Source organism: Papio anubis, chromosome 17 (genome assembly GCF_008728515.1).
Source record: "Papio anubis isolate 15944 chromosome 17, Panubis1.0, whole genome shotgun sequence".
Taxonomy (NCBI): Eukaryota; Metazoa; Chordata; class Mammalia; order Primates; family Cercopithecidae; genus Papio; species Papio anubis.
Window position 1 is genome coordinate 15,161,618 of NC_044992.1, and position 60,948 is coordinate 15,222,565.

The following is a 60,948-nucleotide window of genomic DNA, read 5'->3' on the forward strand; positions in this document are numbered from 1 at the left end:
ATGTGCTGCCATGCCAGGCTAATTTTGGTATTTTTAGTAGAGACGGGGTTTCACCATTTTGGCCAGGCTGGTCTGGAACTCCTGAATGAGCTCAAGTGATTTGCCCACCTCAGCCTCCCAAAGTGCTGGGATTACAGGCATGAGCCACCACACCCAGCTCTACATGATTTATACACATATGATGAAACAATCACCGTTCCAATTTCATGGAGCAGCTTCTGCAGGGAAAGATTTATTCGTATGGGTCTTGGGGTGTTTCTTCAATGGAATGTGTTAGCTTTCGTTCTAGGTGGATGCAGTAGTGCATTCTCTACATAGTTTCTTCAGCTGTAATACATGCTAATGACAGGTTGGGTGTGGTGACTCACTCCTGTAATCCCAGTCCTTTGGGAGGCTGAGACAGGTGGATCAAGAGGTCAGAAGTTCAAGAGCAGCCTGGCCAAGATGGTGAAACGCCGTCTCCACTAAAAACACAAAAATTAGCCAGGCGTGGTGGCAGGCACCTGTAATCCCAGCTACTCGGGAGGCTGAGGCAGGAGAATTGCTTGAACCCAGGAGGCAGAGATTGCAGTGAGCCGAGATCATGCCACTGCACTCCAGCCTGGATGACAGAAAGACTCGGTCTTAAAAATAAATAAACAAACAAATAAATAAATAAACAAAGAAACAAACAAGCATGCTGGTGACATTTGTGAATGTCTCAGCGGCCTAGGCTAAGAGGTGGTGGTGGTGGTCATGTGGCTTTTGCACAGGGCTGTTTCTCAAGTCAGGGGCTCACTTGTGCACATGGTGGGTCAACCAACTTGGGGTCTGGCTCACTGGGGTTGGGGCTATGGGACTGTTAACTCTGGGTGGGGATACGAATGCATTGTTGCTTGGCCAGCCTAGAGGGTGCCTGCCAGTGGTGGCCTGTGGCTCTGTTTCTCAGACCCTGGACACAGGAGCACAGCTGCTTGGCTGTCCGGGGAGCATGTCTTCTAGGCGAAACCTGCGGGGCTGTTACTTAGGCTTGCAACAAAGGCACAAAGCTGCTTGGCTGGCCGGGAGATGTGTGTCCTGGAGTGGCCCATGAGACTATTTCTCAGGTCTGGGATGTCGGCACACTGCTTAGCTGACCTGGTGGGGTGTCTGCCTGGGGCAGCCTGTGAAGCTGTTTCTCAGGCCCTGAACACGGACACATGGCTTCTCGGCTGGCCTGCGTGCATGTCTGCTAAGCATGGCCCACAGGGTTTTTTCTCAAGTTCAGGATGTGGACTCCTGGCTTCTTGGTTGGCCTGGGGCGGCCTGAAAGACTTTTTCAGGCTGGAAATGTGCGGGTACAGTTACTGGCTCAGCCTTAGGGCGTGCCTTCCAGGGGCACCCTGTGGGATTGTTTCTCAGGCCTGGGATGTGGTTGGACAGCTGGTCAGCCAGCCCGAAGGGCATGTCTGCCAGGAGTGAGCCACGATGCTGCATCATAGGCCCTGATCGGGGTGTTGGGCCTTTGGGCAGGACAGAGGCACGTCAACAATGGGAGTGGGTACCACAGGGCTGTTTCTCAGGCCGTGGGCACAGGAGTATAGCCATTCTGCTGACAGGGCAGCATGTCAGCTGCTCGGTGGCACAGGGACCCCTCCTGCTGTGTGGATGGTGGTCAGCAGTTTGGCCAGCTCAAGACATATTTGCCCTGGGTGGGATTGCCACATGGTTCCTCTGTCTCGAAGTGCAGACGGTTGGGGTTGTCTTCTCTGCTATGCAGGACCAGAATCACGATTGATCCTAGGCCCAATCTATGCATAGTTGGGATTATGGAGTTTAGCCACCCTTGTGAGATTTGTAGAAAGAAGATGGAGCCCTGATGCTGCAGAGGTGCAGTGGCTATTGACCCCATAGAATGGTGCACTCCAGAGGTGGCTCTGGTCTCAAGATGGCACGGTGCTGCTGCTGCCACAGCTTGGCTCACAGCGGGTGAGTGGAGGTTGGGAGCACACCCTTTCTGTTCCTAATCCAGAGCAGTGCGGTAGCAAGAACTTCAGACAGCTCTCTAAATTAGGCTCAGGGCTTTCAAGGACTGTGGGATTCTCCTGTAGTAGGGACTGTGGGTAAGGCTATGGGGGCTGGTGGAGTTGTTCTGCTTACCTTTTTCCTGTAAAGGGAAGTCCCTCCTGTCTCCAGGCTGATTGAAGCTGGGTGGGGGAGATAGGGCTGCAGAGGCTGGGTAACTCCACACTGCTCTCCTGGATTTCCAATCACCTCAGCTGCCTCTCCACTCCCCCCTACTGCACTCCAGTGCTTTCCCTTCAACATTTCAGTAAAATGGTAGCTGTTTTACCTGTTTATTCATTGCTTTGATCCTTCCTGGGTAGGAGGAGCAGGGGCAAGATCCATACATCTCTGGTTCAGCCATCTTGCTCTATTTCCAGCTCTCTCTTTGTTATAAACTTTTCTTAATCAAAATTAAGAAACTAACTTTTAACCTAATTATTAATAGATATTGAACATTATCAATGATTTCTATTGAGTTAGTTATTTGGTTTTACTTTTCCTTTAGAATCCATTCATGTAGAAAATTTCATAGCTAGATTTTCTGATGTTAAAATCAACTTGATCATGATATAGGTTAAATTCAGTTAGCTGGCTGGGTGCAGTGGCTCACGCCTATAATCCCAGCACTTTGGGAGGCTGAGACGGGTGGATCACTTAAGGTCAGGAGTTCAAGATGAGCCTGAATAATATGGTAAACCCTGTCTCTACTAAAAATAAAACTACAAATAATATGGTAAAACCCCGTCTCTACTAAAAATACAAAAATTAGCTGGAAATAGTGGCCGGGAATAGTCCCAGCTGCCGAAAGGCTGAGACAGGAGAATTGCTTGAACCCGGGAGGCAGAGGTTGCAGTGAGTCGAGATCGTGCCATTGCACTCCAGCCTGAGTGACTCAGTGAGACTCCATCTCAAAAAAAAAAAAAAAAATCAATTGGCTGGCCGGGCAAGGTGGCTCACGACTGTAATCCCAGCACTTTGGGAGGCCGAGGCAGGTGGATCACAAGGTCATCCTGGCTAACACAGTGAAACCCCGTCTCTACTAAAAATACAAAAAAAAAAAAAAAATTATCCAGGCATGGTGACCGGTGCCTGTAGTCCCAGCTACTCGGGAGGCTGAAGCAGGAGAATGGCATGAACCTGGGAGGCAGAGCTTGCAGTGAGCGGAGATTGAGCCACTGCACTCCAGCCTGGGCAACAGTACAAGACTCCGTCTCAAAAAAAACAGAAAAAGAAAAAAAAATGAAAAATTCAGTTGGCTAATATTTTATTTAGGTTTTGTACTTACGTCCATAAGTAAAATTGGCTTATAATTTTCATTTTTATTCCTTGTATTATCCTTATCCATTTTAAGAACCAAGTTTATATTAAATTACTAAAATAAATCTGGCAGCTTTATCTCTTTTCATTCTTCTGAGTTGTTTTAGAACACCTTTTATATAAGACAGAGAAGATTGGTACATTGAAAGTTTGGTAGAATTTGGAGTGTGGCCCCACATTTTAATTTCTTTTGTGGTAATTGAGCTATTGAAGTTTCCAATTTCATTTTGTACCTTTTTATTTATTTCATATTTTCCTAAATTTATCTACTTCATCTGTGCTTTCAAATGTATTGGTGGTTAATAATGTACGATGTACCTCTCTATTTATTCAATCTGCAGTTGTATAACTTCGTCTGCTCTCTTAAATTCATCAGTCTCACTTGAAGTTTGTGTATCTTATTAATCTGTTCATTAAACCAGCTTTTGGTCTTTGTTTGTTTGTTTTAAGACGGAGTCTCGCTCTGTCGTCCAGGCTGGAGTGCAGTGGCATGATCTCAGCTCACTGCAACCTCTGCCTCCCGGGTCCAAGCGATTCTCCTGCCTCAGCCTCCTGTGTAGCTGGGATTACAGGCGTGTGCCACCACGCCCAGCTAATTTTTGTATTTTTAGTAGAGATGGGATTTCACCATGTTGATCAAGCTGGTCTTGAAGTCCTGACCTCAGGTGATCCACCCACCTCAGCCTCCCAAAGTGCTGGGATTACAGGTGTGAGCCACCACGCCCAGCCCAACTTTTGGTTTCAATAATCTTTTTATTGGTTTTTGTGTACACGACTTTCTTGATTTTTTTTTTTTTTTTTTTTTTTTTTGAGACAGAGTCTCTCTCTGTCCCCCAAGCTGCAGTGCAGTGGCACAATCTCGGCTCACTGCAAACTCCGCCTCACGGGTTCACACCATTCTCCTGCCTCAGCCTCCTGAGTAGCTGGGACTACAGGCGCCCACCACCTCGCCCAGCCAATTTTTTGTATTTTTAGTAGAGATGGGGTTTCACTGTGTTAGCCACGATGGTCTCAATCTCCTGATCTTGTGATCCGCCTGCCTCGGCCTCCCAAAGTGCTGGGATTACAGGCGTGAGCCACAGCGCCTGGCCAGGACTTCCTTGATTTTTGAGCATTTATTATTTCTGTGTTTAGTATTCCTTTGGCTTAACCTGCTCCTTGAATAAACTTCTTAGCTCACTTGTTTCCAATTTTTCTTAAATGTATTTAAATTATACATATTTTCTAAATACTCTTCTAGATGTACTCTAAAATTTTAGTATAACTTGTGATTCAGGTTTAAGTATTTTGTAATTTCTTACACTATTATCTCGTTAACCCCAAATTTACTTAGTATTGTGGGGTTTTCTTTATTTTTGTTTTTAATATTCAGAAAACATTTTTAGCTCTCTTTTCTTTTTTATTTCTAATTTTATTGCATTATCTCAAACAGCAATAGATCTGTGCTGTCCAAAATGGCAGCCAATATAGCCATATGGGCGTACCAAGCACTTGAAGTTTGCCTAGTCTGAATTGAGAAGCGTTGTAAGTGTAAAATACCTCCAAATTATGAAGACAGTGCAAACAATATAAAGTATCTTATTGATAAGTTTGATATTGATTACAAGCTAAAATAAAATATATTGGATATGTTGGGTTAAATAAATATGTTTATGTAATTAATTTCACCTCTTTTAAAAAGTTTTTAAAATAGAGCAACTAAAAATTAAAATTACATATGTAGCTGACATTATATTTCTCTCTATATATAGTGGTATTGATGTATATGGATTATTTTAAATTCACTAAAGAATCATCTGTGTTTTAGCATAAGGTCAACTTTCCTGAATAATGCATGTGTGCTAGAAAAGAATGTATATTCTCTGTTTGTCACATATGAAGTTGCATATAGATCTATTACCTTGAGATTCATAATCCTGTTACTGAAACTCCTAAAGCTCTCCTTCCTTTTGTCTACTTGATATATTAGTTTTTCAGAGGATTATGAAAAATTTTCCTACTACAATTACTGATTTTTCTTTCAGTCATTATACCTTCTTGATCTCACATTCCTTTTATAAGTTTATAAAGTGTCCAGACAAGGTGTTGTTGATTTATTTTTCCTCGTTCCTTCCTGCTGACTACTATGAACACTAGAAATAACAAACAAGAACTCTGACAGGTAGAAAAAGGAAATTGGACTGGGTAGAGAGGGACCGCAGGACTGGAGGAACATCATGTTAGTAGGGCATCTTTTTTTTTTTTTTTTTTTTTTTTTTTTTTTGAGACGGAGTCTCGCGCTGTGTCACCCAGGCTGGAGTGCAGTGGCGCGATCTCGGCTCACTGCAAGCTCCGCCTCCTAGGTTCACGCCATTCTCCTGCCTCAGCCTCCGAGTAGCTGGGACTACAGGTGCCCACCACCACGCCCGGCTAGTTTTTTGTATTTTTAGTAGAGACGGGGTTTCACCATGTTAGCCAGGATGGTCTCGATCTCCTGACCTCGTGATCCACCCGCCTCGGCCTCCCAAAGTGCTGGGATTACAGGCTTGAGCCACCGCGCCCGGCCTAGTAGGGCATCTTATAACCCCGAGCCTAGCAATAGAAGATGGCCCATGTAGACTTATTCCTCCCCCTGTGGAACAAGGGCCCCACTAACAACACCAGGTAAGCCTGGAGGGATTGATTGGAAATCCCACTAACCATAAGCAGCCAGAGGGGATCCCATCAGGCCTGAGACTCTCCTCTCCCATCTAGAGCAACAGGTGGATGGGCAGTACCATCACACGGGACCTGCCACAGCAATCACTAGCCCAATCAGACCTAGGAATTCCCATTCTCCCACCCCAAACACACACACACACACACACACACACACACACACCCCTAGAAACACCAGGTGGTTGGTTAGTACAGGCAGCTGGAAATCCCATCATTTAGAGAGAGAGGGCTCCACACAGGAAGCACTCTGCTTCCATATGGACTGGAGAATCCCTTCCCCCACCTTGGCCCAGACTGGGCAAGCTCTTTCCACTCATTCAGGCAACACGAGCAGGGATCAGTAGATAACCCAGAGCGGATCAAAATATTTAGTGAAAACTAAATAGTCACTGGAAGCACAGCCCACCACAGCCACCAAGGCCTATATACTATATACTAAACCTAAATAAGTCTTCTAAAAAGTGAAAGATTGAAATAGAACCCAAAGTCTCTTAATATCCAGAAATCTATCCAAAATCACCCATCATACCAAGAAATAGGAAGATTACAACTTGAAAGGCAAAAGACAACTAATCCTTATACTGGGAAGAATCAGATTCTGGAATCATGTTATCAGGATTTAAAGCAGCCATCATAATAAAGTTTCAATAAGAAATTACAAATTGTCTTAGAACAGATGAAAAGATAAAAAATCGTAGCAAATAAATATGTTATAAAAAAGAATCAAAAGAAAATTATGAAATTAAAAATATACAACTACTAAAATATGCAAAACTCACTGGATGGGCTTGATAGTAGAATGGAGATGACAAATAATAGAACCGGGGAACTTGAGGAGAGATCACTGTAATTTACCCGATCTGAACAACAAAAAGAAAATGGACTAAAAATAAATGAACACAGCCTCATGGACCTTTCTTTGGGACAATGACAAAAGATTCAGCAGTCTTAACATCAGAGTCCCAGGAGAGAAAAAAATAGTAGGACTGAGAGTATTTAAAGAAATAGTAGAAAATAATTTCCCAAATTTGGTTTATGTTCCAAATTATGAACGACATATACTTACAGATTCAAGAAGCTGAACAAACCCCAAATAAAGTCAAAGAAATTCCTGCCAAGATACATCATAATTAAAATGCTGTAAACTAAAGATAAGAAAATTATTAACAGCAGTGGAGAGAAATGTTTCCATTACATCCAGGGGAACACCAATTTGATGACACGAGGTTTCATGTTTGAAATCATGAAGGCCAGAAACAAATAGCGTATTTTTCAAGTGCTGCCAACTTAAAGAAAAAAATAAAAGGAACTGTAAACTGTGAATTGTATCCAGTGAAATTACCCTTCAGGAATGAAGAGGAAATCCAGTCATTCTCAAATGTATGCAAACTACAAGAATTTGTTGCTATCAGATTTAGCCTTAAGGAATGGCTAAAGGAAATTCTCTAAACAAAAAGAATATGATAAATGAAAGTATCAGGGAGTATCAGGAAGGAAGGAAGAAAGGAACAATAGAAAAAGTAAAAATATGGTCAAATACAATAGATCATCCCTCTCCTTGAATTTTACAATATAATGTCCATTTTTTGTCCATTATAATGTTTTTTTAACCTTGAGTTTAATTTTTTTTTTTTTTTTGAGATGGAGTCTTGCTCTGTTGCCTAGGCTGGAGTACAGTGGCACAATCTCGGCTCACTGCAAGCTCCGCCTCGCAGGTTCAAGCAATTCTCCTGCCTCAGCCTCCTGCCTCTAGGTCCCAAGTAGCTGGGACTACAGGCACCCACCACCACATCTAGCTAATTTTTGTATTTTTAGTAGAGACAGGGTTTCACTATGTTGGCCAGGCTGGTCTTGAACTCCTTACCTCGTGATCCCCCCACCTCAGCCTCCCAAAGTGCTGGGATTACAGGTATGAGCCACTGCACCCGGCTGAGTTTAATTTTATTGGTAATAACATTGTTATCTGTCTATTTTTTGTTCATTTTAGCCTGGTATATATTTGTAATAAGTTAGATTTTGATATTTTTGTTTTGCTTGAATTCCAATGTATGTTTTGTAAAAAAAAAAAAAAACAAAATAAAGCAATAATTTTTTTTTTTTTTACTTAATAGGTTTTTTTTTTTTTTTTGAGATGGTGTCTCGCTCTGTCACCAGGCTGGAGTGCAGCAGCACCTTATCAGCTCACTGCAACCTCTGCCTCCTGAGTTCAAGTGATTCTCCTGCCTCAGCCTCCTGGGTAGCTGGGACTACAGGTGCCCATCACCACACCCAGCTAATTTTTGTATTTTTAGTAGAGACGGGGTTTCATCATGTTGGCCAGGATGATCTTGATCTCTTGACCTTGTGATCCACCCACCTCAGCCTCCCAAAGTGCTGGGATTACAGGTGTGAGCCACCATGCACAGCCCTACGTATTAGTTTTTAATCCAAATGGAGATTCTTAGCCTTTTGACAGATAAGTTTGACCCATTTACATTTATTGTGATATATGATATAATAGGTCTTATTTTGTGTTTTCTTTTTTTGAGACAGGGTTGTGTTTTCTCTTTTCCATACTTTCTGTTTCTTTTATTCCTCTTCTCTCAGTTTCCATGGAATAATCACTTTTTTTCTTTTTTCTTTTTCTTTTTTTTTTTTGAGATGGATTTTGCTATTGTTGCCCAGGTTGGTGTGCAATGGTGCAATCTCAGTTCACTGCAACCTCCGCCTCCCAGGTTCAAGCAATTCTCCTGTCTCAGCCTTCCAAGCAGCTGGGATTACAGGCATGCACCACCATGCCTGGCTAGTTTTGTATTTTTAGTAGAGACTAAAACAGGAGTTTCTTCATGTTGGTCAGGCTGGTCTCAAACTCCTGACCTCAGGTGATAAACCTGCCTCGGCCTCCCAAAGTGCTGGGATTACAGGCGTGAGCCACTGCGCCCAGCCAGTCACTTCTTTTCTTATGCTTTGAATATTATACATCCTATTTTTATTCTCCTGGTGCTTGTACCTAACTTATTAAAACCCACACCTATGTTTCTTCCCCACCTCCCATCCATTTTTTATGGTTATGAATGTGTATTATTTTTATGCTGATCGGCCCAGGATACTATATACAGCAAAATTATTTTTTCTTTTTTTCCTTTCCTTTTCTTTTTTTTTGAGACAGTCTCACTCTGTCGGCCAGGCTGGAGCGTGGTGGCACGATCTCATCTCACTGCAACCTCCACCTCCCTGGCTCAAGCAGTTCTCCTGCCTCAGCCTCCTAAGTAGCTGGGATTACAGGCATGTGCTACCACACTCAGATAATTTTTGTATTTTTAGTAGAGACTGGGTTTCACCATGTTGGCCAGACTGGTCTCGAACTCCTGACCTCAGGTAATCCGCCTGCCTTGGCCTCCCAAAGTGCTGGGATTACAGGCGTGAGCCACTGCGCGCAGCCTCTTTTTTTTTTTTTTTTTCTTTTGAGATGGAGTCTCGTTCTGTCTCCCAGGCTGGAGTGCAGTGGCATGATATTGGCTCTCTGCAGCCTTCCCCTCCCAGGTTCAAGTGATTCTCCTGCCTCCTGCCTCAGCCTCCTGAGTAGCTGGGACTACAGGCACATGCCACTATGCCCAAATAATTTTTTTGTTTTGTTTTTTGTTTGTTTGTTTATTATCATTATTATTATTTTGAGACAGAGTCTCACTCTGTCACCCAGGCTGGAGTGCAGTGGCGCAATCTCGGCTCACTGCAACCTCTGCCTTCTGGGTTCAAGCAATTCTCCTGCCTCAGCCTCCTGAGTAGCTGGGACTACAGGAGTGTGCCACCATGCCCGGCTAATTTTTGTATTTTTTGTAGAGACGGGGTTTTGCCATGTTGGTCAGGCTGGTCTTGAACTCCTGACCTCAGGTCATCCACCCACTTCAGCCTCCCAAAGTGCTGGGATTACGTGAGCCACTGCACCCGGCCATGTTTGTTTGTTTTGTTTTGTTTTTTTGTATTTTTAGTAGAGATGGAGTTTCATCATGTTGGCCAGGCTGGTCTTGAACTCGTGACCTCAAGTGATCCACCCACCTTAACCTCCCAAAATGCTGGGATTACAGGCGTGAGCCACCACACCCGGACTAAAAACTGAAAATAGAACTACCATATGATTCAGCAATCCCATGACTGAGTGTTTATCCAAAGCAAAGGAAATTAGTATATCACAGGGATACCTGCACTTCCATGTTTATTGCAGTCATATTCACAATAGCAACTTAAGTGTCCGTCAGTGGATGAATGGATAAAGAAAATGTGGTATATATACATAATGCAACACTATTTGGCCATAATAAAAAAATGAAATACTATCATTGGCAGCAAGATGGATGTAACTGAAGGTCATCATGTTAAGTGAAATAAGCCAGGCATAAAAAGACAAGTACCACATGTTTTCGATCATATGTGGCAGCCAATAAAGTTCATCTTATGGAGGTAGAGAATAGAATGATGATAACCAGAGGCGGGGAAGGGTGTGGAGGGTGATGAAAAGGGGTTGGTTAACAGGTACAAACACAGAGTTAGATAGAAGGAATAAGTTAGAATCTTTAATAACACAGTTAACAACGATATATCGTATATTTCAAAATTACTAGAAAAGAACATTTCAAATTTCCCCAACACAAAGAAATGATAAATGTTGAAGGTGATGGATATCCTAAATACCCTGACTTGATTATTACATGTATTATACATGTATCAAAATATCACATGTATCCCATAAATACATACAAATATTATTTATCAATATTACATTTTCTTCTTGTAATCAGTCCTACTATTGACAAATCAGATTTATTTATTTAATTATTATTCGTTGAGAAGCCACAAAATGCCAGGCACTGTTGTTGTTTTTTTTTCACATTGATACTTTTTTTTGTTCTCAGCAATCAAAATACAAAGTTGAACACAATTGAGCCACTGTTTTGGTTATGCAGAATGTGTATGCCTCCAAAAACAGAAGAAAAATAGGAAGAAGTAACCTCACTAAAGGTTCCCTGACAAATCTTCTGGCAGATCCAACAAAGGGAGACTCAGGAAAATCACACTTAGAAAGCTGCCCAATGAGGTGTTTATGCAAAAAGAATGGTTCTGGAGTTAAGAACACACTTTTGTATTTCCCTATTTCTCAAAGAGATCAGAAAAGTAAATCACACACATTGCATCTTGTTATTTTCTAAAAAAGGCCTCTGCCCCTTTAGAAAAATGAAACGAGGGAAGACAGCCCACGGTGGGGGTTTTAACTGGAAGAAGTCCTCGGTCAGAAACAGTCCTGAATGTTTAACCTCTGCCTTTCAGGACAGAGGTCTGAATTTTATCATCTGAGGGGTGGGATGAAGGTGGGGGACTGAGCTGGAGGTCTTTAGGCTTGGTCAGGTGACAACACAAATCAAGGTGTCGCTCAGGCTCCACAGCTGTGGATGACTTTTAGGTGTCAGATGTCTGGGGAGATGGAGGGAACAGAGCACTGCAAAGATACTTTATTCCTATCTACACCCTGAACAAATACGCTGGAAGTTTTCAGCTTCAGGTCATGAATTCGACCTGTTGTAGAGGTGTAGGTTTTTTCAGGTTCTCTCATCAGCAACCCACGGGAAGGTAAGTGTGGGGAATGCACCAGTTTAGTTCCCACTGTCCAGGCTGATGGAGCGAGGACACTACCTGGTCCTATGCCAGGCACTGTTTTTAACACTGAGGATTTTTTTAAAATTGTGATTGTTTTCTTTTGTAGGTGATCTATGTTTTGTTTCTGGAAGACTTTAGAAGTTCTTCTTTGTTAGATTTCACTGTAATATGTGGTGTCTTCTCATAATTTTGTTTGACTCTCTATGAATACTTTCAATATGAAGTCTTTAATTTTTTTATTTTTCCATAATTCTTGATTATTTCTTAAAATAGTTCCTCCTGTTTTTCTTTCCTCCTGGATTCTCATAAAATCTAGTCAGTCTCCACATTGCTTAACATTTCTTTCATATTTTTCAACTTTTTCTCCCTTCCTGATATCTTCTGGAAGTGTAGAGTTCCCTGGCCTGATATTCTAGCTCCACTAGAATATTCTAGATATTCACTCTTCAATTTCACACATTCTGCTATCCAATCTAGTATTAACTGTCATATTTTGACACACAGTTTTGTTGTTTTTATTTTTATGACAAGTTCTTGCTTGATATTTCCTGTATCCTCCTTTACCATTCTTAGGATAGCTTTTTAAAAGTACATGTACAGGCCACACACCTCCTAGGACCAACCGTGGCCATTTGTCTTCCTGTGGGTTTCAAATAAACTTTTCAATAGTTGCTCATTCCAACAATTTTCCCTCTTGCAGACAATCTCCAGATTGGATTTTGACAAAGAAGAACCTCTTTTATGTTAGAAAGTTGTATTAGTTAAATTTTCCTGCATAGCAATATGATCACATACTTAGTGGTCCAAAATAGCACACGTTTAACTGAGCACAGCTTAACTGAGTTCTTTGCAGCCAGCTATGAAGACGTCTGGCAAGACAGGGTTCTCATGGGAAGACTCTACAAGGAATGATTCACTTCCAAGCACACAGAGCTGTCTAAAGGGTTCAGCTTCTTGCAGGTTGTGGAACCATGGGCCTTTGGTTCTTGCAGGCTACTGGTTGGAGGCCATCCTCAGTTCCTTGTAATATGGGTCTCCCCAACGTCACCACCACTTCATCAAAGCCAGCAAGAGAGGACTCTCCTAGCAAGACACACATTAGACTTTTATGTCACCTTTATTGTGCTGTATTGGTTAGAAGCAAGTCCCAGTCCATACACAAGAGGAGGGGATTGCACAAAGGTGTAACTACCAGGGGGCTGAGATAATGGGAGTCACAAACCCCATCTGGGAACTGGAAATCATCTTTCCTTGAAGTTTGTAAAAGCCACTGCACGGTTTTAAGCAGTAAAGTAACAGCATATTCTTGTTTTAGAATGAGAACTAGCCAGAAAGTGTCGAGAACAGATGGGTGGTAGAGAAAACCTCACTTAGGGAATCCAGCTATCAGGCTGCAAGGGCAATCCTAGTGAAATGGTGGTGGCCCCAAGTAAGGTAATGCTACTGGGAATGCAGAAAGATGGAAACAATGGAGTTATTTAAGGTATAATGAATAGGACTTGGTGATAGATGGTGAGATTAAAGAGTTAAGAATATTCAGGTTCTGGCTTGTGCGAATGAGTGGGCAGTAATGTCATTCACTGAGAAAAGGAGGGCAGTCTAGACACGAAGTTGGAGGTGGATGGGTTAGTCCCCTAACAGAATTGGAGAGACTGAATAACGGTCCCTTGAAAGAGCCACCTTTTATGATACATTTAAACTAATGTTTATGTCTGCAAAGAACCTGTTGCTTAAATTTGTTAAAACGGGTTCTATCTTTTCAACTCATTTTAAATACATGACTTTTTAGGATTACAAGTAGTCTGTGGATACAGGAACATCGGACTCAGTGTACAAAGAGGGACCTGCTCTTCCTAAAAATATCCTTCATATGTTTTGAAAGCAAAGGATGAGTTCTGGGAGCACAAAATAGGCATAAAAGCGATGTATTTTAATGCATCTTACACCGGAGTAATTTCGGTTGAACTCAGCAGCCCTAAGCACTGTGCCTCAGGAGCTTCTGCAGACAAAGCGCGGGGACTCACCCTGACTTCTTTCCGCGTCTCCGCTGCTCCCTCCCTCCCTTGCCCAGAGGATTAGACACCCGAGATGCTATTTCATACTCTCGCGAGACGGACGGAGCGCTTCGATCCTGCGATTCTCCCAGCCGCACCACTGGTGCTCCCACCTGCGGAGAACCCGGGTCTGGAGATGCCAAGGGGCTTCTGGGAATTGTAGTTCCGGGCGGGATGAGAGCGGCCCGCCTGGCTCCGCACCTTCTTACGCATGCGCGACTCCGAGCTGGCCAAAGAAGTTCGTACCCTTTGTGAGGCCCGGGATGGGAGGTGAGTTGGTTGTGGTGATGTCGCTCGTCTCCGCTCGGCCTCGGCGGTGGTTACCCGGGTCGTTCTGTGCCGAGTCGGGGCTAGAGTGCGCGTTTGTTAAAGGGGCCTGGAGGGCAGACCATGAGCCGCGTCCCTTCTCACTCTGGCCTGATCCTCTCCTCCGGGGACGCGGTTGTGCGACGGGCGGGGCGGTCGCGGGGTCCTGGGTCAGTGCCCCGAGCGCGGCAGAATTTGTCCAAACTCCTGATGCCCCAGCGTCACCTCTTCCAGGCGCCCGGTTCCCCCAGGGACAGCTCCAAGCGGTAGGGACAGACACCTGAGGACCCAGCCTCAGGGATGCTGTCCCCGGGCTTCCAGGCTCGAGCGCCGTAGGACTGAGGCAGACTCCACGGTGAGAAAGAAACTCGACCCGATCTAACCCAGGCCTTTCATCAGAGCCCAGGAGGGAAGCAGGAAGTGGGACCCCGAGGCCCGAGGGTCTTCTAACTCGTCTGGCCAGGGAGATCTGAATTGGGCTGAAGAGCAGAATCTCCAGAACAAGGAGGAGGTGATGATCATGGAGACAGATTTGACTGAAATGCCTGAGAAAAGAGGTGAGAATTGCGGACGTGTTGAACTTGTGGCGTGAAAGGACGAAATTCCTGCTCCTAAAGGGAGAACGGTTGGCTCAGGGGAGGTGGCTCTTGGCTGGCTGTCTCCATTGTCTTGGGGATGGATGGGCTTTTTAAGTGAGACTGAAGGGCTTGGTATGGGAGCACCGCCCTTTCCATGGCAACTGGACACACAGTGGACTCTTCACAGCTACCCCCAAAATGTGAGTGAAATGTTAACTTCTGTGGCATGAGCAAAAAAGCCTCAATTAACTTCATTTTCTCATGTACTCTTCCTCCCAAATGATTATATCATGCTAATCTCCATTGAGGCTGAGAATTTAGCTCTTTGGTTGTCAAAAATATTTTGTTTTACATAGGAGAAAACAGGCATAGTAGTTAATGACTGACTTCAATTCTACCTGACCAGTTTCGTGAAAGTTGTGCTGTGACCTCCTACACCAGAATTCCCCCTGGGGTGGTTGTTAGATTTCTAGATTGTACCCAAGGCTGAACTAATGCTTATTACTTTGAGTTGGCGTCCAGCAATCTACATTATAAACTTTCAGAGTGAGAACCAATGAGTATCGATGAAGCTGGGAAATTAACTGACATATTCAACTTTCTAGATCAAAGGATGCCATCTTACGGAATGTGTTATGATTATAGCAACTGAATTCGAGCCCAGAGTAGCAATATTCCCGTACATCCTGGGACAAGGGTCCTGGGAGGAGGTCGGTTGTTTTGGGGTACCTTCAGTCTCAGTGTTTGTAGGCAGCACATATAGTATGTTGAAGCAGTTTTTAGACTTTAAATCTGAATGGCAAGTTAAGTCTAGGTCTCATCATTACTGCTTTCTTGTGGTTAGCTCTGTCTTCCCAGGACTCTCCCCATTTCCAAGAGAAGAGCACAGAAGAGGGAGAAGTGGCTGCTCTGCGCCTCACGGCCAGATCCCAGGTGAGTGAGTCTGCTAATTATTGGAATTACACCTTGTTTCTTGACTACAGATACGCTCCCTTCTTTGTTATGTGGAGTTTCTTTATCCACTAAAGCCCATCTACAGAGCTGAGTTCTAAACCTAAGAGACTAGTCAAGAGACTAATGGACTCAGAAGAAAATGTTTTCTGTTTATAACACTGGATGGATTTCTTCCTTATTTAGTGTTTATTGTCCCTCAACAGACAGGTAAGCAGCATTTCCCTTTCTTAGCCTACTATGCTCATTTCTGTGCTTGGTAATGTGAGAAACTGTTTTAAATATAATGTGGTACATACCTCTTAAAACTTGTTTCTCTAGAGGAAACAGCATGTATGTGACTTTAAGTAGCAATTTAAGAAAGCACTTAAATGCTGAAGTGATTGTAAAAGTAGTAAGTAGTCGGTCGGGCGCGGTGGCTCACGCCTGTAATCCCAGCACTTTGGGAGGCTGAGGCGGGCAGATCATGAGGTCAGGAGATCGAGACTATCTTGGCTAACACGGTGAAACTCCGTCTCCACTAAAAATACAAAAAATTAGCCGGGTGTGGTGGCGGGCGCCCGTAGTCCCAGCTACTCAGGAGGCTGAGGCAGGAGAATGGCGTGAACCTGGGAGGCGGAGCTTGCAGTGAGCCGAGATCGCACCACTGCACTCCAGCCTGGGTGACAGAGGGAGACTCTGTCTCAAAAATAATAATAATAATAAGTACTCACATAGTTCAAAGAACTACTGGAAAAGGAAAGCCTATGAAGACATAATTTAAAGAGTTAGAATCCAGCCCTCTGAGATGGTGAAAGCTAAGGTATGATCATGTCTGCAACTTACTTTTATATTGTTGGCCCCTCTCTCCTAAAAGGTAAATATGAAAAATACTACGAATTTTTGGCTGGCGTGGTGGCTCATGCCTGTAATTCCAGCACTTTGGGAGGCCAAGGCAGGTGGATCACTAGGTCAGGAGATTGAGACCATCCTGGCTAACACGGTGAAACCCCGTCTCTACTAAAAATAGAAAAAATTAGCCAGGCGTGGTGGTACGCACCTGTAGTCCCAGCTGCTCGGGAGGCTAAGGCAGGAGAATCACTTGAATCTGGGAGGTGGAGGTTGCAATGAGCCAAGATCGCACCACTGCACTCCAGCCTGGGCAATGAAGGAAACACTGTCTCAAAAAAAAAAAAAAAAGAATTTTTGAATTTAAGTGGTGATTGTACTGTATCAGTGATTATTGCATTCATCTTTCAACTTTTGTATGTTTGAAACTTTTATTAAAAGAAGTTAGGGCTGGGCACAGTGGCTCATGCCTGTAATCCCAGCACTTTGGGAGGCCGAGGTGGGCAGATCACCTGAGGTCAGGAGTTCAAGACCAGCCTGACCAACATGGTGAAACCTCATCTCTACTTAAAATACAAAAATTCACTGGGCGTGGTGGCGCATGCTTGTAATCCCAGCTACTCTGGAGACTGAGGCATGAGAATCACTTGAACCCAGGAGGCAGAGGTTGCAGTGAGCAGAGATAGGGCTATTGCACTCCAGCCTGGGTGAGAGTGAAACTGTCTCAAAAAAAAAAAAAAAAAAAGGAGTAGGAAAAAAGGAGCTTTCCACGGTATGTGTGGCATACTACAACCCAGAGATTCCTCAATCAGCCTTTCTCTTTGCTTCTATAATCCAAGGTGTGAAAAGCAGATACTGCATGTTCATAGTGTTTGTAAAAGTGACTTTTCAGGGTCCTTTATGTACTTGCCTGTCTCCATTGGCTTCTTACCTGTCTTACATTAGTCTTGAAGGCTTTATTAGTCAAGAAGCTTTAAGTTGTAGCTGATGAAATCACTTCAAATGGGCCTAAGTGAAAAGAAGTAACTACTGACTAATGGAAAAATCTAGGTCTGGCTACATATAGGGCTCAAACAAGAATGTTAAAATCTATTTCTTCATTTTGCTGACCTTTTCTTTTCTCGCCATGGGTTTTGTTGTTAAACAGGTTTTTCTCCTATTGTTGCCCCTAACAAGTTTAGGCTTACATCTTCCTGTGTTGAAGGCCAGAGAAAAAGGGCAGATTCTTTTCTAGTCATTATTGCAGAAGTGCTGGGATTGACATTACTGGGGTATTAGGCCTATTCCTGGATGAGATATTGGCCAAATCTAAATGTAATTCTCCATAGAATATACCTACAAACACATACACGTGCGTGTGCACACGCACACATCCCACCTGTGAGTCAGAGATGGAGTCAGTACTACCTGAACTACACAGATTCAAAGTGGCCAGGCATAGTAGCTAGGGGAAAATTAGGGCACAGGTACCAGAAGTGTGAATATATATTTCAATATTTTGATATCAGATTCAACACTGTTAACAGCATCAAGCTGATTGAAGCTATTATGGAAAATTTTAAAAACTCTCTTTGTTCTTTGTGCATTTTATTAGATATTTAAAATGCAATGTTGGAGCTTTTTTTCTTATTAGAATTTGCCTGGGCTATTTTTTATCTTTGATTTAATAGATTTTTTAAAATATTAAGGTTTTAGTTCTTCTTCATTGTAACAAAGTGAACAACACAGACATACAGAAATGTAAAGGTAATGCTACTTTCCCCTCAAATTCAGTCCCTGCCTCTCTCTACTATGTATATTTTTTCACATTTTTTGTTGTGCTTGCACTACTATATTCAGACATACGGTATACTATATTTCCTTCCATTTACCCACCAGTACCCAACCTAGCAATAATATTTTGTTTGGATGGCCTATTCTGTATGTAGGATGTGGCTTTTTTAAAAAACCTTTTTATAAGGGAAATTTGCTCATTCACATATAATACATGCATTTCAAACTTTTCTTGCCATGTGATTTTTGTAATTCTGTTTCCTGTGCTTTATTGTTTCCTTTTCTGTATTTTTTCCTGCTGTTTGTACAATGGTTTGCATCTTTGTTGTTCTGGCTTTTTCTTCTAATCGTTTGGCACTTAATCCCCACTGAATGTTGATTTAGTTATGTATATGCAGATTATAGGCTAAAGGTCATTTTTCCTCATAATGTCTTTTCTACTTAGGGGCTACTGAGTGATTTTTACGTATTATTTTATCTTAAGGGAATAATTCTCTTATTTCTTAAATCTTAGATTATTTTCCGTATAGTAGCTTTACTTTGAAATAATTTTAGACATAAGAAGTGTGGCAAATAGCACAAAGAACTTGTATATGCTTCACCCAGATTTTGCAAAAATTTATATTTTACTTTGCTTTATTATTCTTTTTTCAAAATCAGGACATTCACATTGGCATAATACTATAACCTACTGACCTTATTCAGATTTTCTAGCTGTCTTATTTTTCTCTTGTAAAAATTTCTGCTTTTATATTGTAAATATTTCTCTTTTCTTTTGTTTTTTGTTCTAACTTGATTTGTGTGCTCTGGTCATTTATTTACGTTTTAAAAAAATGAAATGGAAGTGTTTAAAGCTATGAAATTTCCTCTGAATACAGTTTTAGCTTTTGGCATTTTTTTTCCTATTTTATTTCATCATCATTTTCGTATTTTGATATATTTTCTCAGTTATTATAAATTATTCTGTTCTATTTTTGGAATGTACTGAAATTTACTTTGTTACTTTTTGCAAATGCTACATGAATGTTTAAACAGAAGGTATTTTCTATCCAGTTAGAACATTTGACGCATATTTCTTTCAGTAACCTTGAAATACTATTCCTGTTGTCTGTGGGTTTACTTAAAGGTGCATGTTCAATGCAGATATGTATCTATCTCCTTAACAGTTTTTGTATTTTTTGTCTTATAGAAGTATAATCTTATGATATTTTATACGTAAATATTTATGAGTCATATCTCATAAATTGGAGCTATTTTCCAATTTAATGCTTTTTGCCTTGAATTAATTCATGTTTAACTGGACTGGTTTTTGCTGTCTTTTCTTTCCACGACTTCTCCATTTCCAAGTTCTGTATTGCAATTCATCTTGTGATTGGCTAGATTGACTCATCAATTTTTTATTGAGGACTCAGAGAAGCATTATGTAGACATGACATTTATTTCCCTCTTCTTATATTTTACTTTAATCAAACTACATTGTTGACTCATTGGTTCATATTTTAATACTTTATTCTCCAGAAAAATTGTAGTCTCTCAATGGAGAAACCAGGGTCATCTTTTAGTTCTCATATTGAATCTAGCATAGTGTGCCTGGCACATAATTGATAGTTACCCTTTACATAAAGTACTCTGAATCTGATGACCATCAGAATACTTGTCATTTATCATAGTCAGTTCCCCTGTTAAGTGCATCTCAGGCTTTTGCTCCAGGGCCAGCAGAAACTAGGGGATGAAAGAGAGGTTATCAAGGGAAAGATGTTGAAAAAGATGTTTTATGTCTTAGGAAACAGTGACATTCAAGGATGTGGCCATGGACTTTACGCCAGAGGAGTGGGGGAAGCTGGATCCTGCACAAAGGGATGTGATGCTGGAGAACTATAGGAACCTGGTCTCACTTTGTAAGAATGGATTATCATTGTGATTCTGGAATCTGCTTATGGGAACATCATTACTTTAATGAAAGTGAAATAACAAAGCCTTCACCTTTGGATTCAGGAGTCAAAAAGTGTTAATTCTTTTTGGCCTATGTAGAAAATCTGTTTTTGCTTTAGATTCTTGATGAAATGTTTGCTTGTTTTGTATCAGGATTCTTTGGATTTAAGTGACAGAAACTTAACTCATACACTTAAAGGGGAAAAAAATCTTGATTTTTCAGGTATCCAAATATATTATCAAGAATTTCCTGTATTCATTGATTTATTTTAATCAATTGGCTTGGTTTTGCCCTGTATTAGCTTTATTCTTAGGATTTCCCTATGTGGCAAAGATGGCCAGTGGCGATCCCAGGGTTATGTTATTCTTCCAGTTAGATAGCTAAGCTAAAAAAGAAAATGCTTCTTTCCTGGGAGTTTCAGCAAATAAGGTCACAGGCCCATCGGTGAAACAGTCTCTAGTGCCAGAGAGATTGAGTACTCTGTGGCCAGTTATAGATCCTGGGCCTACCAGCATGCACGCATACACACGTGCATGCATATGATTGTGTGAGGGGTGGAGGGGACTGTTAGCCCCTCCCAAACCTCATGTAAAAAAAAAAAATCCCCTAAGAAAGTGACTTCTAGTAACTGAAGAAGGAAAGGAAAAACATTAGAAGATAAAACTTCGGTTACCACCGTTACAGTTACGTGGTGCTGCCATTGAGGTCCCACTTTTTCCTCCTTTCCTGAGGTAAAGACTAATTTGCAACATCTCTCTGAAGTTTCCTCGCACAATAAGGAAATAAAGAGAAATTCCTTTCTTTTCTGACAGTGGAAAATATTTGTATTTACAAATCCAGTTGAACTCCTTACCAGGCCCAGACTCTTGCTGTAGATATTTTAAGCTTTATTTAGAGGTTCACCCTCCCTTACTTCAGCTCTTCCTATAATACTTTGTCTTTGTAGATCAAGAGGTTGAGACCATATTCCAGTTTAGATCTTTATACCCATTGCAAATAAATAAGTCCAGCAGGACAGTGGCCATGAAAGTTGGGCGTGGTGGCTCATGCCTGTAATCCCAGCACTTAGGGAGGCAGAGGTGGGAGGATAGCTTGAGCCCAGGAGTTCGAGACCTGTGTGGGCAATATAGTGAGATCCCATTTACTTTAAAAATAAAAAATAAAAAGTAAATTTTTATAAATTAAAAAAATAAGAAAGAAAGTTGGAATTCACGAAGGAATATGTAACAATTCAACCTGCCGGAAGAAAACTTCCACAAATAACTTACTCCCATTACTTTCTTCTTTCTGTCTTTTTCTTTTTTTAAATGAATAGGGCTTCCAGTTTCCAAACCTGAGAACTACAACTTGGAGAATGGAAAAGAACCATTGAAGCTTGAGAGAAAAACCCCCAAAAGCAGCTATTCAGGTGAGCCAGATAGATGGGAGTCTTCAGAAATGATAGCCCAGCAGGACAATGAAGAAATACTTTTTGGTGCTTAAGAAAATACCTGTGTGCCCTTATTTTTTAATTTTTTAAAAATTATAAAGCATTTTAAATATATACAGAAGTCCAGAAACTAAAATAACATTCATATATCCATCACTGAGATTAGACACATACTAATATTTTGCTTCATTTGCCTCTTTTCTTTCTTCCTTTTTCTTATAATATAAAACTCATACAGTTGGATGAATTTTCACAAATTTAGCACATTCATGTAATGATTGCCCACATCAAGAAAACAGCCTTACCAGCACCTCTAGAAGCAACCTTGTGCCCTCTTTCAGGCCCCTCTCTCCTCCCAAGGGTAACCTTATCCTAACTTATAGCACCAAGTTTTGACGGTTCTTGAACTTTCTATAAATGGAATCATATTGTATACACTCTTGTGTCTGGGTTCCTTCACTGAACATTAGCTGTGAGATACATCCGTGTTGTTGCATGTCATTGTAATTTATTCATTTTCATTGTTGTGTAATTTTTCATTTTGTTAATATACCAGTTTATTCTTCTGAAGATAAGTATTTGGATAGTTCCCGTTTTTAGCTGCCTGACTAATGCTGCTATGTACACTTTTTAAATGCCTTTTGGTGAACAAATATATGCATTTCTTTTGGATATATACATACAAGTAGACTTGTTTTATCATAGGATAGATACATACTCATTTTTAGTAGATAGTGCCAAAGAAGTTTCTAGAGTCATTGTACCAATTACATTCCCAGCAGCAGAGTATGTGCGTTCTAGTTGTTCACATGCTTATCAACACTTAGTATTGCTTGTTTTCATTTTAGCCATCCTTTTGAGGTGTGTGACATCTTTTACTTTTTAAGAAATAAAAAATATTACATATTCAGTTAAAGCCCTTTTATTCTTGGCCGGGCGTGGTGGCTCAAGCCCGTAATCCCAGCACTTTCAGAGGCCAAGATGGCTGGATCACCCGAGGTCAGGAGTTTGAGACCAGCCTAGCCAACATGGTGAAACCCTGTCTCTACTAAAAATACAAAAAATTAGCCGGGCATGGTGACAGGCACCTGTAATTACAGCTACTTGGGAGGCTGAGGCAGGAGAATTGCGTGACCTCAGTAGGCGGAGGTTGCAGTGAACTGAGATCATGCCTTTGCACTCCAGCCTGGGCGACAGAGGGAGACTCTGTCTCAAAACAAAAAACAAAAAAAGAAACGCTTTTATTCTCTTTTTCCCCTGGAAGTAACCATTATATCTTGAAATGGTGTGAATCATTTCAGTGTTTGTGTATGTGTATATATACACAGAGACATATATACATATGTGTATAAAACAATGTGTGTTTTATTGTTACACTTTTTCTTATGTAGTCTGATTTTTTAAAGTTCACATTGTGTTTTGATATTAATCTGTTAATATATGTGAATTATGTTTATTCATTTTAACTACTGTGGAGTAATAAGTCCATTGTATGAATAAACTGAATAGTCTATTTTTTTGCCATTAGTAACAGTTGCAGTGATTGTCCTTTTATTGATTCCTTATGTTCATCTTTTTTTTTTTCCTTATGTTCATCTTGAGAGCTGGTTTAGGGAAATAACCGGAAGAAGAATTAGTAGGTCTTAAATCATCACATGTTTAGCTTTACTAGGAACTGCCAACAGTTGAGTTATCAGACTTGGTAATTTTTGTCAATCTGACGGATGCAAAATGATGTTTTAAAATTTTCATTTCTCTGAGTGATAAATACAAGTTTCTGCATTTCATGTTTGTTGGCTATTCAAGTTTCTTCTTGTGAGTTACCTGTTGATACCCTTTGCCTGCTTTTTGAGATTGGGCTGTTTATATCTTTTCTCTTGATTTGGTGGAGTTCTTCATATATTTTAGGTACTAATATATGACAGAAGTAGCATTGCAAATCAGTGAGAAGAAATTGGCTCTTCTAATCTTTGGCGTATTTTATTTTCTGGTGTGTTAGGCATATAGAATTTAAAATTTTTAGTAACAGATTTTTTAAAAATATTGCTTTTTATAAATTGTCTATCTACTTTATCCCAGTGTCAGAAAGATTATTTTATTCCAAAATGTTCAATTTTGTTTTACAGTTATTTATTTTTGTATATGGTATGAAATAGGAAAACTAATTTTGTCTTTTTCCGTGCTTAAAGCCAATAAGTCCAGCATTGTCCATGGAATAATCTTCTGTTACTGATTTGTAATGCTAGCTGTGGTAAACCTAGTTCCCTTGCATACTTGCTTCTGTTTCTTGTCTGTCTGTGTCCAATACCATACTGTTTTAATTACTATACTTAGTAGTATGTATAGCTCATAAAGAAAATCCTTCCTGGATATTCTTATTTTTTAAAAATGTTATGCTTTTTAATATTGAAAGAGTTTTAAAAATCCCTGTGATTATGGATATGTCTGTTTCACCTCAGTGACCTGTCAGTTTCTGTGACTTACCCACTCACCACCCATCTCCCTTTTTTGGGGTATTGAAGTTTTCACAGTGATCTGTTAAGAGGTCCTTATGTATGAGGTTTTTACCTTTTGTTATGTTACAGATATTTTTTCTAGTTTTTGCCTTTCAGTTTTGCTATGCATTTTGATGTACAAGTTTAATTTTTGCAATCTTTTTTTTTTCTGCCCTTTCAGTACTGCTTAAAACGTTTTTCATTACCCCAAGGCTACATATATATTTGCCTCTGTTTCTTAGTATATTCTTTATTTTTCTTTAAATTCTTAATCCATTTGGAATTGCTTCTTACTTCTCTGCGTGTATCTTCTTAGCCTTCTTTTTTGAACAATTAAATACTCTAATTCCTCAAACTTTGATTTTAATCTCCCTTCCTTTTGTATACCTGGAGTCGTAAACTTGAGTACTTACATGGGCCAGGAGGTAATATCACTGAGTTAAGCAAGCAAGGTGGAAACTGGTGAACCAGAGGACTACAGGCCTCAACTGAAAGGAGTAGCCATTACTTCATGAGCTCTAGCTCAAGGGCTGGCATGCTTTTTATGTAAATGGCTAGATAGTAAATAATTAGGCTTTGTGGGACATGGTCACTCTGCAGCCATTCAGTCTGCCACAGTAGTATGAAAGCAGCCCTAGAAAATATAACATAAATGGGTATGTTCCAGTAAAAATTTATTTAGCAAAGTAGACAGCAGTCTGTAGTTGTCAATCCCTGCTCTAAATGGTTGTTGTCATTCAGTATGCTTCCAGTTGTTTTCAAGAGAGAAACCCTAAATTTGCATTTATCTGTAATCTCCCCCACTCCTTTTTTTTTTGTTTTTTTTGAGATGGAGTCTGTCTCTATCGCCCAGGCTGGAGTGCAGTGGCATGATCTCGGCTCACTGCAAGCTCTGCCTCTCAGGTTCACTCCATTCTCCTGCCTCAGCCTTCGAGTAGCTGGGACTACCAGTGCCTGCCACCATGCCTGGCTAATTTTTTGTATTTTTAGTAGAGATGGGGTTTCACCGTGTTAGCCAGGATGATCTCGATCTCCTGACCTTGTGATCCGCCTGCCTCGGCCTCCCAAAGTGCTGGGTTTACAGGTGTGAGCCACTGCGTCCAGCTGCAATCTCCCTATTTTTAACTGTGTGTAACTAATTTTAAAAGTTTGCATAAACAGTGTGGCCCAAAGAAAATGTGTCTAAGGTCCGATTTGGCCAACTGATCACCTGTTTGCAGCCCCTACTTACTCCTTCATTAGTCTCATCATTCCCACAACCAGTTACCTTCTATCAAGATGAGTCCCAAATTGGTATTTCCATCCTGGAGCTCTCCTCAGGGCTGTTCTCAACATCTTAACTATTTGATTCCTTTGTTTGCTTATGTCAAAGATACTTCAATACAGCATGTTTAAAACTGAATATCTAAAATAAGTCTAAATTTCCCATCTCTCTCATAGGATCCTTTTCCAGTAATTGTTTAGTGGTACTTATTGTCATCAAATTGTACGCGGAAATCTATGCACAGTCTTTACATCTCCCCCTCTCTCCTTTATTCTATTCATTACTGTATTTACCTAATTATATTCTAAGTATTTCTTCACGGTCAATTTTCCTTTATATACTTTTTTGTTTGCCTGGATTACTGTGATAATCTTTCCGATTCCACCTTTGCCCCATATACTTCATTCTTAACATTGTAGTGAGACTGGTATTTGCATAATCAAATCTGATCTTGCCATCACTCTGCTTGAAACATTTGAATGGCTTCTCGCTGCCTTCAGGGTAACAGACAGAATCCTGGAGGTCTACAAAGACTTGCGAAATCTGGCTTTTACTCATTATCCCAGCTTCATTTCACAGCCACTCTTCTTCCCTGTCTGTGCTCTAGGGTAGCAGTCCTGAATGCTTTGGCATCAAAGGACCTACTGTAACTATAAAAATTATTAAAGACCCTAAAGATGTATCATTTATGTGGGTTATATCTACCAATAGTTACTATACTACAAGTTAAAACAGAAAAAATTTAAGCTATTAACTAATTCACTTTGCAGTGAGCTGAGATCCAGCCACTGCACTCCAGCCTGGCCGACAGAGCGAGACTCCATCTCAAAAAAAATAAATAAATAAATAAATAAAAAATAATTAGGCCGGGCGCGGTGGCTCAAGCCTGTAATCCCAGCACTTTGGGAGGCCGAGATGGGCGGATCACAAGGTCAAGAGATCGAGACCATCCTGGCTAACCCGCTGAAACCCCGTCTCTACTAAAAAATACAAAAAACTAGCCGGGCGAGGTGGCGGGCGCCTGTGGTCCCAGCTACTCGGGAGGCTGAGGCAGGAGAATGGCGTGAACCCGGGAGGCGGAGCTTGCAGTGAGCTGAAATCCGGCCACTGCACTCCAGCCTGGGCAACAGAGCGAGACTCTGTCTCAAAAAATAATAATAATAATAATTGGCCTGTGTGGTGGTCCACACTTGTAATCCCAGTGCCTTGGGAGGCCAAGGTGGGTGGGTCGATGGAGCCCAGGAGTTAGAGACCAGCCTGAGCAGTAAAGTGAGACCTCATCTCTTAAAATAAAAATAGAAATAAAAAATTATAAACCTGTTATGTGTTAGCACAGTATTTTTTTTTTTATTTAAAAACAGCTATTTTCTTTAAGCAAAAAATGTTATTAAGAAATATGGCATTGTTTTACACTTTTGCCAATCTCTTTAATGTATGACATAATAGAAGGTAGTTATATTCTTACAACTGCTTCTGAATGCAACTTGATATGACTTGTTGTTTTGGTTGCCATGCATGGAGAAAATCCAGCATCACATGGGTATAAGTTGGAAAAGGAAGGAGTATTTTATAGTCTTTTAAGGTAATTATGGCTATTCTTCTTTGAAACAGCTCTAAAACTGAACAAGTGGTACTTTCTGAAAGATTAGATTCAATGTAGAATCTGAAACCACATCCGTGAATTTTTCATATATTGAAATCTGTCAGTCTTTGGACAATATTGGTTCACTAAGTTATGCAGATCTTTGTTGACACTTTATATTGTGCAATATTTTTGAATATTATAACTTTTAGTATCACAACTGATGTTATCGGAAAAGCCTTTAAGTTTTAGAAAGCCATCAAGCTCTCGGTAGTAGATAGAAGTTTTCCAAACCTTGTAATTTCTGCCTGAAAGCTCAAATTTTATAAAAAACTTGTTTGTTGTCCTTGATATGACAGGTTTACTCTGTTCATTTTGGAGAAACTGTCTGCCAGATACCCAAGTTAGATAACATAGTTTGCCATGCAGTCACCCTTTCAGGTAAAATGGTGGTCTGTGAAACGAGCGGCTGGTTCAGCTCATAACTCATTTCCTCAAGATGACCATTGTTCTTTGGTATAAACAGAATTGCCTTATGAATATTTCCTATTTCATTAACCCTGAATATTAAAAAGGCACTTCAAGGATTAAAATTCAATGAAATTAATAATGTTTATGCTTCCATAGACATTTTTAAATAAAACTGGCTTTTTTTAATTAAAAAAAAAAACCGAAGAGTACATGATGGGGACTACTAGTAAGTTTAGTATCATTGTGTTCATTTGTTTGAAGTTGTAAGCAATTTTACCATTACTTTACAACATCTTTGAAAATGTTGAGACAATGAAAAAGGCAAATAACATCTAAATCTTATTTTGAAAGCGGTTTTGAACTTACTGTTTCCCAGGGGTCCATGGACCATCCTTGAGGATCTTTGCCTCTACCTACCTATACAAGCCTTCTATCAATTTATGTTTTATTTATTTAATAAACACTTAATGTAGCACTTATGCTGTGTCAGCGTTTTTAAGTGATTCATAAATATTTGCATTTAATGCTCATTAAGGTATGTATTGCTATCATTCCTTGTGAGATGGGTACTGTTATTATCCCCTCTTACACATAAGGAAACTGAAGTAAAGAGGTTAAATAACTTATCCAGTATCACACAGCTAGTAGGCGGCAGAACTGCAATTCAGGTTTTGCTTGTGAATGTTAGATTAAATTCTTTCTTCCTCTGTATGCATAGTGACTCTTTTTTCCCAGTGACTAGTTCAGAGCCTAGCACATGGAAGATATTCATAAATATCTGTTGAATAAAATGGATAGAAGATGAATAGATAGATGAATGAATGTAATTTATTTGAGTGGATGAAATGAGTGACTCATCTAACTTAATTTTCTTCAAATAGTTAATCAGTTTCCATGGCATCATTGGAAAAGCAAATCTATGTTTTGTTCACTGACTGAAATACCACCTTCATGTTATCTTTAATTCTTACATATACTTTATTTCTGTATTTGCCCTTCTGTTTTACTCCTCTATTTCTTTGAACTACACTATTGAAAATATTTTATGTCTATATAAATTAGCTTTGTATTGGATATAAAAATTCTACTATATTTATATTGGATATATTTAGAGGGGTTAAGCTTCCATCTCTGCCCTCTCTCCCCTGTTCTGATGTTTTCCCTATAGGTACAAATTTTTATTGGTTTTCCGTTTATCCTTTTTTTGTTGTTTTTTAAAATGTAAGCAAATAGTATATGTATTTGTACCCCCCTTTTTTTTCTTTATAAAACAGTAGCAAACTGTGCATACTTATTTATATCTTGCTTTTTCTTTTTAAACTTAATATATCCTGGTGGTCACCTTATAGCAATATGTAAAGATCTTTGTCATTTTTTAAGGAGTTGCATGGTACTCCATTGTATGTATCCACTGTATGTTCAATCATTTCTGTATAGTAGGATATGTGAGATGTTACCAGTCTTTTGTTACCTCAATTAGTGCTTCAACAAAGCCTTGTGCATATATCATTTCATGTATTTGTCATTACACCTTTGGGAGATCATAGGAGGTTTTTGATCAGCAAAATGTTATAAAAGCATTGTTAGGAGGATTAAACTGGCAATGGAATACGTATTTGGATGTAAGTAGGATGGGAATAGTGAAAATTTAGAAGCCGTAACTGTGCTGTACACTAAGATGGTTGTGTGCCTAGAAATTTATCACAACAAGTAGGTATTCTATAAAAAGTTATTTCTTCCCATCCTGATCTATGTATGCATTGCCTACTCATCTGTGGATATATTGCTTCATCAGCATCTCTACTCTTATATTTCTTGTCATCTTTCCCCTCTTCTGACTCTCTTGGATAGGATGTACTCGTTTTCTCTGCATATTCTGAACATTTGTTTTCCTCCATTTGTTTCTCTTTGCAAATCATCTAAAAGAGTCAAATCCACTTGCTCCTTGAAGGCATGCTTTTCACTTTCATTAACTCTTACCTATTACAGAACTGCCTTTTTGTTGAGCACAGAAAACGAAGGAAATTTGCATTTCCAATGTCTTTCAGACGTGGAGACTAGACCACAGAGCAATGATTCAACTTCAGTGCAAGATTTTTCCAAAGCAGAATCATGCAAAGTTGCACTAATAGACAGACTGACACGGAATAGTGTCTATGACTCCAACTTGGAAGCAGCTCTTGAATGTGAAAATTGGTTAGAGAATCAGCCAGGAAATCAGGAGAGACATTTGAGAGAAATGTTCACTCACATGAATTCACTCTCTGAGGAAACAGACCATGAACATGATGTATACTGGAAAAGCTTCAATCAGAAATCTGTCCTTATCACTGAAGACAGAGTTCCCAAAGGATCTTATGCCTTTCATACACTTGAAAAAAGGTTGAAACAAAAATCAAACTTAATGAAAAAGCAGAAAACTTATAAAGAGAAAAAACCTCATAAGTGTAATGATTGTGGTGAACTCTTCACCTACCATTCAGTGCTTATTCGACACCAGAGAGTCCATACTGGAGAGAAACCCTATACCTGCAATGAATGTGGGAAATCTTTTAGCCACAGAGCTAATTTAACTAAACACCAGAGAACTCATACTAGAATTCTCTTTGAATGCAGTGAATGCAAGAAAACCTTCACAGAAAGCTCATCCCTTGCAACACATCAGAGAATTCATGTTGGAGAGAGACCTTATGAATGCAATGAATGTGGGAAAGGTTTTAATCGAAGTACACATCTTGTGCAGCATCAGTTGATTCATACTGGAGTGAAGCCTTATGAATGTAACGAATGTGATAAAGCTTTTATTCATTCATCAGCACTCATTAAACATCAAAGAACTCATACTGGAGAGAAACCTTATAAATGTCAAGAATGTGGGAAAGCCTTTAGCCATTGCTCATCCCTAACTAAGCATCAGAGAGTTCATACTGGAGAAAAGCCATATGAATGCAGTGAATGTGGAAAAACTTTTAGTCAGAGCACACATCTTGTTCAACATCAGAGAATTCATACTGGAGAGAAACCCTATGAGTGTAATGAATGTGGGAAAACCTTCAGCCGGAGCTCCAATTTTGCTAAACATCAAAGAATTCATATTGGAAAGAAACCGTACAAATGTAGTGAGTGTGGAAAAGCCTTCATTCATTCATCAGCTCTTATTCAACATCAGAGAACTCATACCGGAGAGAAACCCTTTAGATGTAATGAGTGTGGGAAAAGCTTTAAGTGCAGTTCATCTCTCATCAGACATCAAAGAGTTCACACTGAAGAGCAACCCTGAAAAATTAATGTGAAGAAATGTAAGTTGGTTTTATCACTATATTAAATACTTGTGTGTTTAGGTGGAAGATCCATCCATGATATGCATGTGAGGACCAATTCTGTATACATCTAATTTCATTTGTGTAATACATAGTTTTGAGCCATAGGCAGGTTCCTTATGTCCATTAATTTGATCATTATGAAATCTAGCCAGAAATTTCAAAATTTTAATCTCCAACCTCCCAAATAGCTATTTGTGGAAATTCAAGAAGTCCCTGAGAGTGGGTAGCAGTACAAACACTGTGAAATTCAGTTTTCCCCTCTCTTGGTTATGTCAGAGCTTTGTTGTAAGCCTCTTGCTTTGTAAGGGAATTCTTGTCGGGTAGGTTAGGCTGAGGGCTTGTATCCTTATCATCAGGAAGACACAATGTTGTTATTTATTATTCTTTGAGTCCCAAGTAGAGATCTAGATACACATATGGTACAATTCCTCTAGACTGTCATTTCTTTTATATTATCCATAAAAACCAAAAAGGCTGTATTGAAAGTCCTTAGCATTCCCTTCCTCCCTCACCAAGCTGCTGTCTAATTTGATGACCATAACTAGGATATATAATATTTACAGACAATTCTAAGTTATGTTCATATGGATTGTGTTCATCTTTTTTCTTTTTTTTTTTTTTTTGAGATGGAGTCTTGCTTTGCAGCCCCATCTGGAGTGCAGTGGCGCGATCTCGGCTCACTGCAACCTCTGCCTCCCAGGTTCATGCCATTCTCCCGTCTCAGCCTCCCGAGTAGCTGGGACTACAGGCACATGCCACTACACCCGGCTAATGTTTTGTATTTTTAGTAGAGACAGGGTTTCACTGTGTTAGCCAGGATGGTCTTAATCTCCTGACCTCATGATCTGCCCGCCTTGGCCTCCCAAAGTGATGAGATTACAGGCGTGAGCCACCGCGCCTGGCATCATAATTGATTTATATCATTGTTATCCCTCTACTGTGGAGACCTTCTTTCATTTTCCATTTCCCTGGGCATTTACGTGAAGTAGCAGATAGGTCAAAATCTTAGCGGTGGTTGTTGATCAAGTCCCTCCTTTTTTATCCTTGGCACTGAATGAATCCTTGGTTTTCTATAATCAAAGGGTCAGGGAGACTTCCTTTGTCTACATTATTCAGCTTTCTGTAAGCTATGCTGTGTCCATTTGAGAAAAAGCCCTAGGGATATTGAGGGTCTGAGAAGTTGAGTGGCTCAGTGTGTTATTATATTTAGGATCTCAGTAAAGAAGAACTGAAGCAACTGTGAGACACAGGGCATATTTCCCTGTATAAGTGGAAAACAGGTACAGAAAATAGCTCACAAGATAGTCCTCAACTGACTTGCTTGAGGATAAGCAGCTTCCCTTCATGAAGAAGTTGCCATTTCTCTGGCCTTCATATTTACCTACTTTTTGTTATTGTCCTCTGTTTAGTTCAATCTCACACTGCTATGAAGAAATGCCTGAGACTGAACTTAAAAAAGGTTTAATTGGCTTATACTTCCATGGGCTGTACAGGAAGTATGACTGGGGAGGTCTCAGGGAGCTTTTACTCATGGCAAAAGGCAAAGCCAGAGCAGGTATCTTCACAGGGCAGGAGCAAGAGGAAGAGAGAGAGGGGAGGTGCTACACACTTTTTAAACAACCAAATCTCATGAGAACTTTATCACGAGACAGCACTAGGGGGATGGTGCTAAATCATTCATGAGAAACTACCTGCATTGTCCAGTAACCCTGCACCAGGCTCCACCTCCAACATTGGGGATTACAATTCAACATGAGATTTGGGTGGGGATACAAACCTAAACCATATCATTACTCAAAAAAAAAAAAAAAAAAAAAAACACACACACACACACACACAGGAAAAGGAACTCTCCTCTTTTATCATCTTAGTATTTAGTACTAATGGTTTAGAGCAGGAATTGACAAACTGTGGCCTGGACTCATGGACCAACTCTGGCCCACCACCTGTTTCTCAGAAGAAAATTTTATTGGAACTCAGCCACACTTACTCATCTACATGTTGTCCTTGACTGCTTTTGTGTCCAGTGTCAGAGCTGAGTAGCTGCAGCGGAGGTTGTACCTTTGGGCTTTAATATCACAAACAGAGCAGCTTATAAACACCAGAAATTTACTTCTCACAGTTTTGGAGACTGGGAAGTCCAAGATGAAGATGTCAACGTATTTAGGGTATAGGGGAGGTCTGCTTCTTGGTTAATAGAAAGCACCTTTCACTGTGTCTTCACATGATAGAAGGGGAGAGTTCTGGTATCTTCAGCCCCTTATAAGGGCACTAATCCCATTCATGAGAGCTCCACCCTCATGACCTAATCACCTTCAAAAGGCCCCATTTCATAATACCATCAATTAAGTTTCATTATATGACTTTGGTGGGGATATAGCCCATAGTAGGTTGTATGTCCCTGAAAGCCTAAAATATTTACTATTTGGCTCTTTACAGAAAATATTGCTTGGCCCCTGTTGTAGAGCATTCATCAAGAAATGGGATAAAGGATTTAAACCAGTCAGAGAAATTAGGTGGAATAGAAAAGTTGAACTTACTGAGAGTTAATAGGGGTCAGAAAAATAAAAGAGATGGGAAATGATGTATCAAAATACTCCTACCTCTAGGATGTTACTATATATTGTCAGGAGAATTCAAGTTATTGAAACTTGCCAAATTCTTGAGTGAAAATAAATTCATTTGAGGGCCAAAATTTGACTAAGGAAAGAAGACCAACATGGGCTTTCCAAAGTTGAGTTTGAATTCTGCCACCCCCACTAAGCAGTCATGTGACTTTGAACTCCCTACTCTGAGTCTCAGTTTCTTTATCTGTATTAGGTTTCAACAAAGGGAATAGATCATCAGCTTCTCATAAAGTTGTCATAAGGATTAAATAAGACAATGCATATAAAGGAACTGGAAGACAATAAATATAGAGTCCCCCACTCCTGCTTGGTGCTCTCTTTCTCTCTCCTCTACATAGAGAAGTGCTGGAGCATCTGTCAGTAGAAGTTACTTAAGGGTGGCTGTGTCTTCCCCATCTTTTGTTTACCCATGAAGAACTGTGACCATCCTGTTCTCTGGCTTATCATAAAGATGGGACTTGACTTCTTTCTGCTCTTGCTTCCATCTGGTGCTGTTCTCTGCACAGCCTCCTTGAGACCATCCAGAACCTTCTTTTTTCCTACTTCGTATCACTTAACCAGTAGCTATCTGGGATGGTTCCAGAGGCTGAAGTTTGCAGTTGAGTAACATTTTAAATAGTGTTAAGGGACTTGGGATCTCTGGCCCTTTGTGTTTCAGTATTTGTCCTTTTTATGCCTGATGTTTAACCTGCCACATGTTTGTACTGCAACGTGAATCTTGGAAATTTTAATGTTATGCATTTCAAATGTTTTGGTTATCTGTGAACTAAATGTGTTCTTATTGGCTCACTTGTCAATAAAGATGTTTTATATGTATTGTCAGAAACTTTTATAAATTGCTTTTAAATTCTTCCCTTTTTAAAATATGTTTTAAGATGTAATGAAGGACCAACCAGAAAATATCTCCATACCGTTGAGAATACCAGTCCGATTTCTAGCTGTTCATCGGGCTTCACAACTTCTGGAGCGATGGAATGGGAGATACCCTCAGCAGCCCAAGTATCTACAAGAAGGTTAAGGAGTAGAAGAAGACAGTTCCTAACAAGTAGTGCTAAGTCCCCAGGCCAGGTATAGGCACCACTCAGTAGGGCTAATTGGGGTGAAAGGGAGGGAAGAACTTCATATAAAAAGCACAGTTAAAATTAGGCAAAATGGGCCAAGCACAGTGACTCAAGCCTGTAATCCCAGAACTTTGGGAGGCTGAGGGAGGCAGATCACCTGAGGTCGGAAGCCGAGATCGTGCCACTGTACTCCAGCCTGGGTGACAGAGCAAGACAACATCTCAAAAACAAAACAAAACCTAAGAAAGTATTTCCAACATTGATTTCATAGAGTTTCTGTGAGGGTTATGTGAAACTATATATGTGAAAGGGCTTTGTTGCACATTGCTGAGTTATATTTTGGTGATCATCTATTCTTTGATGCCAGGCTCTGCTATACAAAAAGCATGGACCTCTTACCAGGGTGCCAGTTCTTAATGCTAACTTGTGCTACCTGTCCTTTGTGACCTGTCAGGGAGTCTTTGCTCATCAGTAGTCATTTAGGGACCCGATATGGTATAGGGCAGCCACCACCATAAATATTTCTTCTGCCATATCAACATAATTTTATGTATGGTTGATTCAGTTCCCAGTCTTGTGACCTATGCATCTCATGTTGTAGTGACTCAAACCTGCTGGGTTATCCAGGACTGTAATTTTTTTTTTTTCCTGAGACGGAGTCTTGCTCTGTTGTCCAGGCTGGAGTGCAGTGGCACAATCTCGACTCACTGCAAGCTCCACCTCCCAGGTTCATGCCGTTCTCCTGCCTCAGCCTCCCGAGTAGCTGGGACTACAGGTGCCTGCCACCACGCCTGGCTAATTTTTTGTATTTTTAGTAGAGACAGGGTTTCACCATGCTAGCCAGGATGATCTTGATCTCCTGACTTCGTGATCCGCCCACCTCAGCCTCCCAAAGTGCTGAGATTACAGGCGTGAGCGACCGCTTCCAGCCCAGGACTGTAATTTTTAAAAACCCATGGTGAGATCTGGCTTCAGATATGACTGGATTCAGATATTCAGAAGATGTCATCAGATCATTCTTTTGCTATCTCAGCACCATTTAATTCTATCTGAATTTATAAATAACGATTTATAATTTGTTATAATGATCAGAATGAAGGAGAGTAAAATCCTTTATTGGAGTATAACACATGATTATTTCAAAGAGGAGTTGATCAGTGTTCCCCTGAGAGTAAGAATGCATTATATACAGTGTGGACATCTCCAGGACCTTCCAAACATAAGTAAGTATATAGTTTCTGAAACATTTATTTTAGTAACATATCTATACAAAATTAAACTAGGGAAGGTTTCCCTTCTCTTTGATCTGACACCTCTTCCCATAAACAGAGCAGCTCTTACAATCATTTTGAACTAATTAATAACTATAGGACATACCAAACAAAGCCAAGTATTTCTTACGTTTTCCTGTTTATGAGTGCCATATCATAGGCTCCAAGATAAGGGTCTGTTTTGACTTTGTTCATTTATGTAAATATAAATGTGTGTGTGTGTGTGTGTGTGTGTATAATGAAAAGCATAACAGAACAAAGCACAAAACTGTAGTTCTGATAAGAGACAGTTTCTACTATTTGGGCAGATTACACAGAAGGTAAAGAATAATCTTTCCCTTTCTCTTGTTGAACAAACTATCACTTGAGCAAAGATAACCAAAGCTGAATCTTTTTACATATAATATTTTGAATTAAAGATTTTACAAAGATTTCAGTGAATAAACCCATCAAAATCAAGCCAACTTTTGTCCAAATTTTAATATATTTTATTTCTTCTTTTCAGTATTCGCAGCTATTATAAAGCACAAGTAAAGTTCACTTTCCCCAAACCTTCCAAAACTTACAGCATCCTCTCCAGTTTTGTGCTTTACTATCTTTCGCATGCTGCAACAAACACACATTTCACTCTAAGAGAAAAATAGTCCTGTTTTCTTTGGATAAACAAAAACATCACATTTTCTTTTTACGTGTTTAGGGATCCCCAAGACCACCCCCCGGTTCAATGATTCACTAGAAGGAGCCACAGGACTCAGCATGTTGTCATTTTCTTGGCTGTGGTTTTTTACAGTGAAAGGATACACAGCAAAACCAGTAAACAGAAAAGGCTCATGAGGCGGCAAGATCTGGAGGAAACAAGGAACAAGCTTCCCCGGGTTCTCTCCCAGTGAAGTCACACAAGACTTGCCCAATTGCCTCAGCAAGGAGTTGTGACAGCATGTGTGAAATGTGATCTATCAGGGAAGCTCAGTAAAGATTCAATTCCAAAGGTTTGTACTGGGTGCTGGTCACATAGGCACTCTCTGTGTAGCATGTACCAAAACTCTAGACTTCCAGAAGGAAAGCAGGTGTTCAGCATAAACTGCATTGTTTTTACAGACAGTTTAGGAGCAGTGATTGATTCACTTTAATTCTGGAATTAGTGGGAATGATCCCAAAGTTATAGTTCCCCGATGCCAGCCATGGCCAACCTTGTAGGCAAGTCTTTCTAAAGATAGCAGGCTCGGACTTGCTATGTTAACTTTTCTGCACAGTTTCCTTGACACTGTTGCTTTCATACAGCCTCCCAGCCACTCATATTAATCACAAATTTGCTAACCAAAGAAATTAATTGGGATGTAGATAATCAGAACTCTCTACATTGACAGGCAACTTAGCAGATGAGCAAAACTCACAAACACGTATAAAATGACCTGCAACCACACATCCCTTTTACACCTTCTTAGCACACACATTTCCTAGCTCTGTCTACTGAAAGGGGCTGAAAGCAATGACACCTCAGTTGCAATGAGCCCAGATCTTGGTTTCTGACATTGTTCAGAAGGAACAAAGGCTCCTCAGAAAAATGGCTGATTGCAGGTCTAAGGGAAGGAAACTCCAAGAAGATCCTGGAACATCTTATTCCAGACAAAAAAAAAATAGTACTCAAAAAAATGATGAGGGTAGGTCACAAAGACACAGGAAGTAGCCCTCACTGACTAAATCTGGAACAATTTGAGCAGCAAAACAAGAAAATGATGAATTGTAAACCACTGAAAAAGCAGTAGTCCTTGAGTTCACATTGATAATAAGTAAATAAATGAGCGATAACATTGATAATAAGTAAATAAATGAGCGATAACAGAGGACCCTTGCTTTCGCAGAATACCCTATGCCAACGAGTGAATGCGAAGGGAATGTTGGAGCTGGAAAACTATCATTTTGTAGCCATAACAGTAAAGACTGATTCAAGCAAGAATCATCAATGGATGCTAAATCTAAGGGGAAATTTTGATGAGGAACAGGATATTTGCATAGAATTGAAGTATCTTTTCCAGAGATTGTTATGATTAGCAATTGCAAGGCAAAAATAATTGTGGAAGAACTGGGAAAAACTTTGATTACATGATCAAAATTAATATAATGAGTAAGCGGCACATGGACATTGTGTGCCTCAGATGTGATGCCATGAGAAGGACATAACATAATGTGTACACTATTCTGGCTGGGAATGCATAACGAATCTAATCATGAGGAAATATTTGACAGACTCCAAAATGAGGACTATTAAAAGGACTACATTCTTCAAAAATATTAATTCACACAAGTCAAGGAAAAGCTGAATAACTGTTCCAAATTAAAAGAGACTAAAGCATCATAACAACCAAATACAATACAGGATCTTTGACTAGGTCTTGTGTGAGAGAAAATCTCCTAAAGACGTTATGGGTTCAATTTTTCAAAACTAGAATACAAGCAGTAGAATAGACTAAAGTAATGTATTGATGTTAAATTTATTGCAGTTGATAGCTATATCATGGTTGTGTAAAATAATAATATCCTCATTATTGAGAAATGCATATTGAAGTATTTAGAGGTAAAGAAGAGTAATGTACAAAATTTACTCTCAAATGATTCAAGAAAAATTTGTACATAGAAAGAGCAAATGATAAAACAAGCAGGATTAAATGTTAACAGTGTGTAAGTCTAAGAGGAACCTGGCTATCCTTTGTAATTCTATTGCAGTCTTTGTGTAAGTTTCAGGTTACTTCCAAATTTAAAAAAAATTAAGTGAACACATAATATGGACCCAAAGTTAGACCCATTCTGTAACATAAAAATACAAGGCAAAAATATATATAATACAACTATGTTAAAAGACCCTTTTTTCTATCTGACCTAAAACTTAACGTCTCCAATGATTGATTAGCCATTAATAAGCTTTTTTTTTTTTTTTTTTTTTTTTTGAGACAGAGTCTTGCTCGGTAGTCCAGGCTGGAGTACAGCCGTGCTATCTCAGTTTACTGCAACCTCCGCCTCCTGGGTTCAAGCGATTCTCCTGCCTAAGCCTCCCCAGTAGCTGGCATTACAGGTGCCCACTACCACACCCAGCTAATTTTTTGTATTTTTAGCCTCCTGGGTTCAAACGATTCTCCTGCCTCAGCCTCCCGAGTAGGTGGGATTACAGGCGCCCACCACGACAGCCAGCTGATTTTTTTGTATTTTTAGTAGAGGCAGGGTTTCACCGTGTTCGCCAGGATGGTCTCAATATCCTGCCCTTGTGATCCCCCTGCCTCGGCCTCCCAAAGTGCTGGGATTACAGGCGTGAGTCACCACGCCCGGCTTAATAAGCTCTTTTTTATTTTTATTTTTTTATTTTTATTTTTATTTTTTTTTGAGGCGGAGTCTGGCTCTGTCGCCCGGCTGGAGTGCAGTGGCGTGATCTCGGCTAACTGCAAGCTCCACCTTCTGAGCTCACGCCATTCTCCTGCCTCAGCCTCCCAAATAGCTGGGACTACAGGCGCCCACCACCACGCCCGGCTAATTCTTTTGTAGTTTTTAGTAGAGATGGGGTTTCACTGTGTTAGCCACGGTGTTCTGGATCTGACCTCGTGATCCACCCGCCTCAGCCTCCCACAATGCTGGGATTACAGGCGTGAGCCACCACGCCCAACCAAGATCTTTCATAAAGAGAAGATATTTCCACCTTTAACTGACAAAAATCCCAAAAACTTATGTCAAGAATTTATTTTTAAAAACTTCTCAAAGATCATTTAGAAAGATTGATACCACAGTAAAAAAAAGTATAAAAAATTGCATAGACCCCTGAAAATATGATTATATACATTTTCTTTTTTGTTTTGTGTTTTTGAGACTGAGTTTCACTTTTGAAGCACAGGCTGGAGTGCAGTGGTGCAATCTTGGCTCACTGCAACCTCTGCCTCCCGGGTTCAAGCGATTCTCCTGCCTTAGCCTCCTGAGTAGCTGGGATTACAGGCATGTGCCACCATGCCCGGCTAATTTCTTTTCTTTTTTGGTCTTTTTTTTTTTTTGAGACGGAGTTTTGCTCTTGTCCCCCAGGCTGGAGTGCAATGGCACACATGTTCTTGGCTCACTGCAACATCTGCCTCTCCATTTCAAGCACTTCTCCTGTCTCAACCTCCCAAGTAGCTGGGATTACAGGCGCCTGCCACCATGGCAAGCTAATTTTTTTGCGTTTTTAATAGGTTTCATCATGTTAGCCAGGCTGGTCTCGAACTCCAGACCTCAAGTGATGCGCCCACCTCGGCCTCCCAAAGTACTGGGATTACAAGCATGAGCCACCGTGCCCAGCCTGATTATATACATTTTCAATAAACATTTATGAAAATGGTCTCAGGCCTTTTTAATAATCAGAAGACCAAAATAAAAAACGAAATAACATTATCCACTAACCAGATTATATAAAAGGAAGACTGACAAAATCAAGTGTTGGAAAGGACATCTAATTAGAACTCAAACTTGTGGTTGGGTTATATATTAGTCAAAAAACTCTTTGGAATTAAAATTTAATTGATAAATTGTATGTATTTGTGCTGTACCACATTTTACATATATATATACACACACACACAGAGACACACATTGTAGAATAGCTAAATCTGTGTATATATATATAGCCACAGACATACGTTGTAGAATGGCTAAATCAAGTTATCTAGCATATCGGTTACCTCAGATACTTATCTTTTGTGTGTGTGTGTGTGTGTGTGTGTGTGTGTGTGTGTGTGTTGAGAACATTTAAAATCTGCTGTCTCAACAATTTCAAGTATTACCACATTGTTATTAACTGTAGTCAACATGTTGTACAATAGAGCTCTTGAGCTTTTCCTCCTAGCTGAAATTTTTAGTGACATGCATTGCATTTGAACATATGCAGTTACTATGACCAAGCTATTTTATTTGTAGGTCTGTACTTAACTAAAATATCTATGCATGTGTACCAAAATAAATTAACAAGAATGTTCATAGTGGCTTTATTGCTAATAGTCCCAAAATGGAAACAAACCAATGTCCATCAACAGTAGAATTGATAGATGTGCCATATTCATACTACCGAGCGGGGAAAAGAAATGAACTGCTTGGGCCGGGGACGGTGGCTCATGCCTGTAATCCCAGCACTTTGGGAGGCCAAGGCGGATGGATCACGAGGCCAGGAGATGGAGACCATCCTGGCTAACACAGTGAAACCCCATCTCTACTATAAATACAAAAAAATTAGCCGGGCGTGTGGTGGGCGCCTTGTAGTCCCAGCTACTTGGGATACTGAGGCAGGAGAATGGCATGAACCTGGGAGGCAGAGCTTGCAGTGAGCCGAGATCGCGCCACTGCACTCCAGCCTGGCCGACAGAGCGAAACTCCGTTTCAAAAAAAGAGAACTGCTTCATGAAGGAGTGTCACAAATGTAATAATGCTGGGCCAAAGAAGCCACACACAAAACCATTCCTACCGAATGGCCCTCCATGCATCCATTTATGAAACAGGCAACACTAACTGAGGCTGCTAAAAACCAGGTGACTCTTTGCTTTGGCAAGACAGATGGGCAGTGGTTAGGGAGCAGAGCTTCAGGAGAGGGATTTCCAGATTGTTATTTTTATTTCATTTTCTTGGACTGTGTGGTAGCTCCAAGCATGTGTCCTCTTTGTGAGAAATCACTGAGTAGTAGAATAATAGGATTCCTGTGTATATTATACTTGAATAAATGTATTTGAATTCATTTTTGCCATTAGGACAAATAATATAAATTATAAATCTTTGCAATTTTAATATTATTTCTAGTTGATGAAAAATAAGTCACCCGAAGGATTCCACACTTGGGTAGTTGAATATAGAACCTATGTGTGCAAATATATATTTCTAGAGATCTAAAACTAATTAATGTCGTTTGAGTGTCAAAAAGCACAGTTGTGTTTACAATTTGCTCTCTAACCTTTTACTTGAAATTAAGCTAACTATCCACATCCATCAGTGAAACGGCCTTCACAGAAAAGTCCAATCCATGGCATAAATGATAGGAACTTTAGAAAAGTCATTTCTTCTTCATTATTTATGTAAAAACATGAAATTTCTTAGGAACACAGGCCAACAAACTCTGTTTAATGTTGCTTTCATTGCTTTCTGTAGTCTTGTTACCAGAGAAGATTTTTATGTTCCAGAATTGCACAGAGGGAAGAACTGACTATTATGGTTACCACTGTGGCCATCGAGACAAGGCACATGATTCCTAGGATCCCAGCAATGACCCTCCCTGGATGGTGATGGGAATTAAGGGACCTGCTAGGGAAATTGTGGGGGCGGAGTACACAGTCTCTACAAAGCTTTCTCTGTGTCTGGTACTTGAAGTCCACAGGCAGTAAACAAGGGAATTACAAAACAGGCTGGGAGGGATTCCATGAGCAAGAGCTGGAACCCTATAAAAATAAAGTGAAACCCATGTTCATGAAGCTAAACATAGGCCAGTAACCCAGCAGTCAGAGAAACTAAAGGAAAAATCCCAGGAAAGGCAGAGCAATTACAGGCTTAGCTGCTGTTTCATGCCAATGAGATAAGTCAACAGATCAGCAACAAGTTTATATGTGTGTGTGTGTGTGCATGTGCACGTGGACACTTGCTACAAAATTCAATTCATTTTATTCCAGTATGTGAGTGTACACATGTGTGCATGTGTGCACTCCTGTTGACCCAGTTTCTGCTGTGTGGCCAGGTCGGTGACCCTGGACAACCCCAGTTGTGCCCTCAGTGACATCTGCAGGGATAGAGCACAGCCCCTGCTGTTGGGCATTGCACTGTGTGATGCCATCCTTGGGACCCTCGGGGTGATGGAACCCAACAGGCTTCCTTAGGCTTTCCTTTCAGATGGACAGGAAATAGATGACGCTCTAGTGTCATTCTGTTTTCTTTCTTTCCATGGATTCTGTGACCATCTTCCTGTCCTCATCGACTCTGCAAGAAGGGGATTCCTGGTGGGGGAAGGGTAACTGGTGAGAAATGAGGTACCAGGAAATTAGCAAAGGGTCTTCTGGTCATCTGGGGACAGTTCTCATGCGGTCCCCAGCCTAGTCTCAAGGGTTCTGGGCCGGTCATCCTGCAGCCTCGGTGCTGTGCCTAGGAAGAACCCTGGGAGACCCAGCAAAATGGGGTGCCTGGTCTGAAAAATGTCCCCCCGTTCCTCTGGCTCTGCGGCTGAGGAATAGGCTGAGATATCATGTCTGGGCAGTGCCAGGCCACCTCACTACCCCCTTTGAGGTGAGCCCAGAGGGCTTTTGGGGGCAAGTGTGAAGCTGGGCACCCAGAGGCTGAGGCCAACTGTCCCTCCCTGTGTCCTGGAGGAAGGGCCTGACCAAGAAGACCCCCTAGGGCATGGCCTGTGGGTGCTGATGAGGGAAAGGGAGGTCTGTGGACTGAGGGAGGAGTCATTGGCAGGGGACATTGAGCACCGCAGCTCAGGGTTCTGCCCAGTGGGGGACTGGTCAGTGGGAACCTGGTCAGTGGGGGCCTGGTCAGTGGGGGTCTGGCTGGCATAAGCCTGGCCAGGTGGCTACTAGGTGACTTCAGGCAGGATTTGTCCCTGGAGCCTCCTTGCCACCATCTGTAGTGGGAACGAGTCATGGCACTCCAGAGGGCTGCTGGGAGGAGGAGGTGAGCAGGTGTGTGGAATCCAGCTCTGCCAAACAGATCTAGCACTTTACAGCCTAGCTGAGTCCCTTGCTAGGGAGGGGATCTGCCCTTTGCCTTTTGCCCCCAACCTTCAACCTTCTGCCCCCTATCCTCCATCTGCAATGCCAGGACTGCCCTGGATGGGGAGGTCTGAGTTTAGGGAACACCGTGGATGCTCTGACGATGGGTCCCGAGGCAGGAGACAGTGACAAGGGTGACCCAGTGTCTTGGGTGCAATATGAGTGGGGCAGCCGGGCCCAGCCAGAGCAGTGACAAAGGCATGCACACATGTGTTCACCCACATACACGTGCCTGCTCACATGCACAAACTGCACACAAGCATGTTGACACATCAGAGGGTGGAGGGTGCTGACTGTGCCCTGCTGACCCAGGCAGGGGCCCATTGTGATGGGTGTCATGACCCCACAATATCACTGGTGCTGAGCACTCACCCACCTGCCTGCCTGCCCTCTCTATGTCTGGAGCTCTTAGAGACAAGACATAGAGTTGTTTGGTTCTCAGAAGAGGAGATTTTGCTAAGTAAGAGACACAGCCGACTCAACCAACTCAGGTGAGTGTGACCTGCTCTGTTCCCTCCCTGCTGACCTGGGGACAGTCAGCACCTGGTGGGCAGTGCTAGCCTCTGGGCAGGTGCTGAGGAGGGTCATCCCTGAGCACTCACCGGGTGCCTGTTCTGGACTGACCTGGTGGAATCTGTGGGGTGGGTGCTGTCCCCGAATGCACCCATTCCACAGGTGAGATGTCTAGGGTCAGAGAGGTGGTGACTGGCCAAGGGACCCAGATGTGATCCTGGCCTGTGCTTTCAGTCCTGCCCTGTGCACGCCCTGACCTCTGTAGCCCTAGATTCCAAATCTGCCCAGGGTTTTCTGCCACCTGATGGGACAGAGTCTGGCCATGGAAGAGCCCCTGGGATGGAACTCCTATGGGTGGGGTGGAGGGAGGTGGTGCTCGGTCCAAGTCTGTGCCCTAAGCTGGGTCCCCACAGGAGGAGGTCTCACCAACTCAGACTTCACATGCAGTCACTGATGGTCTCTGCGGGACCCACTGGACACATGGGGTCCCTTGTCTGGGAGTAGGGAGCCCTCTGCCTGTGGGCAGTTCTAGTAGGGGACCTTGAGCACTGCTGCTCTGGGGCCTGGGCAGGGGGGACCTGGACAGTGGGGACCTGGTCAGGAAGGCCTGGTTGCTGGGGGACTGGTCAGCGAGGACATGGTCAGTGGGGAATTGGTCATCAGGGGCCAGGTCAGCAGAGGCTTGGCCACTGGGGCTTAGTCAATGAAAACTTGGTCAGTGGGGACATGGTCAGTTAGAGCCTGGTCATCAGGGGCCTGATCAGCGAGGACCTAGTCAGAAGGCCTGGTCACTGGGAAAACGGTCAGTGAAAGCCTGGCCAGCAGAGGTCTGGTTAGTGGGGGCCTGGCCAAATGGTTGCTGGGTGACCTCAGGCACGGGGTTTGTCCTTAGAGCCTCCCTGCCTCCATCCGTAGCAGTTATGAGTCATGGCACCCCGGAAGGCTACTGGGAGGAGGAGGTGAGAAGATGTGTGGAATCCGACCCTGCCACTCACATCTAGCATTTTACAGTCTAGCTGAGTTCCCCCTAATGAGGGGCCTTGCCCTGTGCCCTCTATCCCCTAGCCCCAATCTGCATCTTCAGGACTGCCCCGGGTGGGGAGGCCTGAGGTTGGGGAGGACCCATGGATGCGCTGATGCTGGCCACAGGCCTCAAGGGAAGGTGACACTGCTGAGGACTTGATAAGGACTTGGGTGCACATGTAAGTGGGACAGCCAGCCCTGGCCAGAGAAGCTACTTGTGCACACACATGTTCACCCACATAAACGTGCATGCTCACCTGCACAAACACATTTTGACACCTTGGAGGCTGGAGGACACTGACTCTGGGCCCTCTTGACCTGGGAAATGGCCCATTGTGATGGGTGCCATGACCCCACAATGTCACTGGTGCTTAGTGACTGCCCATCCGCCCACCCGCCCACCTCTGTGCTGTGCAGCACTTGGACACAGGATACACACAGGTGTCTGGTTCTATGCATAAACGACTTTTCTAAGTGACAGACACAGCTGCCTCAGCAGACTCAGGTGAGTGACCTCTGGGCAGATGCCAAGGAGGGTCATCCCTGAGCACTCACCGGGTGCATGTTCTGCACTGACTAAGTGGACCGCCCTCTCCTTTGTCCTCACAGTGACTCTGTGAGGTGGGTGCTGTCCCCAAATGTAGCCATTCCACAGGTGAGATGTGTAGACTCAGAGAGGCGGTGACTGGCCCAGAGACCCAGATGTGACCTGGTCTCTGCTCTCAGCCCTACCCTTTGCCATGCTGGACTTGAGCTCTGACCTCTGTGGCCTCCCTACTGTAGATTCCAAATCTTCCTGGAGTTCTGGACTTCAATGAGGAAGGGTCTGGTCCTGGAAGAGCCACTGGGACAGAGCCCCTGTGGGTGGGGTGGAGGTTGCAATTCTCAGTCCAAGTCTGGGTCCTAAGCTGGGTCCCCACAGGAGGAGGGCTCACCAACTCAGACTTCAGATGCGGTCACTGATGGTTGCTGGACCCACTGGACATATGGGATCCTTTGTCTGGGAGTGGAGCAGGGATCCCTCTGCCCTCAAGCAGTTGTGGAAAATGAAGGAGCCCTGGAGGGCTGCCTGGAGGGTGACGATCGTCCCTCCTGGTCAAAGGGGCTTGGGGACTGGAACCCTCCCGCAGCGTCCCATTCTCTCTGTCTGATCCTCTAGAGGCCTTACCCTCCCTTTGCCCCGAGTATTCCCGGCAGGGACGGTCCCCCCGGGTGTTCTCTAGGACTAAGGCCCCAGAGTTCTCTTGTTCTTTCTTGATGACCCAGGAAAACAAAGCCCCCTCCTGTATTGACAGCTAGGAATTGTGGTGTCCGCCATCCTCCACCTGAGACGGGGTCTCCATGAGCACAGAGGCTGCTCCGGAGTCAATAGATCATCTTTTCCTCAAACCAAACTGCTTGGCTGGTGTTGTTCCTGAAGCGGCTTCACTGGCTAGAGTGAGTGAGAATTGGGGCAGAATGAAGCAGTCACCAGATGTCTTGCTTCCTACAGAAAACTGAGTATCTTCCTGGTTTCTGAACGATCCTAAGAGACATCGGGTCCCTGACTCCACTTGCCTCCAGGTGCCCAGAACAGGCCATCGTGGGCCCTTCACCATCCGCAAGTGGACACCGTTTGTCCTGCTGGGGCAGGTGTGTGTCTGCCTTGGGGTGTTTGGGGACAATGGGCCTCTCTGTCCCCGAATGGGTCTCCATGTGCTCAAGTCCTCAGGAAGGAGCCCGTCACTGGTTGGAGGCAAGGACTCCAGAGATCCAGCCAGGGGTGGGGCCACGTAGTCTGGCCCCTTGTCATCTGGGAGGGGTGGTGGAATGGGGCTCACCAGACTGGCGTGTGTCTGGCAGTGCAGTGAGCGTGGTTCGGCTGTGCTCTGGAGATCTCGGGTGCGGCAGAGCCTTTGGATGACTTTGTCTTGCAGGATGGAGATGGATGAGGACCCGGATACCCTGCCTGCCCAGGGGCAAGGCAACACCGTCATTACTAAGTATGAGCAGGTACAGGTTGGGCTGCTCCCTCAAGGGAGGCAGGACCTTGCCTCTCCCGCTGTGCCCTGGTCAGAGGGTCCTGGGCTCCCTAAGATCACCGGGTGGAGAGGGGCTGCCCACATCCCTGGGCCCCCCACACCTCTCACCTTGCCCCCACTTACCCTGGCCTCCTCTGGGTTTCAGGGACACCGAGCTGGGGCAGCAGCGGACATAGGGAATGAGCAGGTCAACATCAGGAAATACATGAATCACCTCGGGATTGTGCAGTGAGTCTTCTGTCCCCCCGCCCCCAGCCACCAATCTCACCTCAGGGATGGGTTTTGCTTTTAGAAAGGCTTCTCTGAAGTAGGACACGTCTCCCTGGCTGGACCCATCTCCTCTCCAGGGTCAGAACTGTTCCAGGCTCTCCTGCAGGCCCAGCCCATGGTCACGGTTAGGGCATAGCCTCATGACACATTTAGGGAGCTCAGGAGAGGGAGTCAGGACAGAGAGGGGACTCTCAGGGCAGGCCCGTGGACTCTCAGCACTGTCGTCTCCAAGTAAGCTGGAGAGGAGGAGGCAGCCTGAGGATCTGGCCCTGTCCCCTTAGGGCTTGCCTTGGTGAAATCTGAGGGTTGTGGCCACAGGGCAAGGGGGCATCTGGCCTGGCCTGTGGGCAGCTGTATAGCAGACCTCTGAGGGCTCAGGGGGCTCAGCCAAGAGGAAGGGGCATGGGGACAGTGAGGGCCTTGGCCCTGGCCCTGATAGGTTGTGGAAGACGAAGGGCAGGGCTCTGGCCTTGGCTTCTCACTGAGGCCAGGGGGACAACAGAGCGAGCAGCTGAAGGCCCTGGGAGTGGTGCTGGGAAGGGACCTGCGCCTGGTAAGGGGAGCCCAGCCTGGAGCCAGCCCCTCAGGACTCACAGGATGGAGAGAGGGAGGAGCCTGGGGGAGGGGGGAAGGGTGAGACCTTGAGACCTGCCACTTCTGGAACGCACCTGAACCAAGCCAGCCCAGGGTGGAGTTGACAGCCTGGGCAGGACAACAGATGGGGTGGGCAGGGAACAGTGGCTCATCTGGGACCTCTCAGTGGGGGGACTCGGTCAGTCCCCAAGTCTCTGCGTGGCCCTCCAGAGACTCTGCTTCCTGCTGGCTCAGTCAGCACTGTGCAGGGTGGATGGAGGGGCTGAGTCAGGGCAGACAGGCGGAGGACAGGCAGGCATCCCATGTCCTGGTTTTTGCAGTGGCTGGGAGAAGGCTGAGGGCTGAAGGCCAATTACCCTGAGAGCCAGCTGAGGCTGCAGCGGGAGTGGTGGGGCCAGCCCCACTGCCTGCAGGGCCCTTGGTCACCCTTGTTGCCCTGGATATCTCCCCAGCAGTGCTGGGCAGCCCAGTGAGAGAGTGACCAAGGCATGGGTGTGGATGGATCTGGGAGGTCTCAATCAGAGGTTCTGACAGGATGGGGTCACAGAAGGGCCAGGGTGGCCGGAGAGAGGGTCACAGTCTCTGGGCCAGGCAGGATGGGGGAAGATGGGGAGCAGGCAGGCTGAGCGGCCAGGATGCAGGGGAAGGCAGGTGCATGCTGGGAGATCAGACCCTGCAAGGCCCATGGGGAGTGTCGGATGGGATGGGCTCCAGGTGTGTCCTCAGGGCACCAGGCAGCGCTCAGGCCAGGCTCCCTGGACTCTGGTGGGTGATGTGGTCACTCCTAAGGCACTGCTGTAAGTCAGGGCTTGGCCACCCACCCAGGGCGGCACCCATCCCGTCTCAGAACTGGACTTTCTCAGCATCCACAGAGGGTGTCACCTCCAGCCCTGGAGGAGCAGCCCCATTGTGCAGCCCGAGGCACCGCATGGGCCCCGAGTGGCTGCTGCCAGACCAGCCTCGAGCTCCCTCCTCTTCAGGGTCCCAGTGCCTCGCAGGTGTCAGATCCGCAGGAAGGCCCTTGCCGTCCTTCTCTGTGTCTTCTCCCAGGCTGAGACTTAGGGTGGATGGGGATAAGCTGGTCCTTCCCCGGGGCCCTCTCAGGTAGGGCGATGGCTCCTGGCCCGGCCAGGTCCTCAGCTCTGCCTGGGTTGCCTTACAGTGAGACGGAACTGCCCCCGATAAGAGCCCTGGAGGTGAAGGTAAGAGTCTGTGCCTGCTGCGTGGGAGGCCGCTCCAGGGACCAGGAATCGGGTGGTCAGTGAGGCAGAGGGGGTGGCCTATGGGCCTGTGTGGTGGTGAGTGGGCCACAGCTGTCACTGGGAGGGGCGACCTTTCCTGCTTCACTCTGTTTCCATGAGGGCTTGACCAAAACCCAAACCAAGAACTGCAGTCCTGGCTCAGAGTCCACTGCCTGTTTGAACCAAGACCCCAGCTGAAGGCTGGACCTAACCCAAACTCGGGGCATTTATGGCCTGAGGATGGCTTGTTCTGGTATCACCAGTCCAGACTACCAGCTCTGGTTCCTTCAGAGGGTCTCAGCCCCCGGGGTCTGCCCTTTCCTGGTTCCTTCAGGCTGGGTCTCTTCAGGGCCCCAAAGCCCAGGACCCAGCATCCACGGGCTACTGCCAGGGGCCTGGCAGCTCCACTAACTCCATCATGGCTCATTTGACAGCAAAGACGCAAGGAAAGTAAACGTACCAACAAGTGGCTAAAGATGTTTGCAGAATGGCCAAAATATAGGAACACCAAGAAGGTAACATGGGGAGGGAGTGGCCCCTGTGACAGCTCTCTGCAGAGCCAGGGGACAGGCACCCATAGCAGACCTGGCACTGTCTGCCTCAGTGGGTGGGTGGCACCCCCTCCTCACCATAGCACAGCAGGCCTGTCCGCCAGCTTTCCTCCGCGGAGTCGCCCTGTGTCCTGTCTCACTGGTGTGTTCTTCTGTCTATAGCTGTCTCAAAGAGTATACAAAGGCATCCCCCTGGTGGTGCGGGGCCAGGCATGGTCACTTTTGCTTGATATTAACAAAGTCAAGTCCCAGAATCCAGGCAAATATAAGGTAAGTCCCTCCCACACTCAGCCAGGGCAGGACAAACAAGCCAGGCTGTATCAGGAGCCCAGGACTCCAGCTGGAGGGAATATAGAGCCTGGGTTGGGGGTGGGGGCTGTGGTCAGATGCACATCCTGGGCACAGAAGGTGACTCAGGCACCACAGGTGCGCTGGGCTCCGTGACCCTCCCTGGCTTCAGAAACAAGGCAAAAAGGAGCTTTCTGCAGAAGGAAACCTTCCTCCCTTCCTTCCAGAAGTGCTGACTGTGGGATGACTGCTGTTTGGGGCAGGAAATCTTTTGTCTGTTCTGAGGCTGCTTCCTCCTCTTGGCCCTGCCCTACAGGTCATGAAGGAGAAGGGCAAGAGGTCCTCCAGGATCACCCACCGCATCCAGCTAGATGTCAGCAGCACCCTGCAGAACCACATGATGTTCATACAAAGATTTGGAGTCAAGTAAGGCCTATGGGGGCTGCAGGGGTCACAGGGAAGATGGGAGCAATCCAGAGGGATGAGGGTGTCCCCAGAGCAGAGGCCAGGGTCACCCAGGAGGGGTGACAGAACCACCAAGGGCTCTCCTAGCCCAGGGAGCAGCCAGCACCATGGACTGAGCACCTCCCTGGCTCTAAGCCCTGGGCCGGGCTGGGACGTTTAGGGCCAGAACCCAGGTGGCTCACAAGGAGATGGAAGGCAGAAAAAAATAATAATAATAATGCAGACAGTGAAAAGTGCTCTCCATGACCCACAACTACCCAGGACAGGGACCCATGGGAAGGTGGCAAGATGGCAGGGCTTGGGAGCCTTCCCGGGCAACACTGACAGCCCAAAATACTAGAAAGGATGCGGGGCTCTGGAAACTCTCATCCCTGGCTGGTGGGAACGTGACAGGGCACAGCCACTTTGTAAGTCAGATGGGCTGTGACTCACAAAGTTCAGTGGTCTTGTACCACACATTCCCAAAGTGTGACAGATATTGACCACACTGATTTGAAAACTGAGGTTCAAGTAAAACCCGCATGCCACATTCACTGCTTGATTGATTGTCACTCACACCCGGAGGCTACCGAGATGCTTTTCAACACGGGAACTTAGGAGGAAGGGGGTTCCACTCTTCAGAGAGGGACGACTCAGGGAGGAAAAGGAACGAACCCCTAATGCCCGCAGGAACATGGGTGGATCTTAGATGTGTATTGCTGAGGGAATGACGCCAGACCCCACAGGCTACCACCGTGGGATTCCAATTCATAGGCCATTCTGGGAAAGGGCAAACCATAGAGACAGAGAACAGGTCAGGATGGCCAGGGGCTGACAGAGCTGGGAGACATTGGCTGCAAAGGGGACACGCTGGGGACTTGGAGAATGAAGGAGCTGCTCTGGGAGGGGCTGCAGTGGTGGACGGGAGGCTCTGCACATTGGTTCAGAACCATGGAACTGCACATCCCAAAGACTGGACTTCCATGTGTGCAAACTGAGAAAAAGGGGAAGAAAAAAATCAACCAGAGTGAAAATAATCACTGATCCAACTGTACACCTATGATATTTGCATTGCAAGAATATGGATTTTACAGAAAAAAAATTCCTAAAAACTCAGGTGTCCTGAAGAGCTCACTGCTTGTTTGGGGGATCATCTTATCCCAGAATTGTGTTTGCTGTCTGGGTTTGTAGAGAAAATGAAACTGACAGCATCTGCACAAAACAAACAAAATCCTCTTTTCCCTCTTTTCTAGGCAGCAGGAATTATGTGACATCCTTGTGGCCTATTCTGCATATAACCCTGTGAGTATTCCCGGGCAGCGATATTCCTGGGCCATGTGCCCATATTCACAGGCATGGGTGTCTCTCGGGGGTGTCGGCACTTCTTGAAAATTCAGTGTTCGTGACCCACCAGCTCGTAGTAGGCAGGACTCAAGCTCACTGCTGGCAGAAAAGGGTTGAAGCCCAGACTCCTGCTGTCACCTTGACCCAATCACCACGTCTCAGATGAAGAAATGACCTTCCTCTCAAGGTGTTGCCCCAAAGCCTAGGAGCTTGGCAGGGGCCTATGCAGGATGGTCCTTGTAGGAGACAGGTTTGAGAAGTTGCTGAGGTGCCTGATGGGTCAGGCTCTTGTCATGAAATGAGTTTGCATCCTGGGTGAGCCTCTTCTTCACTGGAAACTTGGCAATGATCCAATTTCCCCTTTGCCCAGACCCCATAGGAGCATAGCAGATAGGGAGGGGGTCACCCAGGTGGCTGCTCCTGCTTGGCCCCCACTTTCCAGACCCGTCCAGGCCAGGAGAGCCACTGAGCTGACTGCATGAGCTGCCCACATGGAGGACCCAGCCACCCCCTGGGTCTGGCAGGCAGCCCTTGGGCTGTCGCGGGACCCTTTGTGTGGTGGTCAGCGCCCCACTGCCTGCCCTCGTGGCGGGTGCAGTTCAGAGGTGCTGCCCCAGGCCTGGCACAGTGGCCTCCCCAGCCTGGCCCAGGGGAAGGAGCATGAACAATCCCTGACTGTGCCCTTTCGCGCCATGTGAGCTTGGACGCTCGCTGCAGGAGTGCCCCCATGCTCCTTGTCAACTGAGTTGTGTGTGATCTGCTCAGTCCTCATGCCCAGTGCCAGGGGAGGGGTGCACAGCTGCACCTCAAATCTTCTGGGGCCTGAGGCAGGTGTCCGCAAGGACCTCTGCCATCTCTAGTGATGTAAATCCTCCCAGGTGGCCTCAGCCCTCCCAGGTGACATCCTTCCACGGTGACTCTGGCTCTTGCAGGAGGTGGGCTATCACAGGGACCTGAGCCACATCACCGCCATCCTCCTCCTGTATCTGCCAGAGGAAGATGCTTTCTGGGCGCTGACCCAGCTGCTGGCTGGTGAGAGACACTCCCTGCAGGGTAGGTGGACAGCTGCCCCCAAGGCCTTACACAGCCATGCCAGGGGATGGCCACCCTGGCCGGTGACCCCAACTTCCAGGCAAGGTGTCTTCCTTGTATCCCAGCTTGTTTGGAGCCTCCAGGATGTCCCTTCTGAGGTCCCACAGCAGCCTGGGTCTGGACAGGGACCCCCTCACCTCAAGTCAGACGCCTTTCATCCCTAATATCAGAGGACATGGATACCTCCCCCAGGCCGCCCTCTGTAGCCCAAAGCCAGCCCCGATTTTGTGCAGGCGCCACTCACCTCCTTGAAAGTCCTTCTGCCTCCCAGCTGGCTGTGCTCCCAGCCACCTTCCCTCCCTACAGATGGGCCAACAAAGCCAAGATGGCAGTGTCTGCCCATCCCATGTCCCCCAGCGTGACCCCACATCCAAGAGATGGCCACATAGCCCCCAGCTTCCACCCTGTTCTCCCAACCAGCACCTGCCTCGTGGTGTCAAAGGCAGGTTGCCTTCCGGGCACCTGGACCCGGGATGCTACTAGGCAGCACCTCCAGCCAGGGCCCTCCTTGCCAAGGCTGAGGCTGCATGCTGGGGTCACCAGATGGGAGGGAGGGAGGCCTCGGGGTCTGGGGTCCCCTGCCCTGCCCAGATCTTCCAGCTGATGCCTCCACATCTTGGGCGTGGGATCTGATGGGGTGATGGGTCGGGGACTTCTCAGTATTCTACAGCCCAGATGCTGCCCAGCTTGAGAGGCTCCTATCACACCAGAAGCAGGTGTTGCACAAGTCCTTCCCGAAGATCATGAGACACCTGGTGAGTGGATGACACCCTTGGCTCCTCCCCAGAGGCCCTGGGCCCCATAGGCCAGGGGAGGCTTGAGTCCCTCATGGAGCTGGCAAGAGGCTGAGTCCCAGCCACGGCCTGACCTGGGATGCAGACTCCCCATGGTTTCAGTGTTGGGTTTCCTTCTCCTGCCCTGGCAGAGGCAGAGGCGCTGGGACCAGGACCGAGTTGCAGCTGAGCAGGGCTAAAAGAAGTGTGTCCACCGGGTGTCTGTGCATGGGGCGGGTGTTGGAGCCCTGGCCATCACCCTGGGTTGTGCCTCTTAAGGAAGGGTCTGCAGAGGGGCCTGGAAGTGGGAGGATTTCAGGGCAGCTCAGGGGCCCTGAGCACCTCTGCTCCTCCCTTCAGGGCAAGGAAGGGCTGTGCATTGAGGGTTCCATGCTGATGAGGCTCCTCCGGTGTTTCCTTGATGCGGTAAGGAGGCATAGGGAGACCCCAGCCCTGGGACTCTTCTACCCTGCAGTGCCCAGTACCCTCAGCTCAGGGGTCCATCTCCCCCAGGAGGACCTGGCTTACCTCCAGCCCACAGGAGGCACAGGCAGGTCCCTGCAGGGCTCACAAGCCAGGCTTTGCCCAAGAGGGGGCATCCCATGGCAGAGGCCAAGGCTCAGGCTCAGCCTCGTGGGCAAACTGGGGCAGGACCCGACTTGTGAGGGCCCAGGGAAACCCCAAGTCCTCAGGAAACCCCTCCTTCCAGAAGTCACAGCGCTGCTGAGATGAGTCCCCCATGAGGAGCTACAGGACCTTGTCTGACTCAGTCTTATGGAGGGTCTCATCCCATGGAGGGGATCCCCAGCACTTCAGGGGACTGAAACCCCAGTGGGACCGGCTCAGGCCACTGGCCCCAGCTTGTAAAGCCAAGTTCTCTCACACTTGCTGTCCCCACAGAAATCCTTCGGGCTTACCCTGAGACTGTGGGATGTGCTCATCTTGGAGGGCAATCGATTACTGACAGCCATGGCGCATGCATCATTCAAAATACACAGGAGTAAGTCCCATGTGCCCGAGGGTGCTTGGGGGAACACGTGGGACAGACCCCGCTGGCCTGAGGGACGTGTCCTTACACTGCCTGCTCCATCCGGGTTGGGGGGTCTGGCCTGGTGGGCTGGGCAAGGCATGATGACACTGAGTCCACCCCTGACATGACCCAGATGAAAGTCAGGAATGTGGTGAGGACTTCCCTGCCTGGCCTTCCCCAGCTGTCGCCTCCTGTGCACAGCTGGACCCCGGGGTGGCCAAAAAGGACCAGGCACCACCAGTGGGAGGTGGGCCTGGTGGAAATGGGGTGCAGGCACTGACCCCTCCCAGGGAACCCTCCTGGCCTGATGCCCGCGCTGTCCCTAGAGCGCCTCATGAAGCTTTCCTGGAGCACCATCTGGGAGTTTCAGGAGCGACTGTCTCAGAGCTGGGCCCTGGAGGACAACGCGGTCCTCAGGAATCTTCAAGCCTCTATGAAGGAACTCACAAAAAAACACTGGGACCTGCCACCCCCAGGTGAGCCCCAGCACCAGGTCCCCTCCCAAGTCTCCCTCTGGGACAGTCAATGGTGGGGAGTGCCCTGACCCCACCAGCCCTCCTACCTAGCCTTCCTCCTGCACCTCTTCTTCCTCCTCTTCCTCCTCTAAGAAACTCAAATGGGTCTACCGGTCCTCAGGGCAGGCTCTGAGTGCATGCGTGTGCTGGACATGCTGAGTGGACAGGCAGGGGGCATGGGCAGGACCCTCCAACCCCTCCTCCACTTTCCACATTGTCCCCCTCACCCCCTCAAAGGGCCCTGAGGGACACTGGGCCAGTCAGACCCAGCTGTGGAAGCCCTCACCCCCACCTCCAAGCAGCAGAGACCCCTCATTCTCTGGTGCCCCCCAAGGGTGTCGAAACAAAAAGCCAGGGGGACAAGAGAATCAGTGTCCCTGACCCAGAGAGGATTCGGGCAGAGGGCGTTGGGGGAAGCCCTGACCCAGAGCCACAACCAAGAGTTCAGCCCGGTGTGGGATCACTTCAGCCCTGGCATGGGGTAGGCGGCCTGGAGGGTAGAGGGGAACCTGTGCCCATTCCCTTCTCACTCACTGTGGAGACAGGCCCCCATGTGAGGTGGCAAGGGGGCTGGGTAACAGTGCAGATCCCTCCCACCTGAGTCCTGAATCTGCCAAACTGCCCTGAGGTAAGAGTGTGAAGCAGGAATCCCTGAGCCACCCTGAACCCTGGGGGCCATTTCAGGAGCAACCTCAGGTTCCCCGAAAGCTCCCCCACCCCAGACTGCACACGGACTGCGCCCTGGAATCAGCAGCCTGCAGGGTCGTCCTCAGTGTCAGACCAGGGGGCTGCACAGGGACCCAGAGGACTCCAGAGACTCAGGCCTATGGGGCGTAGCCCTCAAGAGACCAGATGGGCTTGGAGAAGATGCTGACCATGTCTGCTGCTTTTTTTTCAGCCGAGCTGGAGCAATGGTCCTCGAGGGTGTCCCCTGGCATTGAGCCCCTCCATGAGGGGGACAGGCTGGCCGTCCCCACCCCACCAGCTCAGCTCCAGGAGCTCATGCCATCAGTCCCCCTGGGACAAAAGCCTTGTCCTCTGCCAGCCTGGCCTAACGGGGCTGTCCCCAAGGCCCAGGCTGAGGTCCATCAGCACGAAGGGGCTTCTCAAGAGCCCAGAACAGAAGACTGCTGTCTGAGGGGCCCGGAGTCTCGAGATGACGGCAGCCTGTCCCCGGGTGAGGTCAGGCTTTGTATTACACGGAAACACTTGTCCAGGAACGCTAGGCCACAGCTCCACACACACCCGCATGTCAGGGGTCCATGTTTCCTGTGCTGCCATTGTGAACACAGCTCTTGGGACTCTGAGGGGGCTTCCCCAGAACCCAGGGCAGAAGACTGCTGTCCGACGGGCCCAGAGGCTCGAGATGAGGGCAGCCTGTCCCCTGGTGAGGTCAGGCTTCGTATGACACGGAAACATTTGTCCAGGAACTCTATGCCACAGCTCCACACAGACCTGCGTGTCAGGGGCCCAGGGGCTTCTCAAGAACCCAGGGCAGCAGGCTGTTCTCTGGGGCGCCCAGAGGTTCAAGATGACGGCAGCCTGTCCCCCGGTGAGGTCAGGCTTTGTATTACACGGAAACATTTGTCCAGGAACTCTACACCACAGCTCCACACAGACCCGCATGTCGGGGGTCCATGTTTCCTGTGCTGCCATTTTGAACACGGCTCCTGGGACTCTGTCACTTCTCCATCCTCTGTGGACAGCAGCCCTGGAACAACAAGACGCACCCCGCCCAGCGAGCCCACTGGGACCGCGACACCAGGCCCTGCCTGGGTTTATGACAGGGAGGAGGCACTTCGAGAGATACCCCTGCAACAAGGTGTCCCCTGCCCGCTACTCCCCTCAGCAGAAGAACAACATGGCATGGAGGGAGCCCAGGCAGCACCTGCCCGGCTGCCTCACAGCCCCAGATGGCTGCTGGACCTTGATTTTTACTGTTATTTTGTTTTTATTTTATATTTTTGTCTTCTGGGCCTTGGGAAATACTTAGCGGGGGACTTGGTCCCCTCACGGCCTCAGGAGGGAAGGCTGAGCATGGGGTTCCCACAGCCCCAGCCAGGCAGCAGCGTGCCCTGGGGCCCCTGACCCCACCTGTGGGTCACAGCCCCTCCCCCAGGGCCCAAGTCCTCGGCCCAGAGGGACCTGGCTTCAACCTGAGTCCTAGGGGGAGAGGGGCACCGCAGGCCCACACAGGGGACTAGGGCACAGCGAACCCTGGGTGCTGCGAGAGTTCACATCAGACAACCTGGGCAAGCTGGGCCAGAGATGCTGAGCCCGTACAGTGATAATATGGGCAGCACAAGGGGGTCAACAGCTGTGAACACCGCTGCCTCTTCCCAATTCCATCACTGCAGTGCAGGCAGTCTGCACTCCGGAGCCTGGCCCAACAGCGCCCTGAGTGCCCAGGTCTGCTATGCCAACATGCCACCTGGAGGCTTTGAGGCCCTGCCTGCCACACCACCCCCCTCCTGGAAGCCTCGTCCTGCAGCTCAGCCGCTGCCACAACCACAGCAGGCACCGCTGCCAAGCTCCTTCCAGTCAGGCTTCCTAGAATGCAGAGGAGCCTCAGCGGCTCAGACTGTGAAGGTGGTTTCATCCACATTTCCATTGTTCCCACCAAAGAGAATCCCTGCAGAGGATGCTCTTGATCAAAGGTGGGCAAAACGGCATGCCAGGAGATGGAGTCAGCTTCTTTCCCTGGCCACCATGTTAGACGGGGACAAAGTGGCCATCAGACAGGCATGGGACAGAAGAGGCTCAGCATGCTGCATGTGCCCTGACCAAGGCTGACCAGGCCAACACCACTGCCAAGCATCCCATCTGCTGACGAGGGACTTGGTGTGGATCCCTGGGCTGGCACTATTTCCCAGGAGGACCGGCTGACCACCTGTGGGCAGGCTGCCCACACTGTGGAGGGGGCTGAGATTGGCCTTCACTGCAGGGAGCCCCTACCTGGATATAGACTTGCTCGTCCTTCCTGTCACCATCATGGCAGCCCACACGGCATTGCTTTTGACCAGGTCACTTCATTCACAGCGAGGGACATGCAGCAGTGGCCCCTGACCAGGGAACTAACTGTTCTCACTACATCAGTCGCCGCCTGGAAGCAACTGGGCTCAGGATCGCTCAGTTACGCTGAAGTGATGGTTTGTCTTACAAGATAAATGTTATGCTTTCTACTGGAGTCCAGTATACGGTGCTGACTCTCCCACAGCCAGAAGGTGTAGTTCTCAGAGTGAAAATGTGAAACTGGATGATGTTCAGTATTGCACCGAATGTCTCAGTCACAAAGTTTTCCTATTCCTGTCCTGGAGAAATGGAGCTTTGCTGGTTGGAAAGTCTTAGGACCCAGGCAGAGTGAAGCTTCCCCCAGGGGAAGACAACAATGGTTCTATTTAAAATGAAGAGATGGGACTAAGCCTGGAACCCTGGGGCATTCTCTGGTGTTCTTGATGTTTCCATGTAAAGTAAGTCAAATAGGCTGGGCATGGTGGCTCATGCCTGTGATCCCAGCAGTTTGGGAGGCCAAGGCGGACGGATCACGAGGTCAGGAGATCCAGACAATCCTGGCTAACACGGTGAAACCCCACCTCTACTAAAAACACAAAAAACTAGCTAGGCGTGGTAGCAGGCGCCTGTAGTCCCAGCTACTCAGGAGACTGAGGCAGGGGAACAGCATGAACCCACGAGGCGGGGCTTGCAGTGAGCCGAGATCGCACCACTGTACTCCAACCTGGGCGACAGAGCGAGGCTCTGTCAAATAAAAGTCAAAAAACAGGTTTGCCACAGAGGCATCTGAAAAAGTAGGGGGCAGAACTCAGAGGCTTCAGAATCGAAGATGAGGCCAAGCAGGAGACTCCTGACCCACTGAGGGCAAGGGAAGTAGGTGGGACTGCTGGGAGATCCACCCCCACCTTGTGATCTGTCACAGAACTGTACACTTGTATAGCAGTGCACATCTTCTCTCCACTGATTATAGTATTTCTTTCCATTTGTGACTCTCCCATCACGCAGGGAGCTTGCTACAAAATGCACATTGCTATACCATAGCCTGGGGCTTGCAATCCAACCCTGGCAAGGATTCCTGCACGTCAAGGGCCTCAGGTGACTTTCATGCACACCCAAGTCAGAAGGCTGTCCTGAATCCTGGATGTCACCTTCCTGCCCAAAAAAGGAGGAACAAAGGTCAACCAGCAGCAGACCAGTCACAAAAAGAGATGAAATGTGAGTGCGTGGCCTTCCTGACCCCCAGTCAAGACTTTGGGCACAAAAGCAGGCTGCAGCTCTGGCCACTGACTCGTACCAGGAATGCCCCCATGCAGGCTGGTGTGCCCTGGCTGCTCTTCTCCCTCCTGCCACCCTCTCCTCAGCTGTCTGTGTTAGGAAGTGAGAACCTGCCAGTTTTCAGATGAAAATGTAGCTTTATTATGACATAGGAAAGACTCACGTTATTGGGGGGGATGGGGAGGAGGAGTCCTGAAACAGCTCCTGAAAATAAGAGGGAAAATGAAGGTGTAAATCTGTTGGTAATAAAGTCTCCAACCACAGCACAGTCATGGGAATGTTTTTGTTACAATTTTTGTTTTCAAGGATATAGTAAACAAAACAGTCACTTGAATTGTCAAAAGAACGGCAGTTTTACAAAGTGAAAAGCATACACACCAAGCCAGAATACAATAGCACTCAGGTCTATATGTTGCAGTGGTGCCAGTGCAAGAGGAAACCTTCAGGGAGGTTGCAGTGACCCTCCAGGGAGCCGAGACCCATGGAGGGCCCTAGGGCTGGAGGGAGGCCAGCAAACCACTCAGCTCAAAGCACTCCCTTCAGGCATCTGAAGAGGGAAAGCCCATGTGTCTTCCTGTGAAGCACTGAACGGGCAGCCAGCATCTCAGAAATGCAGGCGATTTTTCATACATGGTGTGAATGAGTCTGGGGTCACCCAGGGGGTCCTTCAGTGGTCAGACACACTTTGAAACAATCAGCACCTACACAGGAGGGTACTAGGAAAAAGGAAAAATGTTTTCCTGAATTTCATAGCAGATTGGGAGCTAAAGGAAGAGATTCCCAAGACCACCATGGAAATATTTTGTTCTAACAAAGTAAATTCACAAGAGCACATCAAACACAAGACCTAATGCAAGGGGCAGTGCCTGTGGCCACTGCCTGCCTCCGGTGAGAAGTTCTTTAGCAGCCGTCACAGGGCAATGCTTAGGCAATGCCATAGTGAATAAGGGGGATTCACTTGGATCTAAAAGTTTAGGATAATACCCACCAAGAATGCACTGGCTCCATCTCTCTTCCCAGTTCTAATGTTCTCAGAGCAGCAGCCACCCCTGAACACAAGGGGAGACAGGAAAGGGCCCAGGGGCGTGGGGATTTATTCTTGGGTTCTTTATTCTTTTCCACTGGTCTATGTGTCTGTTTTTATGCCAGTCCATTGCTGTTTTGATTACTATAGTCCTGTACTATAATTCGAAGTCAGGTAATGTGATGCCTCCAATTTTGTCCTTTTTGCTTACAGTAGTTTTGGCTATTCTGGGTCTTTTGTGGTTCAATTTGGATTATTTTTTCTACTTCTGTGAAGAATGTCCTTGGTATTTTGACAGGGATTGCATTGAATCTGTAGATTGCGTTGGGTAGTATAGACATTTTAGCAATATTGATTCTTCCAATCTATGAACATGGAATATATGTCAATTGTGTGTGTTCTCTTCAATTTCCTGCACCAATGCTTTATAGTTTTCTTTGTAGAGATCTTTTACTTCTTTGGTTAAGTTTATTCCTAAGTGTTTTATTTGTATCTATTGTAAACGGGATTTCTTTCTTAATTTCTTTTTTAGATTGTTCACTGTGGCATAGAGAAATACTACTGATTGCTG

At 45.4% G+C, this 60,948-nt stretch overlaps 3 protein-coding genes across 10 annotated transcripts; all 3 read left to right on the top strand.

Moving 5' to 3' along the window:
• Positions 1–13,822: 13,822 nt before the first annotated feature.
• ZNF286A (zinc finger protein 286A) lies at positions 13,823–46,459 on the top strand. 7 transcript variants are annotated; one of them, XR_638933.4, is made up of 8 exons: positions 13,823–13,991; positions 14,427–14,584; positions 15,450–15,538; positions 19,941–20,055; positions 21,406–21,498; positions 29,380–30,630; positions 34,157–34,349; positions 36,404–38,521. XR_638933.4 is itself a non-coding variant. In XM_009189725.4 (7 exons), exons 1-6 carry the CDS (start codon positions 13,933–13,935, stop codon positions 30,609–30,611), a joined length of 1,746 nt encoding a protein of 581 aa, XP_009187989.2. In that variant the 5' UTR covers positions 13,823–13,932; the 3' UTR covers positions 30,612–30,630; positions 46,396–46,459. The 7 variants fall into 7 exon arrangements, 6 of the variants coding, with proteins under 6 accessions (XP_009187989.2, XP_009187991.2, XP_009187987.2 ...); XM_009189725.4 differs by lacking the exons at positions 34,157–34,349; positions 36,404–38,521 and adding an exon at positions 46,396–46,459; XM_009189727.4 differs by lacking the exon at positions 34,157–34,349 and having other exon boundaries at positions 36,404–38,520.
• On the top strand, positions 42,581–53,372 carry TBC1D26 (TBC1 domain family member 26). 2 transcript variants are annotated; one of them, XM_009189721.4, is made up of 9 exons: positions 42,581–43,858; positions 46,396–46,535; positions 46,820–46,895; positions 47,070–47,152; positions 48,951–48,990; positions 49,464–49,544; positions 49,743–49,850; positions 50,185–50,294; positions 51,566–52,579. In XM_009189721.4, the coding sequence occupies exons 3-9, from the start codon at positions 46,821–46,823 to the stop codon at positions 51,699–51,701; spliced, it is 633 nt and encodes a 210-aa protein (XP_009187985.1). In that variant the 5' UTR covers positions 42,581–43,858; positions 46,396–46,535; position 46,820; the 3' UTR covers positions 51,702–52,579. The 2 variants fall into 2 exon arrangements, with proteins under 2 accessions (XP_009187985.1, XP_031513245.1); XM_031657385.1 differs by lacking the exon at positions 42,581–43,858 and adding an exon at positions 52,589–53,372 and having other exon boundaries at positions 46,455–46,535; positions 51,566–51,614.
• A 151-nt stretch (positions 53,373–53,523) lies between these two features.
• Positions 53,524–58,619, top strand: LOC116271017. The gene is made up of 4 exons (XM_031657384.1): positions 53,524–53,947; positions 54,422–54,521; positions 54,878–55,027; positions 55,965–58,619. The coding sequence occupies exons 1-4, from the start codon at positions 53,750–53,752 to the stop codon at positions 57,152–57,154; spliced, it is 1,638 nt and encodes a 545-aa protein (XP_031513244.1). The 5' UTR covers positions 53,524–53,749; the 3' UTR covers positions 57,155–58,619.
• The last annotated feature ends 2,329 nt before the right edge of the window (positions 58,620–60,948 follow it).

What these genes read in the sequence shown, in the direction of transcription:
- TBC1D26 (XM_031657385.1), top strand. Translation starts at nt 46,821, where the DNA reads ATGGAGATGGATGAGGACCCGGATACCCTGCCTGCCCAGGGGCAAGGC. An exon ending in TAAGAGCCCTGGAGGTGAAG is followed by an intron (nt 48,991 to 49,463) that starts GTAAGAGTCTGT and finishes CTCATTTGACAG; the next exon opens with CAAAGACGCAAGGAAAGTAA. An exon ending in AGAATCCAGGCAAATATAAG is followed by an intron (nt 49,851 to 50,184) that starts GTAAGTCCCTCC and finishes CCTGCCCTACAG; the next exon opens with GTCATGAAGGAGAAGGGCAA.
- ZNF286A (XM_009189725.4), top strand. Translation starts at nt 13,933, where the DNA reads ATGCGCGACTCCGAGCTGGCCAAAGAAGTTCGTACCCTTTGTGAGGCC. An exon ending in TGTGAGGCCCGGGATGGGAG is followed by an intron (nt 13,992 to 14,426) that starts GTGAGTTGGTTG and finishes GCCTTTCATCAG; the next exon opens with AGCCCAGGAGGGAAGCAGGA. An exon ending in TAGGAACCTGGTCTCACTTT is followed by an intron (nt 20,056 to 21,405) that starts GTAAGAATGGAT and finishes TTAAATGAATAG; the next exon opens with GGCTTCCAGTTTCCAAACCT.
- LOC116271017 (XM_031657384.1), top strand. Translation starts at nt 53,750, where the DNA reads ATGGGGCGGGTGTTGGAGCCCTGGCCATCACCCTGGGTTGTGCCTCTT. An exon ending in TCCGGTGTTTCCTTGATGCG is followed by an intron (nt 53,948 to 54,421) that starts GTAAGGAGGCAT and finishes CTGTCCCCACAG; the next exon opens with AAATCCTTCGGGCTTACCCT. An exon ending in CTGGGACCTGCCACCCCCAG is followed by an intron (nt 55,028 to 55,964) that starts GTGAGCCCCAGC and finishes CTTTTTTTTCAG; the next exon opens with CCGAGCTGGAGCAATGGTCC.